Source organism: Bufo gargarizans, chromosome 2 (assembly GCF_014858855.1).
Source record: "Bufo gargarizans isolate SCDJY-AF-19 chromosome 2, ASM1485885v1, whole genome shotgun sequence".
In the NCBI taxonomy this organism is placed as follows: Eukaryota; Metazoa; Chordata; class Amphibia; order Anura; family Bufonidae; genus Bufo; species Bufo gargarizans.
This window is the reverse complement of record NC_058081.1, coordinates 21,077,195-21,138,905: the sequence shown is the minus strand read 5'-3', so window position 1 is coordinate 21,138,905 and position 61,711 is coordinate 21,077,195. Positions and strand designations below refer to the sequence as shown.

At 48.1% G+C, this 61,711-nt stretch overlaps 2 protein-coding genes across 3 annotated transcripts; both read right to left on the bottom strand.

Moving 5' to 3' along the window:
• Positions 1-4,375: 4,375 nt before the first annotated feature.
• Positions 4,376-13,366, bottom strand: LOC122929242 (dnaJ homolog subfamily C member 18-like). Its single transcript, XM_044282755.1, has 2 exons — positions 11,981-13,366; positions 4,376-5,861 (listed from the first exon to the last, which is right to left on the bottom strand). Exons 1-2 carry the CDS (start codon positions 12,476-12,478, stop codon positions 4,866-4,868), a joined length of 1,494 nt encoding a protein of 497 aa, XP_044138690.1. The 5' UTR covers positions 12,479-13,366; the 3' UTR covers positions 4,376-4,865.
• A 13,822-nt stretch (positions 13,367-27,188) lies between these two features.
• On the bottom strand, positions 27,189-40,539 carry LOC122929241 (ceramide-1-phosphate transfer protein-like). Of its 2 annotated transcripts, none has more exons than XM_044282753.1 (4): positions 40,024-40,539; positions 38,566-38,651; positions 36,593-36,777; positions 27,189-27,988 (listed from the first exon to the last, which is right to left on the bottom strand). In XM_044282753.1, exons 1-4 carry the CDS (start codon positions 40,127-40,129, stop codon positions 27,463-27,465), a joined length of 903 nt encoding a protein of 300 aa, XP_044138688.1. In that variant the 5' UTR covers positions 40,130-40,539; the 3' UTR covers positions 27,189-27,462. The 2 variants fall into 2 exon arrangements, with proteins under 2 accessions (XP_044138688.1, XP_044138689.1); XM_044282754.1 differs by having other exon boundaries at positions 38,566-38,648; positions 40,024-40,536.
• Between the last annotated feature and the right edge of the window lie 21,172 nt (positions 40,540-61,711).

The window sequence follows — 61,711 nt, the reverse complement described above, 5'->3', positions numbered from 1 at the left end:
CAGCTCCGTTCCCCCAGTGCTTTCAGCTCCACTCCCCCAGTGCCTTCAGCTCCGTTCCCCCGGTGCCTTCAGCTCCACTCCCCCAGTGCCATCAGCTCTCCCCCACCCCAGTGTCATAAGCTCCACTCCCCCAGTGCCTTCAGCTCCACTCCCCCAGTGCCTTCAGCTCTCCCCCACCCCAGTGCCATCAGTTCTCCCCCACCCCAGTGCCATCAGCTCTCCCCCACCCCAGTGCCATCAGCTCTCCCCCACCCTAGTGCTATCAGCTCCACTCCCCCAGTGCCTTCAGCTCCGTTCCCCCAGTGCTTTCAGCTCCACTCCCCCAGTGCCATCAGCTTCCCCAGTGCCTTCAGCTCCACTCCCTCGGTGCCATCAGCTTCCCCCCGTGCCATCAGCTCCGTTCCCCCAGTGCCTTCAGCTCCACTCCCCCAGTGCCTTCAGCTCCACTCCCCGAGTTCCATCAGCTTCCCCCCGTGCCATCAGCTCCGTTCCCCCAGTGCCTTCAGCTCCACTCCCCCAGTGCCATCAGCTCCACTCCCCCACCCTAGTGCCTTCAGCTCCGTACCCCCAGTGTTTTCAGCTCCACTCCCCCAGTGTCATCAGCTCTCCCCCACCCCAGTGCCAACAGCTCCACTCCCCCTGTGCCATCAGCTTCCCCAGTGCCTTCAGCTCCGTTCCCCCGGTGCCTTCAGCTCTCCCCCACCCCAGTGCCATCAGCTCTCCCCCACCCAGTGCCATCAGCTCCACTCCCCCGTGCCATCAGCTCCACTCCCCCAGTGCCATCAGCTTCCCCAGTGCCTTCAGCTCCGTTCCCCCGGTGCCTTCAGCTCTCCCCCACCCCAGTGCCATCAGCTCTCCCCCACCCAGTGCCATCAGCTCCACTCCCCCAGTGCCATCAGCTCTCCCCCACCCCAGTGCCATCAGCTCTCCCCCACCCTAGTGCCATCAGCTTCACTCCCCCAGTGCCATCAGCTCCGTTCCCACAGTGCTTTCAGCTCCACTCCCCCAGTGTCATCAGCTCCACTCCCCCAGTGCCATCAGCTTCCCCAGTGCCTTCAGATCCGTTTCCCCAGTGCCTTCAGCTCCACTCCCCCAGTGCCATCAGCTCTCCCCCACCCCAGTGCCATCAGCTCTCCCCCACCCAGTGCCATCAGCTCTCCCCCACCCAGTGCCATCAGCTCTCCCCCACCCTAGTGCCATCAGCTCTCCCCCACCCTAGTGCCATCAGCTCCACTCCCCCACCCTAGTGCCATCAGCTCCACTCCCCCAGAGCCTTCAGCTCTCCTCCACCCCAGTGCCAACAGCTCCACTCCCCCAGTGCCATCAGCTCTCCCCCACCCCAGTGCCATCAGCTCTCCCCCACCCCAGTGCCATCAGCTCTCCCCCACCCCAGTGCCATCAGCTCCACTCCCCCAGTGCCTTCAGCTCTCCCCCACCCAGTGCCATCAGCTCCACTCCCCCAGTGCCTTCAGCTCTCCTCCACCCCAGTGCCAACAGCTCCACTCCCCCGGTGCCTTCAGCTCCGTTCCCCCAGTGCCATCAGCTCTCCCCCACCCCAGTGCCATCAGCTCCACTCCCCCAGTGCCTGCAGCTCTCCCCCACCCAGTGCCATCAGCTCCACTCCCCCACCCAGTGCCATCAGCTCCACTCCCCCTGTGCCTGCAGCTCTCCCCCACCCAGTGCCAACAGCTCCACTCCCCCAGTGCCTTCAGCTCCGTTCCCCCAGTGCCATCAGCTCTCCCCCACCCTAGTACCATCAGCTCCACTCCCCCAGTGTCTTCAGCTCTCCTCCACCCCAGTGCCAACAGCTCCTCTCCCCCAGTGCCTTCAGCTCCGTTCCCCCAGTGCCATCAGCTCTCCCCCACCCTAGTGTCATCAGCTTCACTCCCCAGGTGTCTGCAGCTCTCCCCACCCAGTGCCTTCAGCTCTCCCCACCCAGTGCCATCAGCTCCACTCTCCCAGTGCCATCAGCTCTCCCCACCCAGTGCCATCAGCTCCACTCCCCCAGTGCCTTCAGCTCTCCCCACCCAGTGCCATCAGCTCCACTCCCCCAGTGCCATCAGCTCTCCCCACCCAGTGCCATCAGCTCCACTCCCCCAGTGCCTTCAGCTCTTCCCCACCCCAGAGCCTTCAGCTTTCCCCACCCCAGAGCCTTCAGATGTCCCCACCCCAGAGCCATCAGCTCTCCCGCCTTGTGCCATCAGCTCTCCCCCATGTGCCATCATCTCTCCCCCTAGTGTCATAGTTTCTGCTCCTCTTGTGCCCTCCTGCCCCTCCTCCTGACACCCGGAGTGCACAGTGTCATTGGTTGCTATGGCGCTGTGCACTCCAGGCTCTCGGCCATAGTCGTGCCCCCACCCCCTTGGTGTCAGCAACTTACGTTTCCAGCAGGGGTGCCACCGACACTCCATCGTTACGTGCTGCTCTTGGCCTGACGTCACACAGCGTGTCAGGTCATGGCGTGCGTACGTCAGGAGGTCAGTGCAGCGCGGGACCATGGACGTGCTGTGAAGTGTCCGGAGGCTCCCTGCTGGAAAGGTGAGTATTCCGAGTGCATTGCGGGCGAGCGGGAGACCACGGAGCGGGAGTAATAGCAAGCGATTCACTCCAGCTCCGTGGTCACGTGACACAAAAGAATACTTGATGCAAAAAATTTGCATCAAGGATTTTTTGGTGTCGAATTACTCAATTTAATAGAGTACTCGTTGCAGCCCTAGCTCCAATATTGTAGGTGGTGTCCAAGTTGACAGAAGGTAGAGCAACACAAGTAGATGGTGCCAGTATAAGTTGGCAGGGTGAGCAATACCATAGTGTAGCACAGAATACCATCCCACAGAATAAAATACTACAAAGACTCAAAAAGTACAAAGACGCACTGTACGGTCTATGACCAGTCTGCCCCTGGGCGACTCCCTTGGAAGTAAGTGGCTGCCATATCAGCGCCAACACAATGCACATTAAGGTCAATTATGTAGGAAGCCAGTTTGCCTATTTGTATACTTTTGGAATGTGGGAGGAAACCCACGCAAACATGGGGAAGACATACAAACTCCATTCAGATGTCCCTGGTCGGATGGGAACCCAGCGCTGCAGCCAATGTGCTGCCCGCAGCTGTAAATATTTATGGGATGGTGGTCACTGGGGATGCATCCATAATGGCTTATAATTCACCTCTGTCCTTGGAGTCCACCTCACCTTCATACCCCTCCTCTCCCAAACCGTTTCTTAGATGGTGCTTGACATTCTGGAGATCTGAGGTGTCTTGTTACCCAGCAGCATCTAGCTCATATGGACCAAGTGTCAACCATCTAATAACCCTACTGCAGCTAAATAATAACTCAAAGTGGAAATTAAGCTTTTGTCCAGACATTCAGGCCCACAAAGTCTTACTTTACGGTCTTCACTGAAAGTGTCATGAGATGTCTACAAGTTTTACCTCATGGCAAGCCTGGCACAATAGCTTAGGGCTGGAGGTATGAGAAATCGTGACTGTTAGGTGGATGTTGCCGAGAGGCCCAACTGTCCACTTTTCGACTAGTCTTTACGGACTGTGGAAGTATTACTGTATATGTCTGCCCTAAAAATCATTGAGTATCTATTGATTTCGATGGGCATCAGAAGTCCTTGGGAGTCACCTGCCTCTACGAGGTGAATAGGGAGCAGGAGGAGGGACTGTAACCAGTGGTTAACCTTCATTAAAATGCCATGCAACACACGGATTTCACCCACCTATGACAGCAGCTGAGGCTGACCAGCCATACCTTCTAGTTCTGGGGTATCTCAGACCACTCCCCCAGTTAGTTATGTGTCAATCAATCTACCAAAGTCTCCTCACCCAATCATCTCCTGAGGTAATCATGCCTGAGGTAAAAGAGTTCATTTTATTAACTTACAGGCAAAGTAGAATACATGTGTCTAGTTATCTGAGCATCGCACTGAAGACGAGGGGATTTTATGGTCCTTCCTGGAGATGTCCTTGAAGGAGTCACTTGTAACAACCAGTAGGATTACAGCTTCTCCAACCTCAAGCCAGAACATCTGCCCAACTCAGTAGTGAGCACCTAATGGATGAAATGAAGACAAGAACTATATGATGCGTAGTATTGATGTGTCTAGTAATTTATAGGACCTTCTGTGGCTCAGTGTTGGGTTCGGTGTTGTTTTGGCACGTACTTTATCTATTTTCACAGTATGAGGAACATTTTGATAAGGCCTCATGCAGACGAACGTTGTTTTGGTCCGCATCCGAGCCGCAGTTTTTGCGGCTTGGATGCGGACCCATTCACTTCAATGGGGCCGCAAAAGATCCGTTGCTCTGTTCCGTGGGCCACAAAAAATATATAACCTGTTGGTTTTGCGGACAAGAATAGGCAGTTAAATTAATGGCTGTCCGTGCCGTTCCGCAATTTGCGGAATGCACACGGACACCATCCGTGTTTTGCGGATCTGTAATTTGCGGACCGCAAAACACACCGGTCGTGTGCATGAGGCCTAATTCTCTAAAAATGTCTCAAGAAGTGTCCAAGAGAATTCAGTCTATAATGAATAGAAGGCCCAGACTACACCGTGGTCTGTGGAATATTGCAAGGCTGAGGTCATACAATGGAAGTTACTTGTGATTTGGCCTGGGCAAATTTTTGATGGTTTTGAGGTCTGTCCGAGAATTTTTTCAATATTGTACTCATGACCTCATGTCACCACCACATTAAACTTTTTATGACGGAGGTCACCATGCAGCCTGAGCCTAAGGTTCTAGGCTCCAATGTGTGCAAGTTTTCTATCAGCTGTATTATTAACTAGCACAAACATGATCTTAATGGGTCCTCCTTCCCCCTCCCAAAGAAAAGTCTTGTGAGGACCACACATCAGCCTCCCCTCCTTATGCCTATGAGGTCTGACAGCTTCCTACAGTTCTCCATCTTGAAGCTGTCGGCCTTTTCCCTTAATCTCTGGTCTCCATAAAGCCGGGCTAAGTTGGCCAAGTCAGACCTCTGCTGTTTCTCTTTCCAACAACCAGCTTGGACTTGTTCGGCATATTCCTTCTCCACTGCCCTCTCGAGCTCTACCAGTGCCTGGCCTCGATAACGGTTCTGAAAATTCTGGCCAACAAAATACGGAACCCCTCGACTGCTGGTTTCCCTGGGAACTGTTAGACCATAAGAAGATTTGGGATGGAGACTGTAAGATGGAGTGGTGGCTGTCATTTGTGCCACCACTGATACCACCACCAGGATCAGGACTGGTAGGACCTGGATGAAGGCAGAATAAGCTGATTTAGGAGTACCAGCTTCTTCTTCCTCTTCCTGTCTTCTAGGACGTTTTATATTATGTTTTTCCATTTCTTCACGCCATCTTGACTTCTTGGGTTCTTGACCCTTCTTCTCCCACCACTTTGAATTTGTCTGTCCAACGTCTTGTTTCCGTTCCTGCTGGGTCTTGGGTCTTCCTGGCTCTCGTTTGACGTCTTTCTGCCCCTTTGATTGACCACCCTCTTGTTTCTGCTCTTGCCATTGTCTCCTTCTTTCCTGGGAGGTCTCCTCTCTCGGTCTCCAGTCTTGGCCATTGTTTTGTCTCATACTTTCCCTCTGCTGCCACCTTGGCCTGTCTTGCATATCATCCTCTGATGACCACCTCTGCCATGTTCCATCTGGTTCATCTCTTCTGGTTGATCTTGGTGGCTCTCTTGGACGACCGCTGAAGGCATAAGCAGCGCGGGCAGAAAAGTGACCCCTGAAAAATAGATCGAAGATCTCATCTGTTGTCAGGTCCTGGTCAGAAGGAGCTTGAGCTCGGCCTTGGGAGTAGTCATAAGCCTTTCTCTTTGTCGGATCACTGAGAACTGCAAATGCTTTCCCAATAACCTATAGAAAAAATAGCATAAAATCCAATGAGTAAAGAGATAAGCCACAAATATAGAAACAATGGAGGAAAGTGTCTCAGATGGGGGATCTGTGGATGATACACTGTTATTGGAATCTATGGATGTCATGCTGTTATGGGGGGGGGGGGGGGTGGATGATACACTTGTGGGATATCTCTGGATGACAAACTTATGGATGAAACATTGTTATGGGGATCTGTGGATGACACACTGTTATGGAGGATCTGTGGATGACACACCATTATGGGGGATCTGTGGATAACACTGTTACGGGGGATCTGTGGATGACACTGTTATGGGGGATCTGTCTATGACACTGTTATGGGGGATCTGTGGATGACACTGTTATGGAGGATCTGTGGATGACACTGTTATGGAGGATCTGTGGATGACACTGTTATGGAGGATCTGTGGATGACACTGTTATGGAGGATCTGTGGATGACACTGTTATGGAGGACCTGTGGATGACACTGTTATGGAGGACCTGTGGATGACACATTGTTATGGGGGATCTGTGGATGACACTGTTATGGAGGATCTGTGGATGACACTGTTATGGGGGACCTGTGGATGACACATTGTTATGGGGGATCTGTGGATGACACTGTTATGGGGGAACTGTGGATGACACACTGTTATGGGGGATCTGTGGATGACACACTGTTATGGGGGATCTGTGGATGACACACTGTTATGGGGGATCTGTGGATGGCATTGTTATGGGGGATCTGTGGATGACACTATTATGGGGGATCTGTCTATGACACTGTTATGGAGGATCTGTGGATGACACTGTTATGGGGGATCTGTGGATGACACTGTTATGGGGGATCTGTGGATGACACTGTTATGGAGGATCTGTGGATGACACTGTTATGGAGGATCTGTGGATGACACTGTTATGGAGGATCTGTGGATGACACTGTTATGGAGGATCTGTGGATGACACACTGTTATAAAGGATCTGTGGATAACTCTGTTATGGGGGATCTGTGGATGACACACTGTTATGGGGGGTCTGTGGATGACACACTGTTATGGGGGGTCTGTGGATGACACACTGTTATGGGGGGTCTGTGGATGACACACTGTTATGGGGGGTCTGTAGATGACACACTGTTATGGGGGGTCTGTGGATGACACACTGTTATGGGGGGTCTGTGGATGACACACTGTTATGGGGGATCTGTGGATGACACACTGTTATGGGGGATCTGTGGATGACACTGTTATGGGGGATCTGTGGATGACACTGTTATGGGGGATCTGTGGATGACACTGTTATGGGGGATCTGTGGATGACACTGTTATGGGGGATCTGTGGATGACACTGTTATGGGGGATCTGTGGATGACACTGTTATGGGGGATCTGTGGATGACACTGTTATGGGAGATATGTGAATGACACTGTTATTGGGGATCTGTGGGTGACACATTGTTATAGGGGATCTGTGGATGACACTTTATGGGGGATCTGTGGATGACACACCGTTATGGGGGATCTGTGGATGACATTGTTATGGGGGATCTGTGGGTCACACTGTTATGGGGGATCTTTGGATGACATTGTTATGGGGGATCTTTGGATGACATTGTTATGGGGGATCTTTGGATGACATTGTTATGGGGGATCTTTGGATGACATTGTTATGGGGGATCTTTGGATGACATTGTTATGGGGGATCTGTGGATGACACTTATGGGGGATCTGTGGATGACACTTATGGGGGATCTGTGGATGACACTTATGAGGGATCTGTGGATGACACTTATGGGGGATCTGTGGATGACATTGTTATGGGGGATCTGCAGATAACACAACGTTATGGAGGATCTGTGGATGACACTTATGGAGGATCTGTGGATGACACTGTTATGAGGGATCTGTGGATGACACTGTTATGGGGGATCTGTGGATGACACTTATGGGGGATCTGTGGATGACACACTGTTATGGGGGATCTGTGGATGACACACTGTTATGGGGGATCTGTGGATGAGACTTATGGGGGATCTGTGGATGACACTGTTATGGGGGATCTGTGGATGACATTGTTATGGGGGATCTGTGGATAACACTGTTATGGGGGATCTTTGGATGACATTGTTATGGGGGATCTGTGGATGACACACTTATGGGGGATCTGTGGATGACACTTATGGGGGATCTGTGGATGACATTATTATGGGGGATCTGCAGATAACACAACGTTATGGAGGATCTGTGGATGATACTTATGGAGGATCTGTGGATGACACTGTTATGGGGGATCTGTGGATGACACTGTTATGGGGGATCTGTGGATGACACACTGTTATGGGGGATCTGTGGATGACACACTGTTATGGGGGATCTGTGGATGACACACTGTTATGGGGGATCTGTGGATGACACACTGTTATGGGGGATCTGTGGATGACACTCTTATGGAGGATCTGTGGATGACACTCTTATGGGGGATCTATGGATGGCACTGTTATGGGGGATCTGTGGATGACATTGTTATGGGGGATCTGTGGATGACACTGTTATGGGGGATCTGTTGATGACATTGTTATGGGGGATCTGTGGATGACACTGTAAGGGGGATCTGTGGATGACATTGTTAAGGGGAATCTGTGGATGATACTGTTATGGGGGATCTGTGGATGACACTGTTATTGGGGATCTGTGAATGACACTCTTAAGGGGGATCTGTGGATGACACACCGTTATGGGAGATCTGTGGATGATACACCATTATGGGGGATCTGTGGATGACATTGTTATGAGGATCTGTGGATGACACTGTTATGGGGGATCTGTGGATGACATTGTTATGAGGATCTGTGGATGACACTGTTATGGGGGATCTGTGGATGGCACTGTTATGGAGATCTGTGGATGACATTGTTATGGGGGATCTGCAGATAACACAACGTTATGGAGGATCTGTGGATGACACTATTATGGGGCATCTGTGGATGACACACCGTTATGGGGGATCTGTTTATGACACTGTTATGGGGGATCTGTGGATGACACTGTTATGGGGGATCTGTGGATGACACTGTTATGGGGGATCTGTGGATGGCACATTGTTATGGGGGATCTGTGGATGACACTTTATGGGGGATCTGTGGATGACACTTTATGGGAGATCTGTGGATGGCACTGTTATGGGGGATCTGTGGATGACATTGTTATGGGGGTTCTGTGGATGACACTGTTATGGGGATCTGCGGATGACACAACGTTATGGAGGATCTGTGGATGACACTGTTATGGGGGATCTGTGGATGACACTGTTATGGGGATCTGTGGATGACACTGTTATTGGGGATCTGTGGATGACAGTCTTATGGGGGATCTGTGGATGACACATTGTTATGGGGGGATCTGTGGATGACACATTGTTATGGGGGGATCTGTGGATGACATTGTTATGAGGGATCTGTGGATGACATTGTTATGGGGGATCTGTGGATGACATTGTTATGGGGGATCTGTGGATGACACTGTTATGGGGGATCTGTGGATGACACTGTTATGGGGGATCTGTGGATGACACTGTTATTGGGGATCTGTGGATGACACTGTTATTGGGGATCTGTGGATGACACATTGTTATGGGGGGATCTGTGGATGACATTGTTATGAGGGATCTGTGGATGACATTGTTATGGGGGATCTGTGGATGACATTGTTATGGGGGATCTGTGGATGACATTGTTATGGGGGATCTGTGGATGACATTGTTATAGGGGATCTGTGGTTGGCACTGTTATGGGGGATCTGTGGATGGTACTGTTATGGGGGATCTGTGGATGACACTGTTATGGGGGATCTGTGGATGACACTGTTATGGGGGATCTGTGGATGACACTGTTATGGGGGATCTGTGGATGACACAGTTATTGGGGATCTGTGGATGACAGTCTTATGGGGGATCTGTGGATGACACATTGTTATGGGGGGATCTGTGGATGACACATTGTTATGGGGGGATCTGTGGATGACATTGTTATGGGGGATCTGTGGATGACATTGTTATGGGGGATCTGTGGATGACACTGTTATGGGGGATCTGTGGATGACACACCGTTATGGGAGATCTGTGGATGACACTGTTATGGGGAATCTGTGGATGACACTGTTATGGGGGGATCTGTGGATGACACATTGTTATGGGGGGATCTGTGGATGACATTGTTATGGGGGATCTGTGGATGACATTGTTATGGGGGATCTGTGGATGACACTGTTATGGGGAATCTGTGGATGACACTGTTATGGGGATCTGTGGGTGACACACCATTATGGAGGATCTGTGGGTGACACACTGTTTTGGAGGGTCTTTGGATGCCCAAACTCTTCTTGGTCTCATGGACTTTTGCTATGAGGTATGGTATCTGCCTTGGTTCCGTCCATTAACCCTTTACTGTATGAATGGATGGACACCAGCAAGGAGAGCGACCCGAGGAGACCCAGGGCCCAGGCCTTGAATAATTCCCTTCTGTCAAGTTCTGTTCATTGATTTCTTGGTTATATCTATTTCTGGAAGAGCCAGGGGACAACCATCATGAGCCCCATTGCAGTGGGTTCTCACCCAGCTTTTCCAGGCTCCAGAAATGCAATTCTGTACATTTGTTGTACAATTTTGGATGAGACATTTTCCCTACAAAGCAGATTTACTATTTACTTCTCTTGAAAAGCATGGTGAGGTCCACTTTTGGACATTATTGGTTGTCTCTAAGGCATCAGTCAGTAAATGGCCAGTTGGTGTTAACTCCTTTAACATGTAGACCACCAGTGAAGCCGACATTAACCCTTTACTATCCTAGAACTCCAGGGATGCTAATATTAACATTTTTACTACCCTAAACCATCAAAAATGTTAACATTAACCCCTTAAAGGGGTTATCCAGCCCATAATATTGATGACCTATCCTCAGGATAGTTCATCAATATCAGATCGGCGGGGTTCAACACCTGGCACCTCCGTCGATCTGCTGTTTGAAGTGGAGGCAGCGCTCCTTCATCTTGGAAGTGCGGTATAATACAAGCACCCGCTCCAATATGCCACTGCTACACAGGGACGAGACATAGTGTAGCACCGCCTCCTCATCTCACAGCTTAATGGCGGAGTCCCGACTGTCGGACCCCCGGCAATCAGATATTGATGATCTATCTTGAGGATAGGTCATCAATATTATGGGCTGAATAACCCCTTTAACTGCCCTACACCACCAGAGATGGTTACATTAACCCCGTAACTGCCCTAGACCACCAGGGATTTTCTCATTGACTATGTCAATACTTAGATCACAAGGAAAGCTCACATCAACTTCTTATCTGGCCTGGGCCACCAGAGATGCTTACATTAACTCCATCGATGCCTTGTGCCACCAAAGATTTTGACATTGGCCATTTCAGTACAATAGCCCACCACTGATGAGGCTTTGACTATGTCATTACCTAGACCACCAGGGAAGCAGGCATCTGGTAATGACACCTTCACTGTCCTCGACCACAAGAGATGCCTATATTAAGCCCCACAATGCCCTATACCACCAGTGGGTTTAATATTGACACCTTCAGTTCCAAAATCAGGAACACCAGGTATGTTAGCATTGACTCCTTCAGTACCTAGACCACCAGGGAAGCTGTCATTCACCCAATATGTACTCTAGATCAGGGTTCCTCAACTCCAGTCCTCGGGGCCCACCTACAGGTCATGTTTTCAGGATTTCCTTAGTATTAAGCAGGTGATATAATTAGTGTCAGTGCATCAGGACTTACCACAGGTATTCATTCTGTGGGATATTCTCAAATCGTGACCGGTAGGTGGGCCCTGAGGACTGGAGTTGAGGAACACTTCTCTAGATGATTATGTTTGCATTAACCCATTATCTACCCTATGTCTCAGGTGTATTAAATAATATAAAGTCTTTTTTGGTAGTAAAGGTTGCAAACTTAGTTGTGGCCCGCTATGGGTGGAGCACATATGGCAGCCATATTGGTTGTCACCCAGCTTTTCCTAGAATCAGAAGTAACACACACATATGTCATAAACCTCCCCCAACCTTTTACATTGGCTCACCATCCCTGTTCACCTTGAAGGCCTCTGTAGCTCCTGCGGAGCTGTTCTTGTCTGGGTGGTATCTCAGCGCCAGTTTCCGATACGACTTTCGGATCACTTCGGTATTGGCGTCCCTCCTGACTCCAAGAACTCGGTAATAATCCTCCTGGTTGTCAAAGCCTTGTATTACCCTTTCCTTTTCTTCCTCTTCATCCTCCTCATCCTCCTCCTCTTCATCTTCATCATCATCCTCCTCCTCTTCCCATGCCGGCCTACCACAGTTCCCACAACCCGCATAGTGGTTCTGATGGGCCCAGAAGTCACGTTGCTCATAGTGACCATGTGTTGGTCCACCATGACCTCCATCAGCTTCGAAATAACCTCCTCGTATGGCCTGTATGAGGCCGGCCGCCGTGCGCGTAGGGTACAGGCTTTGGGCTTGATATAGGTAATTTAGAGCATCCCCCGTTCTCCCGCACTCGAGGCGAACCCGTGCGATCTTTATGAGCATCTCAGCTCTCTGTCGCTCCATCTCAAACGCCGTTGCCTCTAACTACCACCAAGAAAATTCTTATGTCATCCAAAAAAAAAATCAAATTTTCTATCAAGAGTCTTTCTGTATATCATTAACAAGGTTTAAAAAAATAATCTAAAAAATTAGAAATAAAATAAAAATCAAAACTAAATTAAATGAAAACAAAAATTTTAAAGTGAATTTTCTCACATTTCCAAGTTTTTGCGAATATTTTCCAGTGATGATTAATTTTTCCAAAAACAAAACCCTAGTTTTTCTCCACAATATGTAGAAAAAGGAATGCGAATTTCCGGAAATGTAAAACGAAAAATGCAGTTTTTTAAATTTTAATTTTTAGTTATATTAATGAAGGCTTTTCCCCAGGGATACGATGACACGGGGCGACAGGATCCAGTGAACAGACCATGGTCTTGGATGTAGACGGAGGTGTTACGGCTTCTTCGCAGCCTGTCATTGAAACGTATCAGGATGCAGGGTGTCGGCAGCTGCTCATGAATATGGATGCGACTCTTGGGATTGTAGCGCCCTGTGCGGATTCTTACGTGTTTTCTCTGCTGGTGATTCCAGGCCAGATCGTGCGAAAATACAATATTGCAGATGTCAGGATCCTGAGCGTCCAGTGAGCCGGAGATTACGGCAGCATCCGGAGGATGGGATGGTTATTACACAGCATCTATATCGCTCCCCGTCACCTGCCAGACGCGGCTGCAGAAATGACAGTAATCCCAGGATCCCCTCTCCTGCATGGATTAATTAGCCAGAGCCCCGGAGCGAGGCATCGTATGTCGCTGGCCTCCTTTCACGCCCCATCCCCCACTAGTCCTATAAAAAGCCTTGGAGAGAGGCTACAGACAGCAGCAGCTGATCCTCAGCAACCCTCGCTGCTTCCTTCCTGCAGCCCGGGGGATGATGGGAAATGTAGTTCTCACTGCTGCCTTAGGATAGTATTGAGTTCACATTTCATCTTCTGCAGAATCAAGAAGATGTAGGGTTAATAAGTATTTTTAGGATTTTGATTAAAGCTTTGTATTTTATGAAACAAATCTGCAAATATACTCAAATAATAGTAATAGTACCAGACATACTGCCATATAATAGTACCAGACATACTGCCATATAATAGTACCAGACATACTGCCCATATAATAGTACCAGACATACTGCCATATAATAGTACCAGACATACTGCCATATAATAGTACTAGACATACTGCCATATAATATAACCAGACATACTGCCATATAATAGTACCAGGCATACTGCCATATAATAGTACCAGACATACTGCCATATAATAGTACCAGACATACTGCCATATAATATAACCAGACATACTGCCCAGATAATAGTACCAGGCATACTGCCATATAATAGTCCCAGACATACTGCCATATAATAGTCCCAGACATACTGCCATATAATAGTACCAGACATACTGCCATATAATAGTACCAGACATACTGCCATATAATAGCCCCAGACATACTGCCATATAATAGTACCAGACATACTGCCATATAATAGTACCAGACATACTGCCATATAATAGTACCAGACATACTGCCATATAATAGTACCAGACATACTGCCATATAATAGTACTAGACATACTGCCATATAATATAACCAGACATACTGCCATATAATAGTACCAGACATACTGCCATATAATAATACCAGACATACTGCCATATAGTAATACCAGACATACTGCCATATAGTAATACCAGACATACTGCCATATAATAGTACCAGACATACTGCCATATAATAATACCAGACATACTGCCATATAGTAATACCAGACATACTGCCATATAATAGTACCAGACATACTGGCCATATAATAGTACCAGGCATACTGCCATATAATAGTACCAGACATACTGCCATATAATAGTACTAGACATACTGCCATATAATATAACCAGACATACTGCCATATAATAGTACCAGGCATACTGCCATATAATAGTACCAGACATACTGCCATATAATAGTACCAGACATACTGCCATATAATAGTACTAGACATACTGCCATATAATATAACCAGACATACTGCCCATATAATAATACCAGCCATACTGCCATATAATAGTACCAGACATACTGCCATATAATAATACCAGACATACTGCCATATAGTAATACCAGACATACTGCCATATAGTAATACCAGACATACTGCCATATAATAGTACCAGACATACTGCCATATAATAATACCAGACATACTGCCATATAGTAATACCAGACATACTGCCATATAATAGTACCAGACATACTGGCCATATAATAGTACCAGGCATACTGCCATATAATAGTACCAGACATACTGCCATATAATAGTACGAGACATACTGCCATATAATAGTACCAGCCATACTGCCCATATAATAGTCCCAGCCATACTGCCATATAATAGCCCCAGACATACTGCCATATAATAGTACCAGACATACTGCCATATAATAGTACTAGACATACTGCCATAAAATAGTCCCAGACATACTGCCATATTATAGTACCAGACATACTGCCATATAATAGTCCCAGACATACTGCCCATATAATAGTCCCAGACATACTGCCCATATAATAGTCCCAGACATACTGCCATATAATAGTACCAGACATACTGCCATATAATTATACCAGACATACTGCCATATAATAGTACCAGCCATACTGCCATATAATAGTACCAGACATACTGCCATATAATAGTCCCAGACAAACTGCCCATATAATAGTACCAGCCATACTGCCATATAATAATACCAGACATACTGCCATATAATAGTACCAGCCATACTGCCATATAATAGTACCAGACATACTGCCATATAATAGTACCAGACATACTGCCATATAATAGTCCCAGACATACTGCCCATATAATAGTCCCAGACATACTGCCATATAATAATACCAGACATACTGCCCATATACTAGTGCCAGCCATACTGCCCATATACTAGTGCCAGCCATACTGCCATATAATAGTACTAGACATACTGTCATATAATAGTACCAGACATACTGCCATATAATAGTCCCAGACATACTGCCCATATAATAGTCCCAGACATACTGCCATATAATAATACCAGACATACTGCCATATAATAATACCAGACATACTGCCATATAATAGTACCAGACATACTGCCCATATAATAGTACCAGACATACTGCCATATAATAGTACCAGACATACTGCCCATATAATAGTCCCAGACATACTGCCATATAATAGTACCAGAGATACTGCCATATAATAGTACCAGCCATACTGCCATATAATAGTACCAGACATACTGCCCTTATAATAGTCCCAGACATACTGCCATATAATAGTTCCAGCCATGCTGCCATATAATAATACCAGACATACTGCCATATAATAGCCCCAGACATACTGCCATATAATAGTCCCAGACATACTGCCCATATAATAGTTCCAGACATACTGCCATATAATAGTACCAGACATACTGCCCATATACTAGTACCAACCATACTGCCCATATAATAGTCCCAGACATACTGCCCTTATAATAGTTCCAGACATACTGCCATATAATAGTACCAGCCATACTGCCATATAATAGTACCTGACATACTGCCATATAATAGTACCTGACATACTGCCCATATACTAGCACTTAGCAAAATGTCCATACAATAGTACCTGTCATAATGTCATACAATAGTGCCAGCCATTACATCCATATAATATAGTTGTAACGGTAGCATTGTAACTACAGTGGGCATTATAGCTACTGGGGCAGTATGTGGACATAGTAACAACTGGACGTATTATAGTTGCAGTGCAACTACTGGGGGCACTATGTAGGGCTTGTCACTACTGGGGGCACTATGTAGGGCTTGTCACTACTGGGGCGCTATGTTGGGCTTGTCACTACTGGGGCGCTATGTAGGGCTTGTCACTACTGGGGGCACTATGAGGGGCATTATTACTACTATGGGCACTATCTGGAAATGTATTTCTACAATGGGCAATATAGGGGCATTATTACTGGCAGGGGTACTATGGAGAACATTATTATTGGGTGCAATATGGAAGGCACTACTACTAATGGGGCACTTTTAGGGAGCTTAACACTCTTGAGGGCAATCTAAGGGAGAATTATTACTATTGGTGGGAATTTTTTGGAGCCCTATTACAATGGCGATACTATCTGTATGGTGCTATTATTTATGCAGTATAGTATACGTGGAGGTATTGGGGTAACAGCAGAATAACAATGGTGGGGCACCAGGAGTAGAGGATGATGGAGAAGTGAGGAACCAGATGTCTTTTGTGACAAAGGCCTCATGCACACAACCGTTTTTTTTTTTCGGTCCGCAAAAACAGGTCCTTTAGTTCCGTGATCCGTGTCCGTTTTTTCTTCCGTGAGTCTTCCTTGATTTTTGGAGGATCCACGGACATGAAGGAAAGTAAAAAAAAAAAAATCGTTTTGGTGTCCGCCTGGCTGTGCGACCCAAACGGATCCGTCCTGACTTACAATGCAAGTCAATGGGGACGGATCCGTTTGGCGTTGACACAATATGGTGCCATTGCAAACGGATCCGTCCCCACTGACTTTCAATGTAAAGTCAGGAGTCCCTATTATACCATCGGATCGGAGTTTTCTCCAATCCGATGGTATATTTTAACTTGCAGCGTCCCCATCACCATGGGAACGCCTCTATGTTAGAATATACTATCGGATTTGAGTTAGATCGTGAAAACTCAGATACGACAGTATATTCTAACACAGAGGCGTTCCCATGGTGATGGGGACGCTTCTAGTTAGAATATCCTAAAAGAACTGTGTACATGACTGCCCCCTGCTGCCTGGCAGCACCTGATCTCTTACAGGGGGCTGTGATACGCACAATTAACCCCTCAGGTGCGGCACCTGAGGGGTTAATTGTACGGATCACAGCCCCCTGTAAGAGATCGGGTGCTGCCAGGCAGCAGGGGACAGTCATGTACACAGTTCTTTTAGGATATTCTAACTAGAAGCGTCCCCATCACCATGGGAACGCCTCTGTGTTAGAATATACTGTCGTATCTGAGTTTTCACGATCTAACTCAAATCCGATAGTATATTCTAACATAGAGGCGTTCCCATGGTGATGGGGACGCTTCTAGTTAGAATATCCTAAAAGAACTGTGTACATGACTGCCCCCTGCTGCCTGGCAGCACCTGATCTCTTACAGGGGGCTGTGATACGCACAATTAACCCCTCAGGTGCGGCACCTGAGGGGTTAATTGTACGGATCACAGCCCCCTGTAAGAGATCGGGTGCTGCCAGGCAGCAGGGGACAGTCATGTACACAGTTCTTTTAGGATATTCTAACTAGAAGCGTCCCCATCACCATGGGAACGCCTCTGTGTTAGAATATACTGTCGTATCTGAGTTTTCACGATCTAACTCAAATCCGATAGTATATTCTAACATAGAGGCGTTCCCATGGTGATGGGGACGCTTCTAGTTAGAATATCCTAAAAGAACTGTGTACATGACTGCCCCCTGCTGCCTGGCAGCACCTGATCTCTTACAGGGGGCTGTGATACGCACAATTAACCCCTCAGGTGCGGCACCTGAGGGGTTAATTGTACGGATCACAGCCCCCTGTAAGAGATCGGGTGCTGCCAGGCAGCAGGGGGCAGTCATGTACACAGTTCTTTTAGGATATTCTAACTAGAAGCGTCCCCATCACTATGGGAACGCCTCTGTGTTAGAATATACTGTCGTATCTGAGTTTTCACGAAGTGAAAACTCAGTTCTGAAAAAGCTTTTATGCAGACGGATCTGCGATCCGTCTGTGTGAAAGTAGGCTACGGCCACGGATCACGGACGCGGATGTCAATCTTGTGTGCATCCGTGTTTTTTCACGGACCCATTGCCTTGAATGGGTCCGTGAACCGTTGTCCATCAAAAAAATAGGACAGGTCATATTTTTTTGACAGACAGGAAACATGGATCACGGCCGCTGAAGAACAACGGTGCATTTTCCGAGTTTTCAACGGACCCATTGAAAGTCAATGGGTCCGCAGAAAATCACGGAAAACGGAACAACGGCCACGGGTGCACACAACGGTCGTGTGCATGAGGCCAAACTCTGCAGAGACGACAAGTGTCTGAAAGAAGTTCCAATGGAGAACATGAAGAAAGAGAACATCTACATCTGAAGAGAAGACGTCGCTTGATGTAAGAGGTATGTGGTGCTGTATTCTCCTGTATGTGTGATAGTGCTGTATGTAATGCCTATCTAAATATGTCTTTAGGGCTCGGGGGGTTTGGGTTGACAGTTAGGCTGTAACAACACCCCTGCTAATTAGCTTTTATCTACAAAATTAATAGATAACAGCTTGTAGTACTTCTCACTCCCAAGCTCCTCATCAGGTCCAGGAGATGCCACACCAGGATCATGACCTTGTGTTGTCTAAACCTGAAAAGAAGTCCAGGAGTGAGTAAGGTAAAGAGATGTGTCTCGTCTAAGGTCCTAATATTTTTTGGTGTGGTGGTGGGGAAAAGGAGCCCCTACAGCTCAGGCCTAATCTGCCATTGGCAGTATGCCTCAGATAGTGTTCCCAGTCACAAAGACCCCATAACCTTTGCCAGCCACTAAAAATGACCCATAATGTGGTTAGCGACAGGTATTATCCCCGTTACATCTCCTGCCAAAGGGCCTCCACCATGGCACCATGAGTCACAGACTGTGCCCCATAATGTTGTTTATGGTGCTTTATAACACGGCCAGCTGCTATCGCCCCATAACTTGAGGACCACAAGTAATGCCCCCACAACAGACAATATGGTAGGATTTCCTGGTCGTTTGCAGAGGTTGTCGCAGCTGGCAGACCTTCGTCCAGTCAGTGTGGTCATTTTGTCTCTAGGGATGATGGATTCCTCCCAGGACAATCGGGTTGAGGTTGTTGTTGTCAAAAGACCTGGGGAGATGATAACTACTTTGGGGGGTTCTTTTCCAGGGGACCCGTAGCTACTTTGTGGTGGACAACGTCCCTGTTTTTGAGGCGTCTTATTATAATGGGAACCATCATGATGTTATCTGATGTGTCCACATAATGGAGACTGATTGGCAGCCGCCTGAACCTCCCGGGGTGATCCGGTTTCACACACTCAGTGCTTCCTGTGGCGTCCGGATAAGCCCTGGTTATAAATAGAGAGTAAACAGGCCGAGCACAGAACATGATGTGACCCGGTGCTGGATGCGGCGGTTCTGATGTGTCATGTGATCCACACCGGCTCACAGCAAATGTATTGAAAACCAGGCTCCTGCGTGTGATATGGCTGCAAAGAGGCTGGAGGTCAACGACTGCCTGAGGCATGGGAGGCGTCCACGACTCCCATTATACTGAGGGATGCTTATACAATCCTTCACGTCAATTACCACCTACACAGATACATTGTAACAAACCCTCAGAGTCTGCTAGAACGTTGTGGAAGTTTCTTCATTCAGCGATTCTACTTTATGTACAACTGGACGATACATCACATGACCTCAATGGCCAATCAGTGGGGAGGAGCAGGTAGGGTAGGTGAATACAACCTATTGCTTGCTTATTGTCCAATAGGTGAATATAGTCCATTGCTCTCTGCTAGCAGCCAGTTTAGGCCAAGGAGAGCTCAATAATGTGTTCTGAGGTGTTGTTTAATGGGTGAATGACGCTGGTGACCCCCATGAAGACTACTCCTGTCTCCCATCTTCAGTGCTAAGCTCCTTTGGAGACATTTACGTCCTTACGTGTGCACATGTTGCCCTACTATCAGGGGTAGGGGTAGTCTTTAAAATGGCGTATCATACAAAACGGAGGTCATATGAGAGAGTTCTTGATGGTATCTTCATCCTGAAATGTTCTCCTGGACCACATCTTATAGTCAGAATAATACAATGCGAGTGAGTGAATATAAACCTCCCCTACAGAAGCCCTCAGAAGTTTGACCCCCTATGACATAAGGGTCTCAGAGGGTGTAACAATGACTAGGCCCCAAGACAAGGAGCCCTCTCGGTGGTCAACGCCATATTCAACTGTGTCCTCAGAAGGAGATCCATGGTCTCACTGCCCAACCACCGACTTTCATAAGCTTTAGGTTTTTGGCCTACCAGAGATTGGGAGCACAGAGAGGGCATCAGCATCCTGGCACAGGGGTTGAAATGCCTCCACTACATCGAGCCATGGAAGTTGGCAACAGCTAGAGGACCCAGCATTGTGTCGTGAGAGCAAATTAAGGTGTGTTACTTTTTATTTTTATTTGGCACTGTCAGCGCTATTAATGGGGGCACGATATAATAATTAACATTACTATATGGGGGATCGAGGGCTGCTACTATATGGGGGCACAGTGGTAGCATTATTACTGTATGGTGTTAAAAGTGGGATATTACTACTGTGTGGGGTTACAAAGTGATACCTTAGGAGGCACAAAGCCGGTATTATGACTGTGTGGGGCATCAGATGCATTTTTCTACTGTGTTTGGCACAAAGTTAAACATAACTGGTGTGTGGAAGGACAAATGGGGCATAACTACTGTGGTGGGGTCACAAAGGGATCATTAGTACTCTGGTGGGGCAACAGAGGGATGTTACTATTGTGATGAGGGCACAAAGAGGGCATAACTACTGTGGTGGGGCACAATCAAAGTGAGCCTCATTACTGTGGTCTGGCAAAAGTGGGACAGTACTATGGTGAGGGTGCATAAATAGGACACTACTACTATGTGGCACATCAAGAGAAACATTACTACTGTTTAGGGAAATAAAGGGGGCATTACTACTGTTGGGGGTACAAAAGGGGCATTTTTACTGTGTGAAGACACCAAGAGAAATATTACTAGTGTGGGGGCACAATGGGGGCATTACTATTGTGTTGGGGGCACAAAGAGGACAATACTACTGTCACGGCGGACAGGATATCAGATACACAGAAAAATAAACAAACAAGTATCTAGGCAAGAATCTGGGAATAAGGGTCACCTCCTGAAAAATCCCTACCAGCTCTCCCTATACTGCTATGCCCACGTTCAGACCCTTAAGGTGGGAATAACGTGTCCTCGTGCCTGGGCTGAAAATACCCTAAAATCACTAAGATGGTGAAGGGGAATAGAGTCAGCCTGCTCCCTCAGAACCTGGAGGGGACAGGCGTCTCTCAAACAGCCTAGACAGCAAACAACAAGAAAACAACAACCAACTTATCTTTTCAAAGCAGGAAAAGCCAATCCTTCCTTCCTTGCTTTCCCAGAGCCAGACAGAAGCTATAACCCGCACGGAACACTGGGAGTGGGTGTAATTTAAACCAACGACCCCACCCAGTGCACCTGAAGGGAGGCGGATCTAGCTCGACTCCAAAACAAAACATTAAACACGTGCTGCTAATCTGGCAGACCTCCGCACGTAGCCCGAGCAGGGCATGACAGTACCCCCCCCCCCCCCTCTACAGGTGACCTCCGGACACCCCGGACCAACCTTATCTGGGTGGGATCTGCGAAAAGCCCTCACCCGTCGGCTGGCACTGACATCCAGCGCCGGAACCCACATCCTTTCCTCAGGGCCGTATCCCCTCCAGTGTACCAGGTACTGAAGGGAACCCCGAAGAACTCTAGAGTCAAGAACCCTGGAGATCTCGAACTCTAAATTTCCATCAACCAGAACAGGAGGAGGAGGCAATGGCGATGGTTCCACTGGTTTCACATATTTTTTGAGTAAAGACCTGTGGATCCTCCAAGTCTGCAGAAGATCCAGCCAAAACGCTACTGGATTGACGACCGCAGATATTTTGTACGGTCCAATAAATCTTGGACCCAGTTTCCAAGATGGCACTCTCAGTTTAATATTTTTAGTGGATAACCACACCAGATCACCCACACACAGGTCCGGACCAGTCACACGTCTCTTGTCAGCCATTCACTTATACCTCTCACCCATCTTCTCCAAATTCACTTGGATCCTCCGCCAGATAGAAGACAAGGCAGAAGAAAATCTCTCCTCCTCTGGCATCCCAGAGGAACTAGTACCAGAAAAGGTACCAAACTGAGGATGAAAACCGTATGCGCCAAAAAATGGCGACTTACCCGTGGACTCCTGCCTACGGTTATTCAAAGCAAACTCTGCTAGGGACAAGAATGAGGACCAGTCCTCCTGATTCTCAGCCACAAAGCACCTCAAGTAGGTCTCCAGGTTTTTATTAGTACGCTCTGTCTGCCCATTCGACTGTGGATGAAAAGCCGAAGAGAAAGAAAGTTGAATACCAAGCCGAGAACAGAACGCCCTCCAAAACCTGGAGACAAACTGCGTGCCCCTATCAGAAACCACATCCGAAGGAATGCCATGCAATTTCACGATATTATCAACAAAAATCTGCGCAAGAGTCATGGCATTGGGCAGGCTAGCTAACGATATAAAGTGAGCCATTTTACTAAAACGGTCAACAACCACCAAAATTACTGTTTTCCCGGAGGAACTCAGCAGATCCATAATGAAGTCCATAGACAAGTGCGTCCAAGGACGAGACAGAATAGACAAAGGAAGAAGTGAACCAGCAGGTAGAGTATGAGCAACCTTTGACCGTGCACAGGTTTCACAAGCTGCCACGTAATCCTCAATGCTCTTACGTAACCCGGGCCACCAGATCCTCCAGGACACAAGGTCAAAGGTGAACTTACCACCAGGATGTCCAGCAAGGACAGTATCGTGATGTTCCTTGAATACCTTGTATCGCAGTCCTTCAGGAACAAACAATCTCCCTGGGGGATAAGAACCAGGAGCCCCCTCCTGGGCTCCCAACACCTCCATCTCCAATTCGGGGTACAGAGCGGAGACCACCACCCCATCAGCCAAAATCGGAGCAGGATCCTCTGAATCACATCCCCCAGGAAAACTGCGAGATAACTCATCTGCCTTGACGTTTTTAACCCCCGGGCGAAAAGTAACCACAAAATTGAACCTGGAAAAAAACAGTGACTATCTGGCCTGTCTAGGGTTCAGACGCTAGGCAGATTGCAGGTAAGCCAAATTCTTATGATCCGTATATACTGTAACGGCGTGAGACACCCCCTCCAACCAGTGACACCATTCCTCAAAGGCCAACTTAATGGCCAGCAATTCTCTATCTCCTACATCAAAGTTCCTCTTGGCGACTGAGAGCTTCTTGGAAAAAAAAGCACATGGAACCCATTTGCCAGGAGATAAACCCTGCGACAGCACTGCTCCAACCCCTACTTCTGATGCATTAACCTCCACCACGAATGGCTGATACACGTCGGGCTGCACCAGAATGGGAGCAGACGCAAAACATTCCTTAATAGTCAAAAAGGCCTGCAATGCCTCATCCGACCAGACAGAGACGTCGGCGCCCTTCTTAGTCATATCGGTCAGAGGTCTTACAATGGTAGAATAGTTCAAAATACATTTTCTATAATAATTAGTAAACCCCAAAAACCGCATCAAAGCTTTCTGATTCTCTGGTCGGTCCCATTCCAGAACCGCCCGGACCTTTTCGGGGTCCATACGAAAACCAGAGTCAGAAAGCAGGTATCCCAGAAATGGAAGCTCCTGCACAGAAAACACATTTCTCTAATTTGGCATATAATTTATTCTCCCGAAGGATCGTCAAAACCTGTCTCACGTGATCCTGATGGGTCTTCAGATCAGGAGAGTAAATTAAAATGTCATCCAAGTAAACTACCACGAACCTCCCCACAAAATGATGGAAAATGTCATTGACGAATCGCTGAAATATCACTGGCGCATTCGTCAACCCAAAAGGCATAACCAGATTCTCGAAATGACCCTCGTGCGTATTGAAGGCCGTTTTCCACTCATCCCCTTCCTTGATTCTGATCAGATTATAGGCCCCTCTCAAATCCAACTTGGAGAACACCTTGGCTCCAACAATCTGATCAAAAAGGTCGGAGATCAAAGGAAGGGGATATGGATCACGGACCGTAATACGGTTCAATTCCCGGAAATCCAGACAAGGTCTCTGCGGTCCATCCTTTTTCTTTACAAAGAATAAACCTACTGCCACCGGAGACTTAGATGGCCTAATATGACCTTTTGCCAAACTCTCGGCAATATACTTCCGCATGACCTCTCTTTCGGGTTGAGAAAGATTGTAAAGCCGAGACTTTGGCAACTTAGCCCCTGGGATGAGAGTCACTGGACAATCATAGTCACGATCAGGGGGCAATTCCTGAGCCCCACCCTCTGAAAAGACATCCACAAAATCTGAGAGATACTGAGGTAGAGCCGTAGTAGACACACCAGAGATAGATGTGCCAAGACAATTATCCGAACAAAATTCACTCCAACCAATGATCTGTCTTGCTTGCCAATCTATAATTGGGTTATGTTTTGTCAACCACGGTAACCCTAAGACTATAGGAGCAGGCAAGTCCTTCATGACAAAACAAGACATAATCTCAACATGTGAATCACCCACCCTTAACTGAATACCATGAGCAATATGAGTGAGACTCCTTTGAGAAAGAGGGGAAGAATCAATTGCAAAAACCGGAATCTCTCTTTCTAAAGTGCAAGTACTTAGACCCAGATTTTGAAGAAAAAGAGAATCAATAAGGTTTACCCCAGCACCACAGTCAATAAATACTTCAACAAAAAAAAATCTTGAGTCTAGCGCCACCATAGCTGGAAGGAGAAAACGAGTATTACAGGGAGCTTGCATACCTGCTTGCTCCACCACTCCATTCACGCTACCAAGAGTCAGGAAGGTTTTTTTTTTTTCTTTCTCATCAACATGCGGTTTAACAAAAGGACAAGCAAAAATAAAATGACCACTTTTCCCACAGTAGTAACATAGTTTATGCAATCTCTTAATGTCTCTACTACCAGAGCGGAAAGATACCTGACCCAGCTGCATGGGTTCCTCCCCTACCCCAGAGTTACATGTCATATCACCCTGGGATCCCTTGCGCGGAGGGAGCCTTACACCTCTCTCTAATACGTCTATCTAACCGTACTGCCAAAGACATTGCATTCTCCAAAGTATCTGGGTACTCATGAAAAGCAAGGGCATCTTTTAATCTCTCAGATAACCCCTGACAAAACTGACCAGGTAACGCGGGGTCATTCCACCCTGACTCAGTAGCCCATCTCCTAAAATCAACGCAGTAAGTCTCTGCAGTATGTTCACCCTGTGATAAATTACGCAATTTAGATTCCGCCATCGAGACCCGATCTGGGTCATCATAAATTAATCCCAAGGCTTTAAAAAATTCCTCCACCGACCGGAGGGCCAGAGAACCGGCTGGCAGAGAAAAGGCCCAGGATTGTGCGTCCCCTTTAAGCAGAGAAATGATTACACCAACCCTCTGACTTTCATCACCTGACGAAGATGGACGCAGCCGAAAATATAACTTGCATGACTCTTTAAAGCGGATAAAGTCATCCACACCCCCTGAAAACCGATCAGGAAGAGCAATCTTAGGTTCAAGGTTGGACTGACTGCCACCAGCGGAGCCATGAAGCAGAAAATTCTGACAAAGTGCAACAGCATTGCGGAGGTCAGCTACCTCCCAAGTTCATTCCTGTATACGATCAACCAACAAATTAATTGACTCCATCTCAAGGCTGCTGCGAAATGGCAGTCTAGGTTTTGGCGGGTTATAATGTCATGGCGGACAGGATATCAGATACACAGAAAAATAAACAAACAAGTATCTAGGCAAGAAGCTGGGGATAAGGGTCACCTCCTGACAAATCCCTACCAGCTCTCCCTATACTGCTATGCCCACGTTCAGACCCTTAAGGTGGGAATAACGTGTCCTCGTGCCTGGGCTGAAAATACCCTAAAATCCCTAAGATGGTGAAGGGGAATAGAGCCAGCCTGCTCCCTCAGATCCTGGAGGGGACAGGCGTCTCTCAAACAGCCTAGACAGCAAACAACAAGAAAACAACAACCAACTTATCTTTTCAGAGCAGGAAAAGCCAATCCTTCCTTCCTTGCTTTCATAGAGACAGACAGAAGCTATAACCCGCACGGAACACTGGGAGTGGGTGTAATTTAAACCAACGACCCCACCCAGTGCACCTGAAGGGAGGCGGATCTAGCTTGACTCCAAAACAAAACAAAAGACTAGACACGTGCTGCTAATCTGGCAGACCTCCGCACGTAGCCCGAGCAGGGCATGACAACTACTGTGTGAGAACACCAAGAGAAACATTACAACTGTGTGGGGGCACAATGGGGGCATTACTACTGTGTTTGGGGCACAAAGAGGACAATACTACTATGTGAGAACACCAAGAGAAACAATACTACTGTGTGGGGGCACAATGGGGGCATTACTACTGTGTTGGGGGGCACAAATATTACATTCCTATTGTATGGGGCACAAATAGGCCATTATTACTATGTGAGTTACTCAAAGCACCACTTTGACAGTGTGCGGCCCAAAAAGGGCACTATTTGTTGGGCACAAAGGGGGGGGCTACAATTACTGTGTGGGGCGCCAGTAGAGGCAGTATTACAGTGTATGACACTGTGGATGAGGAGTTTTTATAAAGGTGGGGAAAGCAAGGAGTTGTGTGTGTCTTTATTTCTGAAAAGATGAGTTAGATTTGGAAGGAGATGTCATGGCGATATGGGCAGAATGGAGGAGAAAACTTAAACACTCAAACTCAGAGAAGACACACATGTGAGTCACTGGATGTAACGTTACTGTATTTACTTATCACTGATTGGACATTTATATCATAGTAAATAATTACTTCCTCAATGTCCAAAGAAGGAAAATCATTCACCATCTTATACAGTATTTGATGTAGTCGGGTCACATCCTGACGTTCTTCAGCAGATGGACATTGTGCAAAGCCAAATAAATGTCTGGAACATGTTCTACCATCAGCAGCAGAAACTTCTTCATTATTCCTTAGGAGAGTTGGACAATTGACCATTTCTTCTCAAAAGTCAACACAAGTCAAGGTAGGTCTAGCATTTTGTTTTCTGTATATAGTTCTTGAGTAAGGTTGTACACCTTCACAATGGCATCTACAGTGGTCAGGAGGACAACTTTAGCTTCCAGATGGTCCCTCACACAGACCACTTTGTACATCTCCTCTAAAGGAGGAAGAGCCAAAAAGGCCACTTCAGCCACCTGTCGGATAAACCAGCTGTGATAATGAGCCAAGGTCTTGTGATAGGCCTCAGCACACATTTCTGAGGTCTCTTCGTGACGAGGATTGGTGCCGACATTGTAGAGGAAAACCTCTAGCCACTTCAATGCTCGGTGCATACGTAATAACGTCCGGCAACCAGAAGGGACCTTGTTGGGAGGAAGTTCTTTAAAGTTTACAACGTTGTTCTCCATCTCATATTTTATCATGGACCTGATGGTCCGGTAACTTCTCCCGTTTTCGCCGTTAAGATAATTTTGAAGGATGTTGATTTTGGTAATTGTTTCATGAGATATGAAGGTGAAGACAGTCCCCATAGAGTCCATGAACCTGATGGATACAGAGAGAGACAGCAGATTACACCATGGGAGACACAGCCGAACAGTGATGGTTATCACCCTGCAGGAGGAGGGGCAGACTCATAGCTCCTTCTATATGTATCACCCTGCAGGAGGAGGAGCAGACTCATAGCTCCCTTCTATATGTATCACCCTGCAGGAGGAGGGGCAGACTCATAGCTCCTTCTATATGTATCAGCCTGCAGGAGGAGGAGCAGACTCATAGCTCCTTCTATATGTATCACCCTGCAGGAGGAGGTGCAGACTCATAGCTCCTTCTATATGTATCACCCTGCAGGAGGAGGGGCAGACTCATAGCTCCTTCTATATGTATCACCCTGCAGGAGGAGGGGCAGACTCATAGCTCCTTCTATATGTATCACCCTGCAGGAGGAGGAGCAGACTCATAGCTCATTCTATATGTATCACCCTGCAGGAGGAGGAGCAGACTCATAGCTCCTTCTATATGTATCACCCTGCAGGAGGAGGAGCAGACTCATAGCTCCTTCTATATGTATCACCCTGCAGGAGGAGGAGCAGACTCATAGCTCCTTCTATATGTATCACCCTGCAGGAGGAGGAGCAGACTCATAGCTCCTTCTATACGTATCACCCTGCAGGAGGAGGGGCAGACTCATAGCTCCTTCTATATGTATCACCCTGCAGGGGAGGAGCAGACTCATAGCTCCTTCTATATGTATCACCCTGCAGGAGGAGGGGCAGACTCATAGCTCCTTCTATATGTATCACCCTGCAGGAGGAGGGGCAGACTCATAGCTCCTTCTATATGTATCACCCTGCAGGAGGAGGAGCAGACTCATAGCTCCTTCTATATGTATCACCCTGCAGGAGGAGGAGCAGACTCATAGCTCCTTCTATATGTATCACCCTGCAGGAGGAGGGGCAGACTCATAGCTCCCTTCTATATGTATCACCCTGCAGAAGGAGGGGCAGACTCATAGCTCCTTCTATATGTATCACCCTGCAGGAGAAGGGGCAGACTCATAGCTCCTTCTATATGTATCACCCTGCAGGAGGAGGAGCAGACTCATAGCTCCTTCTATATGTATCACCCTGCAGGAGGAGGGGCAGACTCATAGCTCCTTCTATATATATCACCCTGCAGGAGGAGGAGCAGACTCATAGCTCCTTCTATATGTATCACCCTGCAGGAGGAGGAGCAGACTCATAGCTCCTTCTATATGTATCACCCTGCTGGAGGAGGGGCAGACTCATAGCTCCTTCTATATGTATCACCCTGCAGGATGAGGGGCAGACTCATAGCTCCCTCTATATGTATCACCCTGCAGGAGGAGGGGCAGACTCATAGCTCCTTCTATATGTATCACCCTGCAGGAGGAGGAGCAGACTCATAGCTCCTTCTATATGTATCACCCTGCAGGAGGAGGAGCAGACTCATAGCTCCTTCTATATGTATCACCCTGCAGGAGGAGGGGCAGACTCATAGCTCCTTCTATATATATCACCCTGCAGGAGGAGGAGCAGACTCATAGCTCCTTCTATATGTATCACCCTGCAGGAGGAGGAGCAGACTCATAGCTCCTTCTATATGTATCACCCTGCTGGAGGAGGGGCAGACTCATAGCTCCTTCTATATGTATCACCCTGCAGGAGGAGGAGCAGACTCATAGCTCCTTCTATATGTATCACCCTGCAGGAGGAGGAGCAGACTCATAGCTCCTTCTATATGTATCACCCTGCAGGAGGAGGAGCAGACTCATAGCTCCTTCTATATATATCACCCTGCAGGAGGAGGGGCAGACTCATAGCTCCTTCTATATGTATCACCCTGCAGGAGGAGGGGCAGACTCATAGATCCTTCTATATGTATCACCCTGCAGGAGGAGGAGCAGACTCAAAGCTCCTTCTATATGTATCACCCTGCAGGAGGAGGGGCAGACTTATAGCTCCTTCTATATGTTTTACCCTGCAGGAGAAGGAGCAGACTCATAGCTCCTTCTATATGTATCACCCTGCAGGAGGAGGGGCAGACTCCTAGCTCCTTCTATATGTATCACCCTGCAGGAGGAGCAGACTCCTAGCTCCTTCTATATGTATCACCCTGCAGGAGGAGGAGCAGACTCATAGCTCCTTCTATATGTATGACCCTGCAGGAGGAGGGGCAGACTCATAGCTCCTTCTATATGTATCACCCTGCAGGAGGAGGAGCAGACTCATAGCTCCTTCTATATGTATCACCCTGCAGGAGGAGGAGCAGACTCATAGCTCCTTCTATATATATCACCCTGCAGGAGGAGGGGCAGACTCATAGCTCCTTCTATATGTATCACCCTGCAGGAGGAGGGGCAGACTCATAGCTCCTTCTATATGTATCACCCTGCAGGAGGAGGAGCAGACTCATAGCTCCTTCTATATGTATCACCCTGCAGGAGGAGGGGCAGACTCATAGCTCCTTCTATATGTATCACCCTGCAGGAGGAGGAGCAGACTCATAGCTCCTTCTATATGTATCACCCTGCAGGAGGAGGGGCAGACTCATAGCTCCTTCTATATGTATCACCCTGCAGGAGGAGGAGCAGACTCATAGCTCCTTCTATATGTATCACCCTGCAGGAGGAGGAGCAGACTCATAGCTCCTTCTATATGTATCACCCTGCAGGAGGAGGAGCAGACTCATAGCTCCTTCTATATGTATCACCCTGCAGGAGGAGGGGCAGACTCATAGCTCCTTCTATATGTATCACCCTGCAGGAGGAGGGGCAGACTCATAGCTCCTTCTATATGTATCACCCTGCAGGAGGAGGGGCAGACTCATAGCTCCTTCTATATGTATCACCCTGCAGGAGGAGGGGCAGACTCATAGCTCCTTCTATATGTATCACCCTGCAGGAGGAGGGGCAGACTCATAGCTCCTTCTATATGTATCACCCTGCAGGAGGAGGGGCAGACTCATAGCTCCTTCTATATGTATCACCCTGCAGGAGGAGGGCAGCTCATAGCTCCTTCTATGTATCACCCTGCAGGAGGAGGAGCAGACTCATAGCTCCTTCTATATGTATCACCCTGCAGGAGGAGGAGCAGACTCATAGCTCCTTCTATATGTATCACCCTGCAGGAGGAGGGGCAGACTCATAGCTCCTTCTATATGTATCACCCTGCAGGAGGAGGTGCAGACTCATAGCTCCTTCTATATGTATCACCCTACAGGAGGAGGGGCAGACTCATAGCTCCTTCTATATGTATCACCCTGCAGGAGGAGGGGCAGACTCATAGCTCCTTCTATATGTATCACCCTGCAGGAGGAGGAGCAGACTCATAGCTCCTTCTATATGTATCACCCTGCAGGAGGAGGGGCAGACTCATAGCTCCTTCTATATGTATCACCCTGCAGGAGGAGGGGCAGACTCATAGCTCCTTCTATATGTATCACCCTGCAGGAGGAGGGGCAGACTCATAGCTCCTTCTATATGTATCACCCTGCAGGAGGAGGAGCAGACTCATAGCTCCTTCTATATGTATCACCCTGCAGGAGGAGGAGCAGACTCATAGCTCCTTCTATATGTATCACCCTGCAGGAGGAGGGGCAGACTCATAGCTCCTTCTATATGTATCACCCTGCAGGAGGAGGGGCAGACTCATAGCTCCTTCTATATGTATCACCCTGCAGGAGGAGGGGCAGACTCATAGCTCCTTCTATATGTATCACCCTGCAGGAGGAGGAGCAGACTCATAGCTCCTTCTATATGTATCACCCTGCAGGAGGAGGAGCAGACTCATAGCTCCTTCTATATGTATCACCCTGCAGGAGGAGGGGCAGACTCATAGCTCCTTCTATATGTATCACCCTGCAGGAGGAGGGGCAGACTCATAGCTCCTTCTATATGTATCACCCTGCAGGAGGAGGGGCAGACTCATAGCTCCTTCTATATGTATCACCCTGCAGGAGGAGGAGCAGACTCATAGCTCTTCTATATGTATCACCCTGCAGGAGGAGGAGCAGACTCATAGATCCTTCTATATGTATCACCCTGCAGGAGGAGGAGCAGACTCATAGCTCCTTCTATATGTATCACCCTGCAGGAGGAGGAGCAGACTCATAGCTCCTTCTATATGTATCACCCTGCAGGAGGAGGGGCAGACTCATAGCTCCCTTCTATATGTATCACCCTGCAGGAGGAGGGGCAGACTCATAGCTCCTTCTATATGTATCACCCTGCAGGAGGAGGAGCAGACTCATAGCTCCTTCTATATGTATCACCCTGCAGGAGGAGGAGCCGACTCATAGCTCCTTCTATATGTATCACCCTGCAGGAGGAGGGGCAGACTCATAGCTCCTTCTATATGTATCACCCTGCAGGAGGAGGGGCAGACTCATAGCTCCTTCTATATGTATCACCCTACAGGAGGAGGGGCAGACTCATAGCTCCTTCTATATGTATCACCCTGCAGGAGGAGGGGCAGACTCATAGCTCCTTCTATATGTATCACCCTGCAGGAGGAGGAGCAGACTCATAGCTCCTTCTATATGTATCACCCTGCAGGAGGAGGGGCAGACTCATAGCTCCTTCTATATGTATCACCCTGCAGGAGGAGGGGCAGACTCATAGCTCCTTCTATATGTATCACCCTGCAGGAGGAGGGGCAGACTCATAGCTCCTTCTATATGTATCACCCTGCAGGAGGAGGAGCAGACTCATAGCTCCTTCTATATGTATCACCCTGCAGGAGGAGGAGCAGACTCATAGCTCCTTCTATATGTATCACCCTGCAGGAGGAGGGAGCAGACTCATAGCTCCTTCTATATGTATCACCCTGCAGGAGGAGGGGCAGACTCATAGCTCCTTCTATATGTATCACCCTGCAGGAGGAGGGGCAGACTCATAGCTCCTTCTATATGTATCACCCTGCAGGAGGAGGGGCAGACTCATAGCTCCTTCTATATGTATCACCCTGCAGGAGGAGGAGCAGACTCATAGCTCCTTCTATATGTATCACCCTGCAGGAGGAGGAGCAGACTCATAGCTCCTTCTATATGTATCACCCTGCAGGAGGAGGGGCAGACTCATAGCTCCTTCTATATGTATCACCCTGCAGGAGGAGGGGCAGACTCATAGCTCCTTCTATATGTATCACCCCTGCAGGAGGAGCGGCAGACTCATAGCTCCCTTCTATATGTATCACCCTGCAGGAGGAGGAGCAGACTCATAGCTCCTTCTATATGTATCACCCTGCAGGAGGAGGAGCAGACTCATAGCTCCTTCTATATGTATCACCCTGCAGGAGGAGGAGCAGACTCATAGCTCCTTCTATATGTATCACCCTGCAGGAGGAGGAGCAGACTCATAGCTCCTTCTATATGTATCACCCTGCAGGAGGAGGAGCAGACTCATAGCTCCTTCTATATGTATCACCCTGCAGGAGGAGGGCAGACTCATAGCTCCTTCTATATGTATCACCCTGCAGGAGGAGGGGCAGACTCATAGCTCCTTCTATATGTATCACCCTGCAGGAGGAGGGGCAGACTCATAGCTCCTTCTATATGTATCACCCTGCAGGAGGAGGAGCAGACTCATAGCTCCTTCTATATGTATCACCCTGCAGGAGGAGGAGCAGACTCATAGATCCTTCTATATGTATCACCCTGCAGGAGGAGGGGCAGACTCATAGCTCCTTCTATATGTATCACCCTGCAGGAGGAGGAGCAGACTCATAGCTCCTTCTATATGTATCACCCTGCAGGAGGAGGAGCAGACTCATAGCTCCTTCTATATGTATCACCCTGCAGGAGGAGGAGCAGACTCATAGCTCCTTCTATATGTATCACCCTGCAGGAGGAGGAGCAGACTCATAGCTCCTTCTATATGTATCACCCTGCAGGAGGAGGGGCAGACTCATAGCTCCTTCTATATGTATCACCCTGCAGGAGGAGGGGCAGACTCATAGCTCCCTTCTATATGTATCACCCTGCAGGAGGAGGGGCAGACTCATAGCTCCTTCTATATGTATCACCCTGCAGGAGGAGGAGCAGACTCATAGCTCCTTCTATATGTATCACCCTGCAGGAGTAGGGGCAGACTCATAGCTCCCTTCTATATATATCACCCTGCAGGAGGAGGGGCAGACTCATAGCTCCTTCTATATGTATCACCCTACAGGAGGAGGGGCAGACTCATAGCTCCTTCTATATGTATCACCCTGCAGGAGGAGGAGCAGACTCATAGCTCCTTTTATATATATCACCCTGCAGGAGGAGGGGCAGACTCATAGCTCCTTCTATATGTATCACCCTGCAGGAGGAGGGGCAGACTCATAGCTCCTTCTATATGTATCACCCTGCAGGAGGAGGAGCAGACTCATAGCTCCTTCTATATGTATCACCCTGCAGGAGGAGGGGCAGACTCATAGCTCCTTCTATATGTACCACCCTGCAGGAGGAGGAGCAGACTCATAGCTCCTTCTATATGTATCACCCTACAGGAGGAGGGGCAGACTCATAGCTCCTTCTATATGTATCACCCTGCAGGAGGAGGAGCAGACTCATAGCTCCTTTTATATATATCACCCTGCAGGAGGAGGGGGCAGACTCATAGCTCCTTCTATATGTATCACCCTGCAGGAGGAGGAGCAGACTCATAGCTCCTTTTATATATATCACCCTGCAGGAGGAGGGGCAGACTCATAGCTCCTTCTATATGTATCACCCTGCAGGAGGAGGGGCAGACTCATAGCTCCTCCTTCTATATATATCACCCTGCAGGAGGAGGGGCAGACTCATAGCTCCTTCTATATGTATCACCCTGCAGGAGGAGGAGCAGACTCATAGCTCCTTCTATATGTATCACCCTGCAGGAGGAGGAGCAGACTCATAGCTCCTTCTATATGTAACACCCTGCAGGAGGAGGGGCAGACTCATAGCTCCTTCTATATGTATCACCCTGCAGGAGGAGGAGCAGACTCATAGCTCCTTCTATATGTATCACCCTGCAGGAGGAGGGGCAGACTCATAGCTCTTTCTATATGTATCACCCTGCAAGGGGAGGAGCAGACTCATAGCTCCTTCTGTATGTATCACCCTGCAGGAGGAGGAGCAGACTCATAGCTCCTTCTATATGTATCACCCTGCAGGAGGAGGGGCAGACTCATAGCTCCTTCTATATGTATCACCCTGCAGGAGGAGGGGCAGACTCATAGCTCCTTCTATATGTATCACCCTGCAGGAGGAGGAGCAGACTCATAGCTCCTTTTATATATATCACCCTGCAGGAGGAGGGGCAGACTCATAGCTCCTTCTATATGTATCACCCTGCAGGAGGAGGAGCAGACTCATAGCTCCTTCTATATGTATCACCCTGCAGGAGGAGGGGCAGACTCATAGCTCCTTCTATATGTATCACCCTGCAGGAGGAGGGCAGACTCATAGCTCCTTCTATATGTATCACCCTGCAGGAGGAGGGGCAGACTCATAGCTCCTTCTATATGTATCACCCTGCAGGAGGAGGAGCAGACTCATAGCTCCCTTCTATATGTATCACCCTGCAGGAGGAGGAGCAGACTCATAGCTCCTTCTATATGTATCACCCTGCAGGAGGAGGAGCAGACTCATAGCTCCTTCTATATGTATCACCCTGCAGGAGGAGGGCAGACTCATAGCTCCTTCTATATGTATCACCCTGCAGGAGGAGGAGCAGACTCATAGCTCCTTCTATATGTATCACCCTGCAGGAGGAGGGGCAGACTCATAGCTCCTTCTATATGTATCACCCTGCAGGAGGAGGAGCAGACTCATAGCTCCTTCTATATGTATCACCCTGCAGGAGGAGGGGCAGACTCATAGCTCCTTCTATATGTATCACCCTGCAGGAGGAGGGGCAGACTCATAGCTCCTTCTATATGTATCACCCTGCAGGAGGAGGGGCAGACTCATAGCTCCTTCTATATGTATCACCCTGCAGGAGGAGGGGCAGACTCATAGCTCCTTCTATATGTATCACCCTGCAGGAGGAGGGGCAGACTCATAGCTCCTTCTATATGTATCACCCTGCAGGAGGAGGGGCAGACTCATAGCTCCTTCTATATGTATCACCCTGCAGGAGGAGGGGCAGACTCATAGCTCCTTCTATATGTATCACCCTGCAGGAGGAGGGGCAGACTCATAGCTCCTTCTATATGTATCACCCTGCAGGAGGAGGGGCAGACTCATAGCTCCTTCTATATGTATCACCCTGCAGGAGAAGGGGGCAGACTCATAGCTCCTTCTATATGTATCACCCTGCAGGAGGAGGAGCAGACTCATAGCTCCTTCTATATGTATCACCCTGCAGGAGGAGGGGCAGACTCATAGCTCCTTCTGTATGTATCACCCTGCAGGAGGAGGAGCAGACTCATAGCTCCTTCTATATGTATCACCCTGCAGGAGGAGGGGCAGACTCATAGCTCCTTCTGTATGTATCACCCTGCAGGAGGAGGAGCAGACTCATAGCTCCTTCTATATGTATCACCCTGCAGGAGGAGGGGCAGACTCATAGCTCCTTCTGTATGTATCACCCTGCAGGAGGAGGGGCAGAGTCATAGATTTATTATAATTTACGAGAAAATAAATAAATAGTAGACTCACTTTATTAGCTCCCTCCATGCTTCTAAGTAATGTTCCAGTAATACATCTTGGTCGTTGGTCAGACAGGCATGAAATGACTCTATCATTTTTCCTATTTCAAATTTTTTTCCTTTGCAATTTTTCATGGCATTCTCAAACACTTGGAGGGACATGTCATCTCCCTTCAGTGACTCAGCACCCTCTGCCTGCGAGAGAAAAATATGCAATGAATTAAGTATCCATATCACTATATAACTTATACCAGCTGTACATGCAGTGGGATGCGAATTTTTGGGCAACCTTGTTAATCGTCATGATTTTCCTGTATAAATCGCTGGTTGTTACGATATAAAATGTCAGTTAGATATATCATATAGGAGACGCACACAGTGATATCTGAGAAGTGAAATGAAGTTTATTGGATTTACAGAAAGTGCTATAATTGTTTAAACACTATTAGGCAGGTGCAGACATGTGGTCTCTGTTGTTGTAATTTTATTGATTCCAAAACCTTTAGAACTAATTATTGGAACTCAAATCGGCTTGGTAAGCGCAGTGACCCCTGACCTACATACACAGGCGAATCCAATTATGAGAAAGAGTATTTAAGGGGTTCAATTGTAAGTTTCCCTCCTCTTTTAATTTTCTCTGAAGAGTAGCAACATGGGGGTCTCAAAACAACTCTCCAATGACCTGAAGACACAGATTGTTCACCATCATGGTTTAGGGGAAGGATACAGAAGGCTGTCCCAGAGATTTCCGCCGTCTGTTTCCACAGTTAGGAACATATTGAGGAAATGGAAGACCACAAGCTCAGTTCAAGTTAAGGCTCGAAGTGGCAGACCAAGAAAAATCTCGGCTAGACAGAAGCGACGAATGGTGAGAACAGTCCGAGTCAACCCACAGACCAGCACCAAAGACCTACAACATCCTCTTGCTGCAGATGGAGTCACTGTGCATCGTTCAACCATTCGGCGCACTTTACACAAGGAGATGCTGTATGCGAGAGGGATGCAGAGGAAGCCTTTTCTCCGCCCACAGCACAAAAAGTGCCGCTTGAGGTGGGCTAAAGCACATTTGGACAAGCCAGCTTCATTTTGGAATAAGGTGCTGTGGACTGATGAAACTAAAATTGAGTTATTTGTCCATAACAAGGGGCGTTATGCATGGAGGAAAAAGAACAGCATTCCAAGAAAAACACCTGCTACCTACAGTAAAATATGGTGGTGGTTCCATCATGCTGTGGGGCTGTGTGGCCAGTGCAGGGACTGGGAATCTTGTCAAAGTTGAGGGATGCATGGATTCCACTCAGTATCAGCAGATTCTGGAGACCAATGTCCAGGAATCAGTGACAAAGCTGAAGCTGCGCCGGGGCTGGATCTTTCAACAAGACAGCGACCCAAAACACTGCTCAAAATCCACTAAGGCATTTATGCAGAGGAACAAGTACAACGTTCTGGAATGACCATCTCAGTCCCCAGACCTGAATATAATGGAAAATCTGTAGTGTGACTTAAAGAGAGCTGTTCCTGCTCCGAAGCCATCAAACCTGAATGAACTAAAGATGTTTTGTAAAGAGGAATGGTCCAAAATACCTTCAACCAGAATCCAGACTCTCATTGGAACCTACAGAAAGCGTTTAGAGGCTGTAATTTCTGCGAAAGGAGGATCTACTAAATATTGATTTCATTTCTTTTTTGTGGTGCCCAAATTTATGCACCTGCCTAATTGTGTTTAAACAATTATATCACACTTTCTGTAAATCCAATAAACTTCATGTCACTTCTCAGATATCACTGTGTGTGTCCCCTATAGAATATATTTAACTGACATTTTTTATTGTAACAACCAACGATTTATACAGGAAAATCATGACGATTAACAAGGTTGCCCAAACTTTCGCATCCCACTGTATATAATTATATACACAAGATACCCAGGTTATACCAGGACTTTTCCGCTGTATGTAATCTACATGTGAAGTATGCACTTACTTTCACTTCCTGTTTTGGGATGATGTCATTCTCCGCTTGCTTGCACGGTTTTCCGTCTTTCATGCACTCGTGGAGGGCAGGATCTGCTAAAAATAAGGGGTTAATTCTTTTACACAGTCTGCCTCATATACTTCCTTTCCTAGGTATACAATACAAATGTTCAATGCAATAAATACAGGTACATATGGTATACACATAGACTACAAAGCCAAAAGTATACTCCCTCTCCTAGTGAAGCCAAATAACTTTCATGTCCAGCACTGGGCCCCTGTATATGTACATGGCCCCCTAACTACTTACTTGATGGATGCTAGATCAAATTCTTTATGGCTCTCCAGAAAATCCCCAATGGACTCTTAGTAATTGACTTCAAGGGGTACTATTATTAAGCTAGCAGTAGGCCTCCTTGCTGGTTTGGCCCCAATGCCCCTGCATGGGTTATATATGATATATTCAGGAATGGTCCAGCAAATGGTCAAGTAACATCTAGAGACAAACATTAGCAGTAGGATGTGTGATAGGGAAGACTTCATAGGATGCTGCCTTCCAAATACTCAAATTTCAGTCTTGGTAGAGCTGCCACCATCCCCTGTTCCATTATTTATCTCAGCCAGAAAATGATGCAGCCCCAAACCAAACTGAAGTTTTTCTCTAGAAGCAACGTGAGCTAAGATCTTAGCTTCAAAGATTGTGTTCTCCACGGTAGAGCAGCCATCGACATACCTAAGGTCACCATGATGTATGCCAAGGGATCATTTCTGGAAGAGGTTTTCCATCTTGGCTACCCCAGCTAAATAGGACTGACCAGTTATGTCCAAGTCTTCAAGGTCTGAGTCAAGATTTGGCTGAAGAGGCCTTGACTGACCTTTGATGTTCAGCCAAGGACTTTAGAATACGTGGGGTGTTAAATTTCAAAAAATCTTTTCGATAATACGAGTAACATCTAATGCCTCAGTCTGGTCAGTGAGACTCTTGCCATGGATGATGGCCACCAGATGGATATGCTAAGCCAACACAAGAACAAAACCAATAACCCCAAAGAAAGATGGGAGACGCACATATAAAATATATGTAATTTATTCAGACATGATCAAATAACAGACAATATATAAGACATAATGTACAAGGGTACAGGAGGGGGGGAGACCTCATGTGAGGAGGTCATATACAACCTCCCTCCCAAACACCCAGCTGGCAGGGAAAAAGAGGTCACAGTCCTGGGTATGAACCAGCATAAAATATGTGAGAACTGTAGGTTCACTCAATGTAACGTATACTAATATGTATGCTGCATGCACAGAAAAGATGAATAAGCAAAATAAGACCAATATACTAGACCCCAGTGTTATCTACACATTATATGTGAGTGTTTTCTTATAGGTTGGTCCACCAGATGGATATGGCCAGCAGAAGCCATGGCCACCGATATGTATGTCTGAAAGCAGGTTGACTACTTACGAAGCTTTATGGAGCTCAAGTAGAGAAACAGGAATATCATGGTCAATGGGAAGAGCAAGCGAAGGACCTTGGGGCAGCTCATTTTCTGGAGGGCTGCACACAGCATTGTTACCTCCGTAGTGGTGGACAGTCCATGCTGCAATGGTTGGAGTATCCGGATTCTGGTGCAGTCAGGTCACAGTTTCACAATCCTACAGAAACTGATAAGAAATGAACCTTCGTCCCTCTATAACTTCGCACAGAAACACAGGCAGCGCTGCTGACAGCTCAGCTATAAAACTGATCATGCACAAAGACAGCGCGGTGTCCTCAATCCCTGGAGAGACCTTTGGTACTAGACCAGCAATCAACAACCTTTGGCTCTCCAGCTGTTCTGAGACTACAACTCCCAGATTACTCCTTTCACTTCTGTGGGAGTTTAGAGAATGTGAAAGGAGTAAGTGTGCATGATGAGAGTTGTAGTTTCACAACAGTAGGGGTTGCTCGTCCCTGTACTAGACATTTTTTTTAGCTGTGACTTGCCAGGAACAATGACACTTGGGGTACAGGATAATGACGCTGACACTCGGGGTACAGGATAATGACACTCGGGGTACAGGATAATGACACTGACACTCGGGGTACAGGATAATGACACTGACACTTGGGGTGCAGGATAATGACACTGATACTCGGGGGACAGGATAATGACACTGACACTTGGGGTACAGGATAATGACACTGACACTCGGGGTACAGGATGATGACGCTGACACTTGGGGTACAGGATAATGACACTGACACTCGGGGTACAGGATAATGGCACTGACACTCGGGGTACAGGATAATGACACTCGGGGTACAGGATAATGACGCTGACACTTGGGGTACAGGATGATGACGCTGACACTTGGGGTACAGGATGATGACACTGACACTTGGGGTACAGGATAATGACACTGACACTTGGGGTACAGGATAATGACACTGACACTTGGGGTACAGGATAATGACACTGATACTTGGGGTACAGGATAATGACACTGACACTTGGGGTACAGGATAATGACACTGACACTTGGGGTACAGGATGATGACACTGACACTTGGGGTACAGGATAATGACACGGACACTTGGGGTACAGGATAATGACACTGACACTTGGGGTACAGGTTGATGACACTGACACTTGGGGTACAGGATAATGACGCTGACACTCGGGGTACAGGATGATGACGCTGACACTTGGGGTACAGGATAATGACACTGACACTTGGGGTACAGGATAATGACACTGATACTCGGGGGACAGGATAATGACACTGACACTCGGGTTACAGGATAATGACACTCGGGGTACAGGATAATGACACTGACACTTGGGGTACAGGATAATGACACTGACACTCGGGGTACAGGATGATGACGCTGACACTTGGGGTACAGGATGATGACACTGACACTTGGGGTACAGGATAATGACACTTGGGGTACAGGATGATGACACTGACACTTGGGGTACAGGATAATGACACTGACACTTGGGGTACAGGATAATGACACTGACACTTGGGGTACAGGATAATGACGCTGACACTCGGGGTACAGGATAATGACACTTGGGGTACAGGATGATGACACTGACACTTGGGGTACAGGATGATGACGCTGACACTCGGGGCACAGGATGATGACACTGACACTTGGGGTACAGGATAATGACACTGACACTTGGGGTACAGGATGATGACGCTGACACTCGGGGTACAGGATAATGACACTGACACTTGGGGTACAGGATAATGACACTGACACTCGGGGTACAGGATAATGACACGGACACTTGGGGTACAGGATAATGACACTGACACTTGGGGTACAGGTTGATGACACTGACACTCGGGGTACAGGATAATGACGCTGACACTCGGGGTACAGGATGATGACGCTGACACTTGGGGTACAGGATAATGACGCTGACACTCGGGGTACAGGATGATGACGCTGACACTCGGGGTACAGGATAATGACACTGACACTTGGGGTACAGGATAATGACACTGACACTTGGGGTACAGGATGATGACACTGACACTTGGGGTACAGGATAATGACACTGACACTTGGGGTACAGGATAATGACACTGATACTCGGGGGACAGGATAATGACACTGACACTTGGGGTACAGGATAATGACACTGACACTTGGGGTACAGGATAATGACGCTGACACTCGGGGTGCAGGATAATGACACTGACACTTGGGGTACAGGATAATGACACTGACACTTGGGGTACAGGATAATGACACTGACACTCGGGGTACAGGATAATGACGCTGACACTTGGGGTACAGGATAATGACGCTGACACTCGGGGTACAGGATAATGACACTGACACTTGGGGTACAGGATAATGACACTGACACTCGGGGTACAGGATAATGACACTGACACTCGGGGTACAGGATAATGACACTGACACTCGGGGTACAGGATAATGACGCTGACACTTGGGGTACAGGATAATGACACTGACACTTGGGGTACAGGATGATGACACTGACACTTGGGGCACTGGATGATGACACTGACACTTGGGGTACAGGATAATGACGCTGACACTTGGGGTACAGGATAATGACACCGACACTCGGGGTACAGGATAATGACACTGACACTTGGGGTACAGGATAATGACACTGACACTTGGGGTACAGGATAATGACACTGACACTCGGGGTACAGGATGATGACACTGACACTTGGGGTACAGGATAATGACACTGACACTTAGGGTACAGGGTAATGACGCTGACACTCGGGGTACAGGATAATGACACTGACACTTAGGGTACAGGGTAATGACGCTGACACTCGGGGTACAGGATAATGACACTGACACTTAGGGTACAGGGTAATGACGCTGACACTCGGGGTACAGGATAATGACACTGACACTTAGGGTACAGGGTAATGACACTAGTTCTCCTAGCTTAATTTCTAGGGAATTGATCTGTATCTTGTGTAGAACTACGCCCCCCATCGTCCTTGTGGTTGCAGGGCAGTAGTACACGGGGTGGAGCAGTGGTCAGGCTGTTACTGGCTGTGGATGTCTCAGCTGCCGTCCCTGTGATCGCCTCCACCTGGACGGCACCTGCAGTTCAGTAGTTATTATCAATCAGTCGCTCTACAAGAAGCCGCGGTGTTGCCCCGGCCTGCTCCGCCTGCAGCCCACCCTGGTGAGGTAAGTCACAGCCGGAGACATGTGTATGCATTGTTTGTGGACTATCAAGCCTTTGTGACAGGGGCCCGGGGCCCTCAGCACTGGAGCTGGTTGTGGCGATTCCACTGAAATGAATGGGATCGATGTGACAAGCAATCCCGCCGTGTCCTGACCTAACTGCAGTGGTGAACTTTAGCCGGGGGTTGGAGAATCCCTTTAAGAACCTTCTGTTAATGAGCATGGCTTGTGAAGATCTGCTTGCTGTCTGTGAATAGTAACCTCATTTATTTTTTTTGAATCGTGTATGGGTCTATTATATTTCATGGTTCTCTAGAAAATGTAGACAGTGGTGGATGTCCTCTGCGCGACCGCCTGACAAATTGTAGTAAATTTCTTATTCTTGTCCATTTGCCAGTTGTAGTAGAATACGGGGCGCGCACCGGCAGTTTGTGGACCAGTAAATCCGTATGGTTGTGTGCATGAGACCGTGGGCTGACTTCACACGCAGCAGAATTGTTGTGGATTTCCTGTGCGGTGGCCGTACCATTACAGGTTTCACCTAGACCACCCCACCGGGGGATTTCTTTAATTTATTTTTTTTAACCCAATATTTTTTTGTGTAACTCTAAACTGTTGCGTTTGGGCCTAACGCTTCCCGCAGCTGAGGGTTTGCTGCAGCTGTAGACAGTCCCCGGTGAGCTGAGCAGATTGGCCTCTGCACTGACGCACTGTAATTATTATTTTTTTTGATTTATGTTCTGTTTTTTGCGCTCCTTATACGGAACCATTAATTTGATTGGGTCCGCAAAAAGAAAGGAATGTACTCCGTATGCATTCTGTTTCCGTGTTTCGGTTTTTCCATTCTAAGATAGAACATGTTCTATTATTGCCCGCAAATGTTCCGGGGCTGTGTAAAAAAAAAATCTTCAGTATCCGTTCCATTTTTGCGGAACCATCTAGCAAAAATGTTATGCCATGCTTCCGTTTCCGATCCGCAAAAAACATAAACTGAGCAGAAACTGAACCACTACTGAAACAAAAAACAGATCCGTTTAAAACGGCCCGCGAAACGCTGAAAAAGCCACGCGGTCGTGTGCGGGAGGCCTAAGGCTGGCTCGTTCAGGATTGTCTAACCTGGATACAAGTGTAACTCAACTCTGTGAGGTCAGGTTTCCATTCACTGACAGTCAGTGGAGCTCTTGAAGGTGTGGATTTGAGCATAGACGCAGCGATCCGCATCTTGATTTTGAATGAGACGAGTAAACGACGGCAAAACTGACTTATTTTCTTTTCTTCTTCTATAATGGCTATTCTGATGTGGCACTCGGGTTTATAACCGCTGCCTCTGTATGTTGGGCGGGTGGGGGTTCATGTCCTGATGTAGATTCCCTCCTTTGTCCTCCGAAAGAGAAACCGTAGACAAAAAGAGGGTCAGACGGCGTCTGAAGCTGAATTATGGCCTATGTTTCACTTATCGCAGGTAATGGATCCAGTTCTGATCCCCTGCCTGGTGGCATTTTCTGTGGAGATGTAGAACATGATGGACCCTCCTCAATGGGCTTCATACTCCAGTTAACCCCGAATAGACCAGAGACCTCTGACCTGCATATGTCCTTAGGCGGGTTCCTGGCGCAGCACCCTCTCTCGAGGACATGCCCTACAGACGATCCACTGGCTTGAATGATCAGAGCACCAGATCAGACCCCTTCTCCCCCCCCATTCCATCCTCAGTTTAGACACCCCCCCCCCATTCCATCCTCAGTTTAGACACCCCCCCCCATTCCATCCTCAGTTTAGACACCCCCCCCATTCCATCCTCAGTTTAGACACCCCCCCCTCCCCATTCCATCCTCAGTTTAGACACCCCCCCCCTCCCCATTCCATCCTCAGTTTAGACCCCCCCCCCCCATTCCATCCTCAGATCAGACCCCCTCCCCCCCCATTCCATCCTCAGTTTAGACCCCCTCCCCCCCCATTCCATCCTCAGATCAGACCCCCTCCCCCCCCATTCCATCCTCAGATCAGACCCCCCCCCCCCATTCCATCCTCAGATCAGACCCCCTCCCCCCCCATTCCATCCTCAGATCAGACCCCCTCCCCCCCCATTCCATCCTCAGTTTAGACACCCCCCCCATTCCATCCTCAGTTTAGACACCCCCCCCATTCCATCCTCAGTTTAGACACCCCCCCCCTCCCCATTCCATCCTTAGTTTAGACACCCCCCCCCCCTCCCCATTCCATCCTCAGTTTAGACCCCCCCCCCCATTCCATCCTCAGATCAGACCCCCTCCCCCCCATTCCATCCTCAGATCAGACCCCCTCCCCCCCCATTCCATCCTCGGTTTAGACCCCCTCCCCCCCCCATTCCATCCTCAGTTTAGACCCCCTCCCCCCCCATTCCATCCTCAGATCAGACCCCCTCCCCCCCCATTCCATCCTCAGATCAGACCCCCTCCCCCCCCATTCCATCCTCAGATCAGACCCCCTCCCCCCCCATTCCATCCTCAGATCAGACCCCCTCCCCCCCCCCCCCATTCCATCCTCGGATCAGACCCAATTAGACCTCAGATCAGACATTTAAAATAAATAAAAATAAACTTTCCTCTCCAGCTCTGGACGGCGCAGAGTCACTTACTCTCCCCGGTCTTCTTCCCACCGTGCTGTACTGTGACCGGACAACGGACAGCGTCAGGTCATAGTGCATGTAGATGCGGACTGTCCTGACACTAAGTGTCAGGACACCGCGCGGGGCTGGAAGACGACCAGGGAAGGTGAGTACAGCTAGCAGTGCGCTGCTCTCGCCTTCCTGGGCCTCCCGCATGCTAATGACCACTTCCACTTGCTAATGGCCACATGAAATGATCCAGCGGGCTGGGCCGGAGATTCCCCACCCCTGCTCTAGGGGCACGTCCACACAGGACAGTTATGTTGTGGGTGATAAGTCCACAGCGTTTACAGTAGCCGCAAAATGGATGAGATTTTATAAAATCATCCACATAGCCTTGGACTGAAGGTCCATCATAGACCGTGTGAAATGGGCCCTTGAATCCCCTGCAGGAACCTGCCATTTTCTTATTGCTCCCCCCCCTTTCACTTGGCTATACGAGGGTGTTCTCTGCAGGAAATGTGATCTATTCCCTTCATTCCCTGTGTCAGTATAACCGTGTGTGTGTATATGTATGTATGTGTATATATTATATATGTTGGTAAGGCTGATTAGTCAGCCTGCATTTGTGGGAGGGGCGGAGGCTCTTCATATACGAGCCACACCCTCACTCCCCGGCGGGTGTTTTCAGGTGCACAGCTGCCGCTGGGTGTCATTAGCAGACTAGCTTCTCTGGTGGTAGGATTCTTTCTTTGCAGCATGGAGCTTGTTATTTTGCTCTCTGCTACCATAGCATGCACGCGCCATACTACGTAAGTAGGTTGGGCCGGGGCCGTCTCTCCAGTCCGGTCGGATCCGACTTTGCTAGCGAACGGGAGGCTTCGCCTCAGAATCTGCTACCTCAGGTTTGCTCGTTTGGGCCTAAATACTTCCATTTGCTTTTCACCTTTGTTTGTTGGTAATAAGAGTTGGTTCCTATAAATCTTACAAGTTTCACTTTGCTTCGTTCGTCTCGTATGAAAAGTTTCTTTACAGCAATCCGGCTGAAGTAAGAGTTACCCGGCTGCACCTGACGTCATGTTTGGAGATCGGACGCAGCGTTTATTGTTTAGGCCTCTTGCTGTAGCTGTTCCTTGCCATGTGTCTCCCCCCCCCCCCCTCTTTCCCCCCGCTACCACCATCTTTAAACTTCATGTATTTCACTTTCGTAAGCCGTGTACCGGGGTGGGCTCCCCAGGATACAGCAAAGTCACAGACATGGAAGCAACACTGACACCAGCTTTATATGCAAGAATATAAACTTTACTTTGGAAACAGTATTAACACAAGTACAAACAGTATAAGTAATACCCCAGGCCCACAGTCACCGTCCGAGGGACAGGCCTAGCCTGCTGGCGTACACAGCAGAGCCTACAAGTCGCACTGTGCCGCTATAGAGGACACACCTAACCGGTGGCAGACGCAGCAGAGCCTGCAAATCAATTACTGCGCTGCAGTCCAGTACAGTAAGGCCTAACAAAGCTATAACCCTATCTAACTAGCGCATACAAGGCCTAGGCTAGTCTCTATTACTTTAGGCGCCAAACAGTGAAGTACAATTGGTAATCAGGTGTACTGACCTGCGTCCGTTCTGGGCCCTAGGATGCCGCTTACCCGGGATGGCCACCAAGCTCTCAGCAACCGTGCGGCCTTGCTTGATGCTAAGGTTTTCTGTCCATACACTGGAACTGGTCTTCCTGGGACAACCTCTCTTTCAAAGAGCTGGATCCTGACAGGGGACAGCAGATACTCTCCTTCCTTTGAGTGCCCATTCACTGCCGGACATCCGCAAACCAGGATGGAATCGGATTCAGTCCCTCACAGCACAATCCTTCCACCATGTCAGATCAACACTTACTGGTTCACCCAGAAGCATGCTGACTGTGCTGCAAAACAGCGGCCTCTAGTGCCCGGAATGCCAAATGACAGCTCCAGTACAATTTAAACATACATATACAGGCAGAGCTTATCCACAATCTCACACTTTCATGCTCTGCTGTTATCTCGAGCGGCATTTACACTTTCGGCTTTTATTTCATGTCTTATGCTGCATCCGCACGTCCTTACTGTCCTGCACTTTTCTACTCTTGGTTCGTATTCACTCAGATTGGTCTCACATTCAAGCTGCGCTCACCTGTTGGCTGTTACATCTCATTCTGTCCCCAGCCGACAGCCGGATCCGTATTACATGCCTGTTATTACATGTTGTATACTCGGCTTACAGCCATAGCTGCTACTGTTACTCCGTTTTCATGCTCTGGATGCACCACCCTGGTGTTCCCACCTTGCTCCACTCACAACCAGAGCTGCGTTTATACCAATTTTCATGCTCTGCTTATACCCAAAGTTGTGTTCACACTTCTACTACTACACCAGGTTGTATACCCCACTCACCAAAGCCGCTTTCCATATCTGCGGTCACATCAAGTTAATATTCCGTTCACATCCAAAGCTGCGTCCGCATGTCTGCTTTTCACATCTTGTCCTATACTCCTTTCACTACTAGAGCTGCGTCCACATGTCTGCTTTCGCATCACGTCAATACTCTGCTCACTTTCAGGTTGCATTTATACGTCTGCTTTATACCATGCTTTTCATGCGCTACCCATACTCAGAGCTGCGTCTATTCCATGTTTTTAGGTACCACTCGCATCCAAAGCTGCATTCACCCATTTGTTGTTACATCATGTGTTGTACTCTGCTCCCACTCAAAGCTGCATTCTCCTGTTCATTGCTACGTCATGGTTTTGCTCAATCTCACCGGGGCAGTCTGCACCCACCGCTCTGGTACCTATCTCCTGACAAACATAACTGCGTTCTTTTCAGGCTTACGTTCCCTTCCTCGGTGGTCTGTCACATTCCATAGTCCTAGTTTCTGTTTAATCCTGGTTCGTATTCACTCAGACTGGTCTCCTGCCCCAGTTCACCAAACAGCTCCTCAGCGGAGGTCAGTGGGCCGATAGGAGTACGTTTCCTGCTATGTTTTCACAAGCTGTTCATTTGTTTGTCACGATAAGAGACTTCTCTTAGCGAACTTGCAATGCCCCAGGCATTTCATGTTTACGTTTATGGTTCACGGTGGTTAGTGTTGTTTGTACGCACATGCTTCGGATTACTAATATCTATATTTTTAATGCCTGTTGGCAGTCATGTTCCTTAGGCCACCTTCTAGCTAATCCAATCATTCAAGTAGCTTCATATGCCATCAGGTCCGGCTTACGTTTTAATTACTTATCGTCACCGCAACGTCATCCCTCTGGCTTCGGGGGCCCTATGACCGATCCGGCCTCATGGCTCCGGGGGCCCCTTGACCGCTTTTCATGTTTTGTTTGTTAAGGGTACGACATGGTTGTAGGCTGGTTAGTTTCCCAGGTTTCTGTTGGAGGTTATGCGAGTCCATGTCTTTGTCTTTCTAGGTTATCGAGTCCCGGTTGCTTACTAAACCCGTTGGGTTAAGGCCCAATCTTTTCCCCAGCCGTCCTTAATTCTAAGGTTCGCATCCCGACGGCTGCCCGGCCCCATGGGCCCCTGGTGGTTGCTTCAGCCCCATGGCTTCAGGGGTCTGACCAATGGTTGTCTGTCCACCTGTGCAGCTATGCTTTTGAATGACTCATATCTTTACCTGCTTACCAACTTATGTTATTAATTTTAGTTAATGTCCGTTATTATCTCCATTTTCTGTCACGTTTCCCTTCGTCTTTTCAGGTCATGCAGTTGAACTATTGGGGTCACCTTCCACGTCGGTCAGGTCTCATTCCTAACGATATTTCGCCTTGCATGTTATTCAGGCCACGTAGTTTATCTTGGGTATCGCCTGCCACATCGGTCAGGCTCATGGTTTAATTCACGTGCACCTTATTCATGTCACTTTTCATAGTTATAATTCTTAAAAAAAAAATAAAAAAAAACGTCCCCATGGCTTCGGGGGCCCGACGACTGCTTCGACCCCATGGCTTCGGGGGCCCGACGACTGCTTCGTCCCCATGGCTTCGGGGGCCCGACGACTGCTTCGTCCCCATGGCTTCGGGGGCCCGACGACTGCTTCGTCCCCATGGCTTCGGGGGCCCGACGACTGCTTCGTCCCCATGGCTTCGGGGGCCCGACGACTGCTTCGTCCCCATGGCTTCGGGGGCCCGACGACTGCTTCGGCCCCATGGCTTCGGGGGCCCGACGACTGCTTCGGCCCCATGGCTTCGGGGGCCCGATGACTGTTTTCAAACCTGCTGGGCTGATTGCCTGGTTGGTTGTCCATCTGTGCATCTAGGCTGGCCCCTATGTATCGCATACATACCTGCTTCCCTAATTTCCTAATAATCCATGTTGATCGCTCATTTTATGTTTTGACCGCAAACTGGTCCGGTTCGCCCTACAGCATTATTGTCATGTCTTACGCAGATATTTCGTCTTTCTTTAATTGTTCATGCTTTCGTTCAGGTCCTGCCAGAGGAAGAACAAGTAGGGCAATTCCCTCTATCATTTCAGTCTCTGATCGTAGTCGATCATATCTTGTCAACCAGGTCCCCGCGCAAAGTCTTTGCCTTGTTACCACGACCAGGAATTCATTTTCGCCAGTAGCTTCATTGCATTGCATTCCCTCACTCATGGGAGGGCATAGACAGAATCTTGTATATCATGGCTTCATAGCTTCTTGCCCCACTAACCTCCGACTCCCTACAACCACGTTGAATCGGATTTTGGACAAGGTCCAGCATTTTCTCACGGTAGAAGATTCAGATAGTAGGTCGGTCTTCACGTCTCAAGCGTAAAAACAATTCTCAGGGGCGCACAGTAGAACAAAGCGCTGATAGCTGTTGTCTGGGTAACTATTCAAGGATTCTCTTCCTATCTACATGGTTCTTTTTGGCCCTCATTCCTGCATAGTCTAGGCAGTTAGGCTTTGGTCCCACGATCTCCTGACGCTAGGGCATTGCCAGTACTCGCACTAGAACCAAACTTTACAAGTTTCAGTTGGTTTTTATGATCCATTTCACAACTTATTCTCGGTCCTCCATTCCGCTTTGGTGCAGTATCCGCAATATTGAGCATCATGTCTCTGGCCTTGTCATCCACAAGATGGGTTGTAGGTTTCCTACTGGTCTTGCCTCACATACCCCGAATTTTCGCTCTAGATTCCGGATGCCTTGCAGTTGGCTTGGGGATTAGTTTGTACATGCCATTCAAATTCCTTTTCTACCCTACTTGGCTTGGTTTTTGCCCACTTATAGGCCTACCCACGATCATGGCTTAGGGCACACAACAAGCCGTTTAGTCAGGTCAGCTAAGACACGCCTAGCTGGGTTAGGTTGTTCCCGTTGTTTTCTCCCTAGGGTTCTTCGGATACCTCTTGGCCGTAGCCATGACCACAAGTTGGTAAGGCTGATTAGTCAGCCTGAATTTGTGGGAGGGGCGGAGGCTCTTCATATACGAGCCACACCCTCACTCACAGGTGTGTGTTTTCAGGTGCCCCACCCTCCCTCCCTTATCTTCTCATTTCCACAGGGTATGCCCACTTATAGGCCTACCCACGATCATGGCTTAGAGCACACAACAAGCCGTTTAGTCAGGTCAGCTAAGACACGCCTAGCTGGGTTAGGTTGTTCCCATTGTTTTCTCCCTAGGGTTCTTCGGATACCTCTTGGCCATAGCCATGACCACAAATATATATATATATATATATATATATATATATATATATATATATATATATATATATATATATATATATATATATATATATTTTTTTTTTCCATTTGTCACTCTAATATAATATTTTGTCTAAGGGTTTATTTTTTTCCAATGCAGCCGCTGTATGGGATACATTTTTATATTATAGTACGGGTGAGTTTCAGATGTGGCAATGCCCATGATGGCTTTTTCACTTATTTTATATTTCATTTTAGGGACTTGCATTTTATAAACTTTTTGAATGTGTTACTTTTTTTTCTTTTTTTTTTTAAGTCTCCCTTAGGCCCTTTTCACACGGGTGAGCGTTGGTTTTCACGCATCACTTGTGCATTGCATGAAAATCGCAGCATGTTCTAGATTCTGTGTTTTTTCACGCAACGCAGGCCCCATAAAAGTGAAAATCGCAAGCAAGTGCGGATGCGGTGCGATTTTTCACGCGCGGTTGCTAAGAGACGATCGGGATGGTGACCCGATCATTATTTTCCCTTATAACATGGTTATAAGGGAAAATAATAGCATTCTGAATACAGAATGCATAGTAAACCAGCGCTAGAGGCAGGGCCGGCTCCAGGTTCATGTGGGCCCTTGGGCGATAAATCCCAGTGGGCCCCCATGAGGCATTTTTTTTACATTGACATGTCCCCCTGTGGCTCCCACACGGTATAATGACTACTAGTGGCCCTTCACACAGTATAATGAACCCCCAATTCCCCCCCCCCCACTGTATAATGACCACCTGTGGCCCTGCATTCAGAATATTAACCCCCAGTCGTCCCCATTTAGAATAATGACCCCCCAGTAGCCCCCACACTGGGGGAATACTGTATGGAGGGGGCTCTGGGGGTCATTATACTGAATGGAGGGTCATTGGTGATCATTATACTAAATGGGGGACACTGGGGGTCATTACACTATGTAAAGGGCCCTCACAGTATAATGACCCCACAGTGACCCTCCATTCAGAATAATGACCCCCAGTCGCCCCCACACTGGGGGTTATACTGTATGGAGGGGGCACGAGGGGTTATTATATTTAATGGGGGCTCTGGTGGTCATTATGCTAAATGGAGGGTCAATGGAGATCATTATACTAAATGGGGGGCACTGGGAGTCGTCATACTGTGTAAGGGGCCCTCCCAGTGTGATGAATGACCCCCCCCCAGTGGCCCCCTCACATACCTATCATTGCAGGGGAGCTGGCGGTCCTGTCATTCACTAACCGCAGCTCCCTGCGCTCCTTCTCTCCGGCGGCCGCTGCAGCAGTGAGCCAGGCCTGGAGCAGAGAAGGAGATGTGCAGTGATGTAGCTAAAACTGACTGGGCCCCACAGCAAATTTTAGTTCGCCCCCCTCACCCCCCATGTGTGTTCACATCACGTTTTTCCTATCGGTTTGATGTATACAAATGTGCAGCGCTCCACGTTTTTGTATCCTGCAGAGTCAAGTAAAAAATGCAGACGTTAACGTATATGTTTTTTCTACCATGGAACTGTATGGTGAACGGACGCCTCTGTACGCCATCAGTCTGAGGATTGTATGGTGACCGGACGCCACTGTACGGCATCAGTCTGAGGATTGTATGGTGACCGGACGCCACTGTGCGGCATCAGTCTGAGGATTGTATGGTGACCGGACGCCACTGTACGGCATCGGTCTGAGGATTGTATGGTGAACGGACGCCACTGTACGGCATCAGTCTGAGGATTGTATGGTGACCGGACGCCACTGTACGGCATCAGTCTGAGGATTGTATGGTGACCGGACGCCACTGTACGGCATCAGTCTGAGGATTGTATGGTGACCGGACGCCTCTGTACGGCATCAGTCTGAGGCATCTGGTAACGCGTACATTTTTGGTATACATTAAATGGATGGCACAAATAGGATGTAAACCCAGCCCTAGTGTCAGAATAAGCCCCAGTACACAGCGGAGCAGCGTGGCGGAGAGGGGAGGCCGCCATGTACTGACAGAGCGCTACCTGGTCCTGGTGGTCAGGGATGAGGACTGTGTTTACCAAGGATCATTTTCTACAGGGAAATACAGGGCACAGTATAATACACTAGAATCTATATACTATAAAGATATTAGCCCTACCCCCGAATAATAATACAATTAGGGGGTCATTTATTATATAGAAATGCGTCTATGTTAGGTGTATTTCTGACACAGATTGTGGCGCAAAGGTCCTTAGCACCTCAATCTGCATCTTTTTCACGCTCATACCAGGTCTAAAAAAAGTGGTGTGGGCATGGAAGGGGATACAGTTATGGCCATGCAGTTATTGGATACCACCGCCATATAGTGATAACACTGCCATACAATGATAAAACCACCATACAGTGACCGGATAAAAGGGTATAAGAGGGCACAGTACAGGGAATGACTACGGGCACTGCACAGGGTGTGGTAAGAGGGCACAATGCAGGGTATAAAGGGGCACAGTACGGGGTGGGGGGCACAGTCACATGACCCTGTGACGTTAGAAGGTCCTTATGGTGAATGCTGTTCAGATGCCACCATAATGAGAGGCAGCGGAGTGAGACAAGGGCCCTGGATGGACAGGAGGGGTCGACACAGTAAGTAGGTTGAAGGGGCTCTGAGGGGGATTCATACAAGAAGTAGGGGCAGGAGGTCTGTGCAGGGCAATAGGAGATAGGAGGGTGAAACAGGAGCTCTGGATGGACAGGAGGGGTGGACACAGCAAGTAGGTGGAAGGGGCTCTGAGGGGGATTCATACAAGTAGGGGCAGGAGGTCTGTGCAGGGCAGCAACAGGAGATAGGAGGGTGGGGCAGGAGCTCTGGATACATGAGGGAGGAAAGGAGACAGCAGGGGCCCCATGAGGATGAGATGGGACAGGATATGTGGGGGGGGGGGGGGCAGGTGTCATGGAGACAAACTGCTTAATGAAACAGTAACACAACTAAATAGAATGAAGTAGCAGCAGATCAAAGAGTCCCCCCCCCCTTCTATCCCACAGACAAGAGACAGTCACAGTGCAGACTCACTCACAGACTGTCTTCACACTTCTCTGCTCCAGCCCTGCGGTCTCTCTCCTCAGGCAGCATGTGTCCTGTGTGGAGGAGGCGTGTCCTGTGTAGAGGGGGCGTGTCTGAGTCTCTGCAGCTCAGAGGGCCCCACCAGGGGGGTACTGCGTAAGTGAAATGACAGCAGTGAGAGCTCCCATCTGTATTGATGGAAGTGCTCATAGCAGCTCAGTGGGCCCCCCCAGGAGCATTGGGCCCCGGCACTTGCCCGGGGATGCCGGGTTATGACGCCGGGCCTGTCTGGAGGGGTTAAAAAAAAAAAAAATTTTTAACTCTCCTTAATCCACTTGCTCGCGCAGCTCGGCTTCTCTTCTTTCTTCATCTTTGCTGTGCTCAGGAATAGGACCTTTGATGACATCACTGCACTAATCACATGGTCCGTCACATGATCCATCACCATGGCGATGGATCATGTGATGAGCGCAGTGACTTCATCAAAGGTCCTATTCCTCAAAGAAGACAGAAGAGAAGCTGGGCTGTGCGAACAAGTGGATTAAGGGGAGTTAAATTATTTTTTTTTTTAACCCCTCCAGCCCTATTCTACTATGCATTCTGTATTAAGAAAGCTATGATTTTCCCTTATAACATGTTATAAGGGGAAATAATACGATCTACACAACACCTAACCCAAACTTCTGTGAAGAAGTTTGGGTACCAAGCGGAAAAATCGTGCATGTTCCCGCAACGCACCTGCATCTTTTTCCGCAACGCCCATGTGAAACCAGCCTTAGACTACAACATGTTATCATTAGGTTGTATCTTGTATTCTGTGATGCATATCTGTGCACTACAGAATACAGGGCCGGCGCTTCCAGTAAGGTAAGGGGGCAATTGCCCCCAAGTCCTTTTTTTTTTTTTTTTTGTGTACAATACTGGTGGCTACTGATATGAGGGGGGGCTATGGCTACTGGCACATGATGGGGGGGGGCGTGGCTCTGGCTACAGGCACATGATGGGGGGGGGGCGCTCTGGCTACTGGCAAAATCTGCATCCTTAGGCTTCGTGTAAGGGCTCTTTCACACCTGCGTTCTTTTCTTCCGGCATAGAGTTCCGTCGTCGGGGCTCTATGCCGGAAGAATCCTGATCAGTTTTATCCTAATGCATTCTGAATGGAGTGAAATCCGTTCAGGATGCATCAGGATTTCTTCAGTTCCAGAACGGAACGTTTTTTGGCTGGAGAAAATACCGCAGCATGTAACCTGAAGACTTGCCGCAAGGCCGGATCCGGAATTAATGCCCATTGAAAGGCATTAATCCGGATCAGTCCTTAAGCTAAACGTCGTTTCGGCACATTGCCGGATCCGACGTTTAGCTTTTTCTCAATGGTTACCATGGCTGCCGGGACGCTAAAGTCCTGGCAGCCATGGTAAAGGGGAGCGGGGGAGCAGCATTCTTACCGTCCGTGCGGCTCCCGGGTGCTCCAGAGTGACGGATCCCTTTTCAAATGCTTCCAGTACACTTGCGTTTTTCCGGATCCGGCGTGTAATTCCGGCAAGTGGAGTACACGCCGGATCCGGACAATGCAAGTGTGCAAGAGGCCTAAGCCTATCACCAAGGACCCCCCCCCCTTTTTTTTTTTCACATCTTTCGCTAATTAAAACACACTCCCGGCTTGAGGCGCACTTCTGGTTCGGGTGTGCTCCACGGTGTCAATGGGTCCGCAGAAAATCACGGAAAATGGAACAACTGCCATGGATGCACACAACGGTCGTGTGCATGAGGCCTTACTATAGAGGTAGTCAGATTAGGTCTAGAATAGATAGGTTTTATTTGAAGGAGGAGGCTACTTTCTTGCCCTTAAGTGTTGTAGAGGTAGAATTCTCCGATCACTGTCTGATTTATGTTTTCTTTGAATATTTCAGAGTCCCCCCCCCAAATGGGAAGAGGTTACTTAAAGCTGAATTCGGGAATCCTGGAGGAAGCGAGGAGAAACAATCCTTTGAGGACTTCCTTTTAGAGTCAGGTAACTTTGCTGGATCTCTGTGATACTAAGTCAGAGTGGTGGGAGATATTCAAAGATCAGACGGCAAACTTCTTCCGCCAGCTCTCGAGCCTCAGGTCCCTGGACAGGTACCGCCTGTACCAGGGTCTGAGGAGGAAACTCGAGCATCTGGTCTCTACTGGAGGTAGCTGTGAGGATATCTCCAGGGTGAAATCTTTGCTCAAGAGGTGCCAATATGATGGGCACACATCTTTGGTTTTTGAGAGGGATTTAGGGAGGTACCGCTCACCCGACCCCTACAGAAACTGCAAGATGTCAGTGAGTAGTAAGTTGGTGACAGGACTGGTTGATGGTACAGGATCTCTGAACGGGTTCAGATGAGGGATCCTGGAAATCGTCAGATCCTTCTACTCGTGCCTTTTAGGAAAGAGGGATCTGGATCGGCTTTCCTGGCTGAAATCACCCCTGAGTCAAGAGCTCACCTGTCTTTTGACGTTTTGGTGGAAGAGATCAGGAAGGAGGAAGTAATCCTGGCGATGGAAGGGTTAGCTCTGAAATCGCCAGGCTCGGATGGCTTAACATCCGAGTTTTGGAAGACCTCTAAGGACTCAAGTCCCCTCTTGACTGAGGTTTTTAATGAGTGTTTATCCTTGGGCACTCTGCCAAAGTCAATGAGGAGGTCAGCCCTGATCCTTTTGTCAAAGGGTACAGATCCGAGCCATATTGAGAACTGGCGTCCTCTAGCACTTCTCAATACGGACAGAAAGATTCTGGCCAAGATACTGTTCAACAGCTTGGTGAAATTTGCACCCCAACTCCTTACGGTGGCACAGCATTGCTCGGTTCCAGGCCGCAGCACTTCTAGTGCTGTGCTCGGTGTCCGGGAGGCAGTAGAGCAGAGTAGAGCAGGCCACTGGAAGGGGTACATGCTGTCCTTAGACCAAGCAAAGGCGTTTGATCGGGTAAACCACAAGTACCTCTGGTCGGTCCTTCTGAAGTATGGCCTGCCAGGGGGTTTGTCGATTGGCTAAAGATCTTGTATGCAGGGGCGGAGAGTTTCCCACTTGTGAACGGTTGGTCTGGCTGCTCTTTTGAGGTTGGGTCTGGTGTTCATCAGGGTTGTCCTTTGAGCCCACTTTTATACGTGTTTGCGAACGATCCCTTTCTTAAGAGGATCGGTCGTGGACCGCTGCCGGGAGTCAGGATGGATCGGGCGACGCCGGAAGCAACTCTGAGGGCAGTAGCGTACACTGATGTCATTGTTTTCGTGTCCTCGAGAGGGGAGGCGGAATACATGATTTCTGAAGTGGACTGCTACTCGGAGGCATGAGGCATCTGGGTCCATGATCAATCGGGATAAGTGTAACGCTGGGTTCACACCTAGGCGTTTCTCAAACGCGTGTTTCTATGCGCGTTTTTGTCGCGCGTTTTTTTTTATAGTGAGCGCGCGTTTGAGTGATTGACAGCAGTGTTGTCCAAAGAGTCTATGGCCCAAACGCGCGTCAAACGCGCCAAAAAAAGCTCCTGTACTTGTTTGAGCGTCGGGCGTTTTACAGCACGATCTTACGCGCTGTAAAACGCCCAGGTGTGAACCCTTCCCATAGGGAATCATTGGTTCTTGCCTGTTTTGCGTTTTACAGCGCGTAGGAACGCGCTGTAAAACGCTCAGGTGTGAACCCAGCGTTGGTCTCTGGCTGGGAGAGGGTGATCCAGTTTTCGATCTCCCGGACACCCTTCTAGGGTCCCAGTCGTCAGCAAAAGTCATAGGCATCCATTTCGGCCATGGGGATTATCCCACCCAAAATTGGGACGACAGGCTTAAGATCGCCGCTCAGAAGGTTGACCAGTGGAAGGGTTGGTCTTTGACCCTCAGGGAAAGGGTGAATCTGACCAGGACTTGCCTTCTCCCTTTGCTTATCTATTTGGGCAATGTGTGTATCTTGCCAGAGCCTCTCTGGACTCGGGTTTATAGTCTGTTCTTCCAGCTCTTATGGGGGAATAGACTAAACCTGATCAAGAGGGAGGTGACTTACCGCACAAGGAGACTAGGGGGGTTGTCTATGGTTAACTCCATGGTGTTTCTTGTAAACACCTTTGTTAAAGTGAGTTTGGCAAACCTCTTGTTAGAGAGGGCTCATCAGTGGGTAGTCTCCTGCAGGGGGTGGTTTCAGCCTTTCTTTCAGGAATGGGAGACAGAAGGGCAAGTGAAGGACTTGCGTACGCCTTACAGATATCTTCCGGCTTATGTCACCCCGATTCTGAAGGTGATCCGCCAGTGGGGTTTGGAAGTGAGGGAAATCAGGGCTCTGTCAAGGAGGTCCCTTGACGAGAGGGTCTTGTTGTCCCACTTGCAAAAGCCCCTGGCCCTCAAGGATTGCCCAAGCTGGGATCTAGATATGGGGTTACAGTTGCTAAATTCAGCAAGGATCCCCTTGAAGTTTTGGGACTTGGCTTGGCGCTGCTTTCACGGGAGGCTGTATGTAAAGGACAACTTTAAGTACAGGAACTCTGATGAAAGGGGTTGTCCACAGGAGGAGTGTCTCCAAACTGGAAAGTATGGAGCACTTCCTGCTTCAAACGGGTGGGAGCTTCCATTGGCTGGCCTAGGCTAGCCAGCCTCTCCTATGCGGAGTGGGCCTATGGAGTGTTCAGAAGTAGGGACCCATGCAGTTTTTCTAGTCAGTATAGTGGTTAGGTTCTACACGTGGAATGCACAGTGCCTAGTTTCCACGCAGCAGAAAGTCCTCCCGGTGGACGAGGTTTGTAGGAACATCTTGGGTGACCTGGTGAAGGTTTGTTCTCTTGAGTATGAGACTGGGTGCCAGTAGGGCCTCTCTCCTCTGGAGAGGCTTTGCTTTTGACGTACCGTGAGTCTAGTCATACCGTTCCTTGTGATAGGCTGATGCTTTCACCTTAGATTTTTTTTGTGTATATGTTGAGTTTTGGAAAAAAGGATTGCAAAGACCGAACTTGGGTCTTCGGGTAGCTTTGTATAGTTGTAATTTATGTAGTCATGTTGCTTGTTTCTGTTAGAGATGAAAAAGGAGAGTTGGGGCCAGTTAGGTTGGGGGGGTGTTTTATGAGTGGGGAGGCCTGCATCTAACCCTGGACATGGGAGGACATGGGGCAAGGGGCTAGATGTGGGTGGTGGAGGAAGGGCTGGCCTCTGACTATGCGGACATGAGGTGGAGGTCAGCCCTGGGTGAAGGGTTAGGTAGTTGGGGGTGAGGGCTAGGTTAGGCAAAGTAGAATGGTCTTGTTTTGTGTATTTTTATATAAAATGGTGATGGTAAAAAAAAAATATATATAATCAAATAAATATAACGCAGCACTCCTTGGATAAAGTGAAAAAATTTATTTTTTTCAACACATATTGATACAGGCAATGTTTCAGCTCTCACAGAGCCGTTATCAAGCCAAGCCTAACTTGGCTTGATAGTGGCTCTGTGAGAGAGCTGAAACGTTGCCTGTATCAACATGTGTTGAATAAATATCAAAATGTTTCACTTTTTTTATCCAAGGAGTGCTGCGTTATATTTATTTCGATTGTGTTTGGACCCCAGGACCAAGGGGATAATGCTGGGACCTGAACTGCTTGAAGTGCTGCCCTGTGATTTTTCTGGAGATGTATGTAAGTGTATATATGAATATAAGGTCCACTTCAAATAAAATTGTCTTCTACTAGACTTTAGGAGCCCTGTTTTATTAGGGGGTTCTTTGTCAGAGCTTGGCCCACTAGAGCAGGGATGGCCAACCTGTGGCTCTCCAGCTGTTGCAAAACTACAACAATTGTAGTTTTAAAACGGCTTGAGAGGTACAGGTTGGCCATCCCTGCATTAGATGATCCTCCAGTACTCTGGTGGTCTACATCCACATGAAGAGGAGAAAAATCTTCATGGAATCTACAATGAAATTGACATGTGCTGGAGACACAGATTTGGCTGTGGTTTTGAGGCCAAAATCTGTGACAGATGTATATTTAAAAAAAAATTCAGCCTTCTCTCTCCCCCCCCCCCACCCAAGAGAAACTATCTTGGGTGGACATCCACTGTGGCAGAATCGAATGCTGTTGTAAACTGGGTTCATTGGTCTATAGTCTTCACAAACTTTCCAATATGCATGAATGTCTGATTCTTGTTCTCTGGTTGCATTTCCCAGCTTTCCATGACTGTCTGCAGGATGTGACTGAATTTCACTTCTGGTTGGCCATGTTCTGTGTCAAAATGAACAACTTTAAACACTGAGGTCCATTGTCAATATGGATTATCGTGGCAGAGGTTTGAAAAAGCACTTCGGAGTTTACGACTTGGCAGAGGACTTTGAAATCATGGACCCGTGAGCCTAAATTGGTGGACTTGTAATATTTTGGGTCAATCTTGCTATGGATTTAAGAACTACACTAGGTTGGTACTACACTTTATCTTCGCCAAAAGGCTGAGAAGCGATACACTAGGTTGGCAATGATTAATGTCAGTTTAATAGAGTTGTCCTTGATGTCAAGGCACTAGACGTTTAGTTGACTTTGACTCTCAAAGCCACTCCAGGCCATCCAATATCTGCATGAACTTGAGAGGCTATGTCAATACCGCCAAGTTCGCTGGGAAGGTAATGGGAGATTAGGGAGTTCAATCTGTGGCTCGAATGGGACCTAGAGACTTTTTCCATTTTGGTACCATTCAGCTTAGGAGGCCGTTGCATAAAAACTAATCTTTCCAAAAATAACTGACTTTTGGCGAGATTGTGCCAAAGATCTAGTTACTTCCTAAGATTTTTGACCATCTAGTGGTGCCTAAATTGTATTATGATGAGTTGATGTGACATTGTTACACTGAATAAAGTTTTTTACCAAATCTTAGTTATTGGAGTCAATGCCTGTCCAGTTGAGAAGAGTCCACTACCTCTTACTTGATTGCCTATAGTCTGTTCCATTGGTCTTGCCCTCCTGTCCCCAATGCTCGTCTACAGAGTGACAAGGGGGGGCATGTCTACAATAGTATGTGGTAATTTGCGGTCTAAACTTGGGGCCATGTGGTTCCTATGATTCAATGGTTTTTAGATCTAACATTGGGTGGAGAGATGCACAATTGGCAGTAGCTCCCAAGGCAATGTGTAGAAGACTTACTGAATGCTGTATGGTTACCTCAACAACTCTGCAAACCAGCCTG

Excerpts from the sequence above, each read along its gene's own strand:
- LOC122929242 (XM_044282755.1), bottom strand. The coding sequence starts at position 12,478 with ATGGAGCGACAGAGAGCTGAGATGCTCATAAAGATCGCACGGGTTCGC. Across the intron at positions 5,862-11,980 it reads GAGCTACAGAGGCCTTCAAG|GTTATTGGGAAAGCATTTGC; the intron begins GTGAACAGGGAT and ends TTTTTTCTATAG.
- LOC122929241 (XM_044282753.1), bottom strand. The coding sequence starts at position 40,129 with ATGCTGTGTGCAGCCCTCCAGAAAATGAGCTGCCCCAAGGTCCTTCGC. Across the intron at positions 36,778-38,565 it reads TCCCAAAACAGGAAGTGAAA|GCAGAGGGTGCTGAGTCACT; the intron begins GTAAGTGCATAC and ends TTTCTCTCGCAG. Across the intron at positions 27,989-36,592 it reads GCATGGAGGGAGCTAATAAA|GTTCATGGACTCTATGGGGA; the intron begins GTGAGTCTACTA and ends TGTATCCATCAG.